This window comes from Phycodurus eques, chromosome 21 (genome assembly GCF_024500275.1).
Source record: "Phycodurus eques isolate BA_2022a chromosome 21, UOR_Pequ_1.1, whole genome shotgun sequence".
Taxonomy (NCBI): Eukaryota; Metazoa; Chordata; class Actinopteri; order Syngnathiformes; family Syngnathidae; genus Phycodurus; species Phycodurus eques.
This window is the reverse complement of record NC_084545.1, coordinates 10,964,676-11,036,764: the sequence shown is the minus strand read 5'-3', so window position 1 is coordinate 11,036,764 and position 72,089 is coordinate 10,964,676. Positions and strand designations below refer to the sequence as shown.

General features: G+C 40.6%; 1 protein-coding gene across 1 annotated transcript; it reads left to right on the top strand.

Annotated features, from left to right (window-relative positions):
* Positions 1 to 12,185: 12,185 nt before the first annotated feature.
* jcada (junctional cadherin 5 associated a) lies at positions 12,186 to 36,853 on the top strand. The gene is made up of 5 exons (XM_061666862.1): positions 12,186 to 12,231; positions 26,446 to 26,986; positions 28,768 to 29,667; positions 30,461 to 33,981; positions 34,197 to 36,853. The coding sequence occupies exons 2-5, from the start codon at positions 26,610 to 26,612 to the stop codon at positions 34,229 to 34,231; spliced, it is 4,833 nt and encodes a 1,610-aa protein (XP_061522846.1). The 5' UTR covers positions 12,186 to 12,231; positions 26,446 to 26,609; the 3' UTR covers positions 34,232 to 36,853.
* Positions 36,854 to 72,089: the final 35,236 nt, after the last annotated feature.

The following is a 72,089-nucleotide window of genomic DNA, read 5'->3' as shown; positions in this document are numbered from 1 at the left end:
TATTTCTGTCGCCCAAAGAGATTGACCGTTCAATTGAGCTTGAAAACACTGGGTGGCTTTGTTTTGATACACTCCCGCCACACATCCCCTCACTCAACTCCTTGCATGCTTCACCGCCACGTGTCTCCTAGTCAATTTCTTGTTCTATTTAGCACTCTTCTATTTTGGCTGAGTTTCTTGCAAACTTCAGCATTGTAGCGTGCCAAGGATGTCAGAGCGTTAGCGCTCGCAGCTGGACACACAGGTACGGCACTTTTTGAAAGTGCAGCAAGCATTATGTAACCTTATCAGAGGTTTTTCCTGTCGTTGGCTCTGGCTCATACCCCACAGAAAAAATCCATTAAAATAAAGTAACAAATGTGATTTCTGTCTTGTTCCCGACTCAGTGTTCTTCGCCTGGGGAGTGTGTATGGAGGAGTGTGATATAGAAATGTTAGGCTGGCACTATAATTAGCTGTTTGAAGGGCCCTGTTTGAAAACCTCGAGCGGCTGCTGTGAATCCTTGGCTTGAAGGAATTAGGAGAGTTCCTTATCCCTTAGTAGCATGCCAAGTGAAGGAGGGGAACCTGCTGAGGAACCCCTGCCACATAACAGTGTGTGCGTGTGCTTTGTGTGTGTGGATCATCCATCTCTCATGCCTGTTGGCTTCCACTGAGCACATCACAGTGCCGACGTGTGATGGATGCCATCACACGTTTGCCTGCATGCTGACGTGTGTAAGTGATTTCAGCTCTATAACATGCATGGAAGAATAATTTGTTACTTTTGCATATGCGCCATCTGTAGAAAGCAACTGACATGAAAAGGCTGCAGGTTTCACTTCAGTAAACCCTCAGCTCATATGGAATTCCACTTCAATTTTGACTTTATAGAGCATTCTACAATCCTGTGGTTTTCCGACGAATGAGTGTTGCTTGTTGTGTTGTTTTAACACAACCAGAGCTCTGCTTTCGCTTGGAATAATAAGCAGAGGCCCAGTGTAAAACAGATTTTTTCAGAGAAAGTAAAAGCTTGAAAGCCAGGGCTTTATCCGCACTGCAGACTGTCCGTGGCTCCAGATGTGTGTTATCTCATCCCATGTCAGAAGCCCAGCAGATCATCATCATGTTATGCAGTGGGAGGAGGTTAAACTCAGGGGTGATTGGGAAAAAGAGATGCGTGGTACAGGGCAGTGCTGCTTGCGTCATCCTCTTCAGAAAGTCTCTTGGACACATTTCCACTCACACAAAACATCTCCTAAATGTAAAGAAAAACTACAATAGATTAGAGATTGGAATACATTGTTTGCCTCTGCAAAGTACGAAAGTTCTTTACGAGCAGGATAATGTAAAACCGACACAACTGATTTCCATGAAACATTAAGACAAAGAGGATAAGTTTGATAATAACCATACAGTGTGAAAACTAACTTACTGCCTCCTAGCAAAAGCAATGAAAGTCTGTCGTGGCTGCCGAATTCGTTAACAACCTAAAAATTCTATAGGCCATAACTGATTGACACAAAACTTTGTGGAGTGTAACAAAGGTGGAGATTATAGGAATTTATTTTTACTTTTCACCATTTTTAGTCATTGGATTTTAGATAGAATACTCTAAATTGTCCATAGGTGTAAATGTGACTGTGAACGGTTGTTACTCTATTCTAGGGCCTGACGGATGACTTGTCCGGCTGACTTAATCGGCTGATATTAGCCCTTTTCGGAAAGAAGAATTGGCAACAAAAAAAAAATCCCTTTTTTTTTTTTTCCAGATTTTTCTGATCTGATTTTTGACACATTACTAATATTGTCAAACATTTATTGAGCGGCAGTATGCACCTCCCCATGCTTACATCGACTCTGAAGCTGGGCCCAACGGGAGAGCTTGATTCGACTCTGCTGGGACAACAAACATGCTCTAAAGCTGCCAGGCGTCCACATTTCATCCATAGAAAGCCTTGACATGGTAAATCCTGTATACCGAAGAGACCCTGAGAAAATCTTTGCAGGACTAGAATATCAAGAGGAAGAAAAAAATTGCCAAAACCACATGCTGCACTACATTTCGGGCAGACGGGACTGCCAGAAACATGGTGTAAACAAAACCTAATGAGGACAAGAGGCATAGAAAACCAATGGATGGTGGATAGACAATGACTGCAATTTGAAATATTGCTATTATCAAATATGTCTGTTTTGTACTAACTACTTTGTATTTGCTTTTGTTTAAAATCCCCCAAAATTCTCATTGGAACAGTATGGTTAGGTCAGCATGTTAGCCATAGCATGTGTGCTTTGCATTCTGAGCATAGGATGGAAACTGGGTCAGAGTTAATATGTTTAGGAGCAAATCACATGACCTTTTTTTCTGTGATTACTTACCAGCTCTTACCCTAAAACAACCCCAAAATAAACAGAGTTAAAGTATAGACAGATGTACAATAATGTATTATTGTATAATTATCTCAATTTCATTGTGCAGATTCTCAAACACCTTAAAAATAATATAGGCAGGAGCATGTCATGAAGTTTGTAAACAAACAAAGGAATCCAGAAATGATAACGATAAAAATGAATGGAGGTTTTCCTTGAGCATTAAAACCACATTTGCAGAATCAGTTGTGTTGCCATAAGAACACTATATCAACCATTTTTACAAGAGAAACAGTGTCTGATCGCTTATTCACCCCTCTCTGCGGTATAGCATTTACCACTTGAAGCTAAAAAAAAACAATGCACATCTTCACTGTCAGACGGTTAATTAGGTTAGCAGGGGTATAATTGCACATTACTGCAAACGTATAAACTTCTTGCACATTGCAAATAGTGGGCTGTCTACGCAGGAAAAAAAGAGAGCCTGTGTTTTCCCTCTGGCGTGCTTCCATCCTCCTTCCCTCCTCATGCCTCTCTGTGGCTGTCTGCTGCACTCCACTCCGGTCCCATGAGAAATCTGGGACAGACTATACTGTTTGAGCCAAGTGTATGCGTGTGTTTTGTGTGTAACTGAAATTCTATGTTTTGCCATATCACAACCCAGTCATATTGGGAGTAGGAAGGAGGAGCACAAGTACGACGCTGAGACGGCATTAGACACACACATATGATTCACTCATTGAAGACTGGAAAGCTTTTACAAAAAAGGTCCATCTGGATGTGCATTGGCAGAGATCTATTATCCAAATATGTGACAAAATTAGTCAAACATATTTTGTTAAGGACGACCACTCTACGCCGCCTTTATTTCCTGAAGCGGTTCTAGATACTTCCTAGGAAATGGATTGCGACCTTGCTATTAACCTCCTGAAATTTCCACTGTAAAAGCACGAAAGATGACAGCCATCGGTCATGCAGCTTTCGACATGACTGGCCTGAGCAGGCCAGACGTGGACAATTCAAATTAGCAGCAGTGTCTGCATGAAAGCACTGATGGGTTTGACTCATATGCCAAACTGAGAGAATATTTCACCCATGGCCACTTGGTGCACTGAGCTTCCCAAAGCATCCATATCTTATTCTGATAATGGAAGCCATACTTTTGCATACAGAGGGACTTGTGACAGGGTGTGCATCACCAGCCTCATTTAAAAGTCTTGGAAGATCAGAGGTTAAAACAATGATGTACAGTATCGTGTTGTTCCTTCAAGCCAACAAACACTAATTGTTTGTCATCCAAGAGTCTGGAATGCATGAAATGCTATCGTAATGTTTTCAAACATAGACTATGGTATTTCCTCAAATATACTCCGCTCCATTGTACTTGTAATACAGTAGATGCCGTACCCCAATTAATCACCCGGTGTGTCATCCACTTGAGCAACTAAGTGTCCCTAAAAAAAATAACACTAGGTAGCTGTAATTCCCATCATAGCTGCGTTCCTGACAACTTGGAAGTTGGAAAGTCCCCACCTCAGACTTGGAAAAGTGTAATGGAGCATCACTGGAAGTCAATGTTGCTTGAGAACCAGGATGACTCCTCCCACCATCACCCCCTCAAAAAATAAACACAGTATATACAATTCAGGGTGTTTCCCCTCCAAAAATGGTTTCACTATGAATACCTGAATGCATGATGATTTAATTTAAACTAAATTAAATAGGCTTACCTAGATGAATCAAATATTTATCCAAATTCAAACAACATGTATTTCATAACTGATTTCACAAAAATTCACAGATGTTCAATATGTGCACCTGTGGAACTACACAGATTTTTCCTTTTGCCTTGAACTTTGTTTGGGTGTACGTGTGTGTGTGTGTGTGTGTGTGTGTGTGTGTGTGAGACATGTCTAAATCTGCTTTCAAGTAGGTGCATTTCTATTTAATATTCTCAAATACTCGATGCACACTTGTTTGACTGTTTGAGAATGTTCTAAAACACAAAATGTCTTTTCAAAGCTATTGAATGTCATTCTTCATCCTGGAAAAAAAAGGGAAAAGTAATACATTAAACTTCTTATACATCACATTGGTTTGACATCATTTGGGGAAGAATTGGCCATAGGTTATTCACTTTGAAATTATGTGAATTTTTTTTAAACACCCTGGTATTTACTAAAATGTATATTCTTCTTTATTGTAGATGTATCTTATTTAAATCTCCCATTTCTGACATCTTATTTAGTAATAATGAGAATGATAGTGAAGCGAGACAGGCATATTTTTCATTTACTCTTCACTGAAACAGTGTGATGTTGGACCGAGCGGGAAATGTCCTACTTCCCAGCTGCCTGGAATGCAGCATATGACAACTGGTACCACCTTGTGTCATGTTAGACGTCTTTACCAGAAAATAGACGGCCATGAGAACAGACATGGTATCTGTAAAGCTCAAGTTTTGGTTTATATTTCAAGAGAAAGTGCTGCTGAAAGCAGTATTTGGCGATATATACTGTATATAAACCCATTGGCACTCACTACTCTCTTGATGAGTAAACAACGCCTCAGCCACTTTATCAGGAAAGGCAGTAATTTGGAAATAATTTGTTAGAAGTTAAAATAAATCCAGTGACTTGGCATTCTCAGGCTGAAAAAAACGGAAATTGTTTAATTTACCAATTAGAATAAAGACAGAGTATCTTTACAATTGTTCCTCACCTTCCAGTTATGGTAGCATTTTTAAACAAACGGGCTAAACCTGAATTAATGGAATCTTAGCAAAGCAACGAGGGGGAGCTGATGGGTTCCACAGCCAGATGGCTCACTCTTTTGCAGCCCTCTGCTAAATATCCAAGATTCACTGACACAAGCAATAAAACAAGAAGGGTTGTAGGGATTCAAAGTGCTTCCTCAGCACACTGGAGTCCCTCTTTTCCCGAGCGTCATTCAATTTAGAGAGCTTCTGGGTAGACTTTACACATGAAAATAAATCTTGTTAAAATGCAGCTATTGATGATGGTGCCGCCCACTTGTCATTTTCGGATAGCGTAACTCCACAAAAAGTAACAACTGTCTAACTGCACTGGTAGTAGAACGGTTATACTCAAGAGTCATTCCAGAATGAAAATTACCGTATTTTCACGACCATAAGGCGCACCGTATTAAAAGGCGCAGTCTAGTTACGGAGTCTATGTCTGTATTGAACACATACATAAGGTGCACCGTATTATTGGGCACAGGCATGCTAAACCATACGCTAGCTTAAAACATACAGTAGCATGCATGCTAGCGTATGTTTTTAAAAAGGCAGCGCGAGCAAACCCTCACACACATTCACACACACATTCATAAACCAATGGGCGACTGCTTCCATGCGAGGCGCTGCCAGGCGCACTGGAAGCAAATTATTAGGGTTCAGTGTCTTGCCCAAGGACACTTCGAAATTATTATTATTACCGTAATGCCTAGTATGAACAAAATTAGGGGCGGCTGGCTTGATTGCTACTTTACGAGTGGAGGATGGCTTGACCGCTGTCATTTTCGGGGGTCCTTAGCCAAACCTATGTTGTTTTGCAATGAAGACTGAGTGCGTACTAGTACCTTAAACTGGATGTCAAGAATATTAAAAAAAAATCCTCAAAGGGCTCTCCATACACTTGCTGTCCTTCTCACATTACTAGTCTTTATGTTCTCTTGAAATGTGAATCACTAAGCCAATTAAAAAGTGATAGATATGAGTGTAAGTAATTGTTAATCTGTGCATACTGAATTTAGGTCTTGCGGTGTATGCGCAATTGTGGTTTGACAAAGTTTGTGTGGCTTTAAAAAAATTCCAAATTATATGACCTCAGGGATTCAATTGCACTTAAATACTATGATCACTGATGCTAATTACTAGTCATGTCTATCAACAAAACTTTGAGCAGGCACTTATGAATGTTAGCAACAGATATCAGGTGGGGAAACATCTCTCTTTTGTAAAATATGTTCATTTTTACACTACCTTTGCTGACATAATAGCTTCACGGATGCTGTTTTTATTATCAACATTGGGTTGAGGGAGGCTTCACGGGGGCCCATGGCTCACTTGTTTGCCCTGTGGCTCCAAGCAAAATAATCCCACCCTGGTGGGAGAATATTTGTTTGAAACAGGTACATCGTATCAAAAGGAGGTGTAATTTCCCAAAAGCACTGGCACTTTTCACAATGTGAGCCGTTGTCTTGAATCCAGATATAAGCGGATCAAAGTGAATCTCAGCGTCAACATCAGGCAGCTGTTCACACCATCGGTTCAGAGGTGAAGGGGCTTTACATGTTTCTCATGTGTTGAGCCTGGCCTCTATGCCTCCTTCCCCACTGATCTCTTACCTTACAACAATAACCATGGTCCATGGCAGAACAAAAATGTAAAAAACCTCAGATCTCCCGAGCAGATGCCTCTGGGTGGTGTACTACCAGGGTGGCTTGAACCTCAGTGCATCAAGCCCTTTCCACATCTGTGCTGAATTATGGTAGGCACTTTGCAACGTCAAAGCCCAGCTGTTTAAGGATTGGCTTTGTTGACGTCGAGCTGGTTTGATTTTTTCCCCTAGAAACAGACCTTAAGATTACATTTGAGAAGGTGCTTCACTTCCATGGGAGAGCACATATTGCCTTGAATAGGGTTCTTTCATGGTTTGTGCAGTTGCTGTGGGATCGCACCTTTAAAAAAAAAACAAAAGCTTTCCGCAGGAAGAAACTGAGTACATAAGATAACCAATGTTGGGATATGATGTTGTATCCTCACTTCTCTTCAGAGTATCTTGAAAAAGTAATCGCCTGTGTGAATGTTTTTTTTTCCAATGATCTCACTTATAATGTTAAAGAGTTGCACAAAAGAAGTTAATGTTCATGCTTACCAAACAAAATGTTGCCACAGGTTCCTGATGCTGATTCAGTCATTTTAGTTGAGGTGGTAATGGTGGTGACAGCTAGAACCACTTCTGTTTGTCAAATTCTGGTGCAATTGTTTGAGTTCAGGGCAACTCCTGTGGTTCTGCAAGAATAGATAGAGGATGCAGTGACCACTATATACTCCTAAAATAATTCTAATTATAGGTTCGCAGATGGAGTCTGATGGGAAATGGACAGTTTTGGCTTATGCAGCACACAGATGTGTGGTTATTATAGGCCAGCCAAGTTTAGCACATTCTTTCTGGATGAAAAAAAAAATAAAACATTTTGCGAAAAAGGAGAGTCACACTGAAGGATGTTGTTTCAATTTCCTTGGAGTGGAGATGGAAGTGGTTTCAGAACCCCTGACCCACGCCAAGCTTATTAAGCAGGCTGCACTTATAAGGAGGCTGCACTTGATACATAAAGATTGTCGCAATTACTGCATTCCCAAGCCCATGACTTCATGATCTGTTTAAAGCAATTATACCATGCCTCTTTTCACCTGCAATGAACATGAAATATTAGACTTTCTTTAATAGGAATTGAAACTAACCTTTTACGCATACTAAATTTTGTCTTTTTACTAAGAAATATGTAGACAGTAAAAGCTTTAATGGGGCATTCAGTGATACACTGATTATATAGTGATTAACTTCAGAAAATTATAGTAGGCCAAGTACATCAAGGCTTTTTGTCACTTTAGTCACTTTATTTTTAAGTGTAATCAACAGGTTCCTTTTAATGTCGTCCCTTTATAATGTAGTTTACTTTCCTTATATTTAGGCTGACTCAGTGGTGGTGTAATAGTTCACTCACCTAACTTCCACTTAGGGAGCATGGGTTAACATCCTACTCAGTGACATTGTGAAGATGAGCGTAAATCGTTGTCTTTGTGTGCCCTGGTATCGTCATGGTCTGTGTTTTTTTTTAGATTATATTTAGTTTTGTCTTCTCTTCCTGTGTCCCATGTTCATGTCTTGTCTTGGGCGTTAGGTTTTCGTTTCCACCGAATCTCGTTAACCCTGTTCCTTGTATCTACCAATCAGCTCCCTCCAGCCAAGCCCACTTCCTCCAATTGTGCTGGGTCCATGGATGTGGAGAAGTGTACTACTTACTGTACTTGAATGCATCAAACCAATCAAATATAAGCTGTTAAGCAGGCCCAAGCACATGCAAATTCTGGTTAGTTACCACATAATATTCCTTGTCTTATACAGAGGGTCCTCGGTTTATGACTGAGTTCCATTTCTACGGTGGTGACATCACCCGAATTTGTACGCACGTCTAAATGTGCCGGAGTCTACCACTAATCTACGCGAACATCGCATTAAAGTCTTAATTACATTGTATTTTGGGTGAAAGGAGCAAATCGTTTGGGTTAGGTTTTAGGGGGGTTAAGACACTAAAACTTGGCTCTTACCACATACAACCAAATCATTTTGAGGGTGCTTAACAACATTTTATGGGGGCTTCAGCCCCCTAAAATAGGCCTCGCGATGGCACTGTGAAAAGTTTTTGCTTAATTGGAATTGATGCCTTTCATACAGGGTGGCACGGTGACCGACCGGTTAGAGCGTCAGCCTCACAGTTCTGAGGACCCGGGTTCAATCCCCGGCCCCACCTCTGTGGAGTTTGCATGTTCTCCCCGTGCCTGCATGGGTTTTCTCTGGGCACTCCGGTTTCCTCCCACATCCCAAAAACATGCATTAATTGGAGACTCTAAATTGCCCGTAGGCATGACTGTGAGTGTGAATGGTTGTTTGTTTCTATGTGCCCTGCGATTGGCTGGCAACCAGTTCAGGGTGTACCCCGCCTCCTGCCCGATGATAGCTGGGATAGGCTCCAGCACGCCCGCGACCCTAGTGAGGAGAAGTGGCTCAGAAAATGGATGGATGGATGGATGGACTTTCATACAGAGTGAATTAAAGGAAGTGTGGGACGCATTGTCCAATTGCAGTGACCTACACTGGGCATGGCTGCTCAGCAAGCTAAGGAATGCTCAACCGCAAAACCACATTTGGCAAGTCGAGTGGTGACATCACTGTCTCCGAACCACATTGCGCTGCTTTGAGTTCCTAATGCATGGCCCTATGGGAAACGGGCATGTCCAAGCCCACAGCAATAGCAAAGCAGTTCCAACAGTGAGCATAAGGAGAATAGAAGTGATGACCCTCTGTGACACTGAGCAGGTGCTGTTGAGTTTAAGGCCAAATACTATAAAACAAAAGTTCTAATGTTCCTCACGGAGCCTCATTGGTGCTTGTCAGTCTTCTCTTTCTTTCCCCATATGCTTATTATCTTATCATGTGCTGAACTCTATTAAATGCTTTGTTCTGTGTACAACCAGCACATTCTCGACTTAATGTGCTCATCTATTACCAAACATATGATATGCTTGTCAACAGTTGATTAATGTAAACATGCTGTAATTGAGCAAACTGGACAGAACATTCTACAGCGTAGACCGATTTGAAAGGGTAATACACTGCAATCATTTATAACTCGCAGGACTGAGTTGACAGCACCTAGCAGCTTCCTTTGCTATCAGGGGAATGCTCTTATATATAACATCTGTGTCAATATTGTGGAGGTCTAGGGTCTTGGTCTTTTCAAGAGCTGGATAGGGAGTACGAGTGTCAGCTTTGAAGGCACAGAGCCAGAAGTGTAAAAGCGGGTTTGGCCTTTCTTCAATGAGCATACCAAAACAACATATAGACATGATATTTATTAAACTACTGCAGATAATTATGGAATAAATATATCCATCCATTTTCTATAGCACTTGTCCTCATTAGGATCGCAGGTGTGCTGGAGCGAGAGGACCCAGACTAGTTGCTAACCAATCGCATGGCATACTGCATATACAGTAGACAAACAAGCACAAGGAGAACCTGCAAACACCACACCAGGGAGCCTGAGCCGAGGTTTGAACAATGCCACCTCTCGACTGTGAGGCAAATGGGCAGATACGCTAACATCCATACCACTGTGCTGAGGAAGGAAATCATGCTTCACAAATTAAGGATATCAGTTAACAGAATATTACAAACTAAATGTTGAATTGAGTTTTAATGTGGAATAAATCATACTGACAAGGACACGGCCACATCAACAATATGTAAACAGCAGAAAGGGTCTGGGAGAGGAACTTGCGAATTCTTAAAAGATGCCACAGATGATTAATTCTGTTATGTAATACGTATTGCATGCAAACATACACTCAGCGGCCACAATGTTGGGTACATCATCAAACTCCGATGAGATCCATTATAAATGTTGCTTCAAAACAAAACATATTTGCACAAAGGCAATAATACTTCTGTTTGAATGGTATTAACAATGTTTTTGCAATTGTTGATGTCATTTGCATTGCATCATGCACAGAAGCGTTTCTAATATTTGACCCTCCAGCAAGTGTAGCTAATAGTGTCTGGCGAGTGGATGTTTATTCTAGTTGAGCTATATCTGATCAATCTTAGTGGTGTGCGGTCAGGACTTGCAAGCCCTTCTTATCTCGCCTTAACACGATCAGAAGCACTGACCTACATTCACCAGCAAAATCCAAATATTTGTTGCATGACGTTGCATTAATTTATTCCCAACCATTTATTATTTTCATTTCATAGCATTTCTTTTGGCGGCACTGCTTCCAGTATGTATGTGGAGGATATATTGTTTTTTGTTCTGTTAGATTTCCGCCTCTATGTGCCGCCACTGTCAATCTAATCTACCCAGGGCCTTCAGAATCAATAGTGCTGGCCGATGTAACTTCAACTACAGTAGCAGTGGGACTGTTTTTTGTTTAACCAATCAGATTTCAAATTAGTAATCACAATGACATTGGCTGGTTAGCGCAAAATGTCTTAACAGCCAGCTTCAACAAGAAAACACATCACATTAATACATCTTATATTCAGCAACTATAGTGAGTATAAGAAGTGACTTTTGGCTTTTCGCTGTCAGTCAGGGCTCGCCACGTGCCCTGACTGGGAATCAAGCCCGCACTGGCTGCGTAAAATGCAGTAGCACGGACCAGTGCCAGTGCATCGGTTTTAAGTTTTGTTTGAAGTTTTCCTCATGTTATTGATTCTAAACTGCTCGGACGATGTATGTGGCACAGGTGCATGCTGTTATAGCGCTCCCACCTAAAACGTTTTTTAGTTGCCCATAGATGCCACAAATTAGCGGAAATGCACTTTTTTTCCCTATTAGACAAGGCTATGGCCTGGCAAAATAAAGCTCCGCCTCGTCCCCTTTTTTTGCCAAAGCACTATTTTTATATTAGACACGGCTTTGACCTTAGAACATAAAACAGTGAATCTGTGAGTTTTCCCGCAAATAAGGGATGATTAGTTCCCTCCCAAAAAAATCAGCTAATCGGTTGGGCTTCACTGTATTGATCATTTCTGTAATTGCAACGTGATAGTCCACTAAACAACAAAATGGGCTGGCTCCCAATGCTTTAATCTTGGTAAATGCTCCATTTTTAAAAATGTATTTATTTATTTATTTTAAAATCCAGATAGTATTCGAGTGTGCAGCTGTACCTTTCGATTGGCTACAGCAGTTTCATGGTGAAGGATGTGTGGAGGTTAATTATTCATTAACCGCTGCTGGTCTCCAAAGATCTCCCAGACGCGCTGCGAATCGATCTTTATACGACAGTAGTTGAGGGGGGGGGGGGGGAAATAAAAATTTCAGCATAGCTAGATGAGGTGAAAGGCTGAGTTTCCGGCCATTGACGTGAACACTGAGCGTCGCTGCATCCAGCTGCCTGCCCACCGGAGCGGAGGCGGGATGCTTCCCTCCGTGCTGTTCTCTGTTGGTTCGTCGTGAGGGAGAGGGGGGGGGGCTGTTCCCTCACCCTCCGCGCATCCGTGCTCGCTCAGTCCGTCCGGAGCAGCGGCAGGGATGAGAGCCAACGCGACGACACGCTCCTCAGGTAAATAATAATAATAATAATAATAATAAAAAGTGCTTTTCGTTGCGTAACGTGGTTTAGTTGTTGTTTTGTGCGCGTAACGTTTGGCCGTGTGTGAGAGAGAGAGAAACCGTCGGAGGCTGCGTGGCATCCGCGCGCCAGTCAGCATTTCCAGCGGTGCCTTCAACTTCAACGCGGCCGCCTCCGTGCTCTCCTGGCCGGCTTCGTCTGCGTCTCGGTTCAGTTTGTGGGTCACCGAGCTTGTCACTACGCGGCGAATGTGCACGACCTCTGCTTATATCGATCGGATTTAGAACTTGAGGAGTGACGGGCGGCGTGTTTTTCTTCTTCTTTTTTTTACCATTTTTCTCATTTATTTTAATTTAAAAAAATTTTTTTTGAAGGGGACGCGCTCTTTTCCTATCAGCTGAAGGTTAAAGATTGCTGGTGGAGGTAGCCAGGCTAACGTTAGCTCATCTTCGTGTTCGTGAGGCCAAACTCCATCCAAATTTACCCATTTTCACTGTCCTAGCACCCCAATATTATTAGACAACGAAGCGAATGAAGGTATTTCACGAAATTCATGTCACACAGTATTGCAATTTCAGTCTTAGAAATGTATTGCATCCCCAAAAAGATATTGCTTATGAACCTGTAGAAGTTGTACAATTGCATAAGTGACATTTCACCACAGTGGGTGTGCGAAATGAGAGTTAAAACAACAACAAAAACCTGCGCCATCAATATTTACAATGTACTTCACGGTTCAAATGCATTTCAGCCAGAGAGCAATGAAAGTCAAACTAGAAGGGACTCTGGCGTGCGCACGTTTAAGTGTTATCGCAACAAGAGGCGCCTGTCAGTTAATTTCATAACATGATGATTCATGTGAAGCTGCCAGTCCGACCCAGGAGCACCAAATGCATGAAATGGAGCTTGGCTGATGACAAATGGCTGCTTTGATGCACGCGTGTTGTCACTTTGTCTCACCTGCCACCATGCTGGCATCGATGACCTTCCCTCTAATGCAGCCTGCAAAGCGAGGCCATACTAAAGCTATTGCTTAAATTAAAATGGAATTTATGTGTGGTTCCATTTAACAGCGAGTTTGTGTAAGGCGTGACGTGACACACAAAGTATGATTTTTCAAATCTTCAAATCAGGCATTTAACAGTTTTGGTGTGCTCCGATGATCACAACACAGAACACCACACACACAAAGATTCTCACGTGATCTAACAAAAATGAAGAGCAAACTTTACCGAATATGTTGCGCTGCGGCGCCAATATTTCCCGATTGTTTCCGAAGGGAACGGAGGCCGGAGTGCTGTAGAATGATAATGTTGTCAAAAAAGACTTGATTTGGAAAATGCTTCTTACCATCATGGGAACATACTTTTAGACAAAAAAACAACATTGGGTAGCACATTTGTTTTTATATTTACAGCCACTTTCTTGTTCTTCTTTATTAGCTACCTTCCGTTCCACGCCACAATTCATGGAGTCATGATTCGGGAGTTGTCTGCTTTCCCCACACACATGGAGATTTATGGTCGTAAATATCGAACATGTTTAATATTTAAGATTGTTGGTCCTGACCCGTTTCGGACCATAGTACCGGGACAAATCCACTCTTAACATGCCTCAGACCACAGAATAAACCTGACAATGTGGCCTTTGTCGTCTTTGGTCGGGCAAAATCGCAACAGAAACAGCCTAATTGTCTTTATGTATGTGGCGGGGCTAAGTGCGATAGACAGGTGCTTTGCTGTTTTGTCAGACATTAACTCACGGTACTGTGTTTGCAAGTCCTTAATGGATTAAATTTTAGAAGGTCTTGTACATACTGTAAATTGTCTGGGACTGCTAGAGACCATATTGTCACAGTCAATATGTTTCATTTTAGTGCATGTGTGTGTACAGAGTAGCCGTACATATAAAGTGTAGTTCAGTTACATCCTTGCAAATGCATTGTCTCTCTCAGACTGGTCATCCGTGGCCTCGGGTCTGATTATTATTTTCAGTAGTGTTGTTTATATAGTATTTACGGTATTACCCTGGAGCGATGTCTGTTGGTTTGTTGATCTTTCATAGCTCAGTGAGTGCGTATTAAAAGCTAGTTAGTAAATGTCATGAAACGTTTTCCGAGACTGGTTAAAAGAGGGGAAGAAATAATAAGTATGGTTGTGTAGGCATATGTATTGGTCTTTCACACATCCCTGATATTTGGCTGGCATGTGAAGGGCCTGCTGGAAGTCCTCAGGGCGTGAGGTGTGGCGAGTTAGGGGAGGGGGCGTATTAAGAAGGAAGCAGCTCATTAATTCCTTCCAGCAGTGGAGGAAAGGTTTGCTCAGCGTATTTGGAGGGGCCCTTCACAGCTCCAAAATGAGTCCAACCTTTATGAGTGGGCCAAACCTAAGCCAGCGATAAGTGAACGTCATGCTTTTTTGCAAGGCAGTGTGGTATATCCCTGAGCTTTCCCTTCCCTCAGATTATTACTTTTCCTTGGTTCATTGAGCATGTTCTGACAGAGTAGCCCCCCCCCCCCCTCCCCCACACACACACACTCACTTTGTCTGTCTTCAACATTATTACAAGGCCAAGTGCACAAAGAATATTAGTCTTGCCATTGGCTGGCTGAAACCGTAGCCTTTTTGAAAGTCATCGGATGTTTGCCTAGCTACAGGGATCCCCTCGGAGCTCCTGTCTGATGTCACATGTGATGTCAGAGTGGCGGTGACGCAGGCAGGCAGGACGAGGCTCATGGATGAAGCCGAGCAGAAACATGTGAAAGCGACTGACATCTGCCAGTGTGCTTGCTGAGAGTGAGAAGAGAGAGCCGTGGCATGAAATGTGAAACATTTGGTGTGTATATTGTTTTATTCTGATTGGATGCTGGCCATATGTCTGGTCCATCTGCTTGCTCTCCGCTTCCTTAGCGTCAATTTATTGCAATGTGGCAATCAAGCTCTGGTGAGATAACCCTCACTATTTGTTTTCACTTGTTTACATCGCAGTTTTCCACATCCCTGCCTCACGAGTGTGTGAGAATCCTTTCATCCCACCTGTTATCTGGTTCACATTTAAATTTATGCACCGAGCTCCTAATGCAGTGCTGTCTGTTAGACTGCTTCAGTAGCATGCACTGGAATCTCAAGAACATGAACACCCTTAAGGTTGTATAATTTAAAGAAAAATACAAGTCGCAAACAAACTCGGCAGTCGAACCATGACGTCATGTGAGACATCAGGAAATCTTGCCAGATTCAGCAGTGTGTTTTGCTTTTTCAGTATTCTTGTATTGGTAATGGCAAAGAAGGTATGATTGGTTGGTAGAGATAGACAGCCTGACAGACAGAAAGCTATACATAGTACATAGTGACCGTCGAATCAGACATAGAACTTAGAGGGGACAGTAGTCACGTGTTATCCTTTTGCCCACTTGACACCTAAAGTTTGGTTTAGCTAGTTATAGTGTGCTGAAAAACCCTCAAGTTTGGTGCACCTCACCTTGATGTTTGCCACATTGCACAACATACAAAAATGCTACAACTAGAAATATGCACGGACTCATGCACACATGGCTTGTCCTATAATTCAAAATCACAAATGACCAGAACAACTAGTAATAATCCAGTATAAACGTCCAAGCATGCTTTGTCAGACACAGGTAGAAATAAACAGAACAACTAGAAATATTATTTTAAAAAGTTCACATCCCGCTCGGTCATACATGGGCACATGCGTATTTGTGTTATGATTTCATGTTATTGGTCCTCTGGCCAATTATTAATGATAACAGTCACTTGCACAATAGACACAAATGTAATGTAGTGTTGTATAATGAATAAATGTTTAAAGAGGCAGGGCAGCGGGGGACAGGAGATGGAAGGGGGGATTGTGCCGCTTTGTGGCAATGTAGCCACAAGGAATAGACATAATCATCGATTAAACATTTAATTTTAATTGTTTGTGAAGAATTTAGTTGATTGTTGATTAATCACGATCCTGAAACAATTGAGGCAAAATGGGGTGGACAGTTTAGCTGCCACCGGCAGAGGCACTGAACATTCAGAGAGATATTCTTCCAGCCATCCATTTTCCATACCCATCCATCGTGCTGGAGCCTATCCCAGCTATCATCGGGCAGGAGGCGGGGTACACCCTGAACTGGTTGCCAGCCAATCGCAGGGCACATACAAACAAACAACCATTCGCACTCACAGTCACACTTACGGGCAATTTAGAGTCTCCAATCAGTGCATGTTTTTGGGATGTGGGAGGAAACCGGAGTGCCCGGAGAAAACCCACGCAGGCACGGGGAGAACATACCCGTTATTACAAAATATATATTTAAAAAAACAACAATTCAGTTAATTTAATCTTAATTTTCACAGTAGTCAATCAAGGAAATTTAATCAAATGCACATTCCCGATAGTAACACAAGAGGTACACATTTCTGTCCTGGATGCTTAGTACAATGTCGTAAAAGCAATAATAAGTTGACAACAGTAATGAAATCAGAATTGAGGTGAAATATGTGTCTCCCAGGTACACGCAGGGATTTCTTTTTTGCTTTTTTTTTTGTTTTTGTTTTTGTTTTTGTTCTGTTCCGTATGCTCTGCATGGTACAATACATCCTTATGGACCGCAGTTTTTCTGTTTTGCACCCGGGCTACGTACTCGGGGGGAGTTTAAATGGCTTTTATGCGGTTGCTGGCTTCCCCCAAATTGTCCTAGTGATTGATGAATTTCCTGCACCACGGTAATATTTGTTTGTTTTCCTCTTCCACTAACAAAACACAAAACCCTCTTTTAAATACTGCATAGGAGCTGTCAGGATGTTTCATGCACAAACCCACGCAGGCGACAAGTCGAGCTGTAGTCCTCCTAGCTTTCTCCAATCAAGCGGCCATCCCTTACAAACGGGTCATTGCTTGAAGTCACCACAAAAGGAGGAAACAAAAACGAGAGAATGTTCTGATGTAGTTTGCTTTGCTTAAAGATGTTCGTAAAATGTCAACATTGCTGTAGTCACATATCCCTTGTCCTCTTATCTTGGTGAGTTTATTCTTAGTGTTTCTTTGTTACTTTGATTCTTGATTTTTCTGGGCCTTTTTTCATTTAGTATTCAGATTTTTCCATGACACTTGTTTGCCTTTTTTTTTTTTTTTTTTTAGAAAAATACTTTTTTGAGAGTCCTGCATTCCTACAAATGATTCACAGTGGCATGGTGGGTGACTGGTTAGCGCATCTGCCTTCCAGGTAAAAGGTTGCGGGTTCGATTCTGTGCACTGGCCTTCCTGTTTGGAGTTTGCTTGGTCTCCCCAAACCTTTGTGGGTTTTCCCTGAGTACTCTGCTTTCTTTCCACATTCCAAAAACATGCATGGAAATCAGAATCATCTTTATTTGCCAAGTATGTGCAAAAAACACACAAGGAATTTGTCTCCGGTAGTTGGAGCCGCTCTAGTACGACAGTCAATTGACAGAGAACACTTTTGAGACATAAAGACATTGACAAAAAAAAAAACAATCACTGAACAATAAAGGGTTGCTAGTTGTCTGGTAATGCCGGTACATTTTTTTTTTTTTGACAATTGTGCAAAAGATGCAGAGTCCTCTAGCACTGTTCGAATGTTCGAATGAGTGTGAATGTATGTTAGGTTAAATGAATACTCCAAATTGTCCTTAGGTGTAAATGGTTGTTTGTTTGTAGTGCTCTGTGATTGGCTGGCCACCAGTCCATGGTTTACCTCGCCTCTCCTCCAAAGTCAGCTGGAATAGGCTTTACCACACCCACTACCCTAATGAGGATAATTGGCATAGAAAATGGATGGATAGATAGAACTCACGTCATTTAGCGAAATCATCGGTATGTCTTTAGTGATCTTGTGAAGAATGGAATCATTTTGCATGGAGATAGACGGACCGGAAGAACCCTAGCTGGATTATTATTATTTTTCTTTACATCTGTGTACATTTAAATTTGTTGTACAATTGTTATACTGTATTGTTACATCTCTACAAATAGTCAAGGAATGAGAGGCAGTTTATCATTTGAACAAGTTGCAATTAAATAATGGTTAACTTGTTCTCTTTATGCACAAAAGACATCACGAAAATGTACTGAACCGTTGCTCAAAAATTGAGGACGGACCATAATGTGTTTTATGGCTGCTAAAGATTTGAAGAAATCCGTCAACCAGTGTTCCAGAACGAACTGTGTTTGACCTTTAACGTTTCAATGTATTTTCATTTTGCATTGAATTTATCAAGCAAGGTTATTGGTTGTTCACCTTATGCTCGATAATATTGGGCAAGAGGCGTGCAGAGACATCTGATTAGCAAAAGGCCATAGTATGCTAACCCTTTGGTCAGGCTGCTTCTGGCTGCAAAACCATGCCACTGTCATCTCCAGCAAGCCCCAGACCTTGACAGATACTAATTAGGACAAGGCATGGATTGGGAATAGCTAAGTGCAGGTGAAGCCCCACTGTGTAGCAGAACAGTGTGTCCGTGGATTAGCGTGCCTAATGACCTTGCCTTTATCTTCTTCCCCCCTCTTGCATTTTAATATGCTGGCTGCAGTAGCCTACGAATGCTTAGCCCTGAACATCCCTTTACACGAGTGCATTCAGCTGAAAATCCCATGACGTCCGATGGTTGATGAGGTCAGCAATGTAAAATTAATTCATTGATATGTTAGAAGTTGTTGCACAGCTTTGCACTTGGCTGTTGTGATACATTCATCCTGGAGAACAGTTATTTGGCTGGCCCAAGTACGAAAAGAATCAGGACCAGACCATAATGTTGTACCCTGTGATGTATTGGTGGAATTAAAACAATAAAATAGTCTCCCGCCTTTAATTTTGCTGCCAACGGATTCCGACTAAAATAAGTTCTGAACTGAAGCAACAAGGGGGAATATTTTAGCAGCCCACGTATGAGCGAGGGAAAAACAACTGGTTGTCAAGGGACATGATTAACAAAATAATTAAAGTGGTATGTCTTTTGGCCAGCCGTTCTACATGCGCTAATTGACTTACAATGTGCAGGGCAATGAAGGCCAACATGCATGGGAAAGCACATTGGGTTACAATGTGGTGATGAGCTTTGTTGTGTGGTGCTGTTGTTATTGCTCATCATTGTGTGACTGCTCAGAGAACCAAGCATTCACACTATATTCTGTATACTAAACTCTTAACAGACAGCATATAACATTGGTGTTTCTCAACTGATTCAAACTCAATCCTAGAAAAAGGTGTGCTTCGAGACTGGTGAGCTCTTCTATTTATCAATCCAACATGTAACTTTTAGATATTTTGTGAAATGAGAGCAGGGTGACATAGCAGTGGAAGAAGATCATCGCACTTACTAAAACCATTTTTTCACCAAGTAGTGTAGTTTAGTTCAGCAAGATAAAGTACTGATCCTTAATGGTCCCATGCCATACAATTTTTATTTTTATGTTTTTGTTTTTGTTTCAATAATCTTTGTCCTTTTATCGGGTTTGCACCATAATTTGCGTTGAAAATGGCCAGAAAACTATTCTAGTTGGTGTTTTTTGCCCGGCAGTTGCAACAGACAGATTTCTCATTAATAGTCAACATGTAAATAAGCTTTGTTCTGATTGGATTGCTGATCTTTAATTTAAATATGGAAATCTGCTTCGCTCTGATTGCCTGTTGGCGATATCTCCAGCTGTGGATAATGTTGCAGTTTTAGAATTAAAATGTCTGTCATTTTTGATGAACACTTATGTGTCTTTAAAATTAAACATATTTTAATGTTGGTCATGATAGTGGTACCTGAAGTATTTTTTTAGGTGGTACTTTAGTGTAAAAAGTTTGAGCACCACCGAGCTACGTGAATAGGTTGACTCACCAATAAATCAAAGAAGACACGTGATGTGGGGCAGTGCTGCATGCTGACATTATCTGTAACTAAATAAGCAACACATAAAGCAAAAATGTCTGGTCGTAATCATTAAAAAGTCGTCAACAGTTTTTTAATATTTGAAGACAAATCAATGGACATTAACGCAAATGAAACCTACCTATTGTAGTCGGGACCCCAATTAAATAGTGGTAAAACGTGGGACAATACAACTATGATATGGTGCAGAAAAATTCGCACAATATCGAACTGGAGCAAATCATACTTCTTGGTGGAAATGTGGCATAGAGTACTTTATTATTTTCACCCTTTCATCTCTAATCAAACCAAGTTTGTTTCCGATCCCTTGATTGTTTTGGTTCAGATGGGAAAGACAATAATCTAAATCGGATGTGGACCCTCTTTCAGGACGGCTGTAAAAGCAGCATGTCTTTTTTTCACTGTGTAAGGGAATATATTTTCCTGGCAAGTCCCAATGTCCCCTTAAAGCGCACTAGTCTTGTAGCTTGATCGATTCTCCAGATGATTATTAAAAATATATTAACTTTTTTGTCATGATTACAGTAAACCCTTGCATATTTGCGGTTCGCTATTCACAATTTCAGCTAGTCGTGTCGTTTCCTGAGGAAACTGTCCTCCGCTATTGAGTACAAAACTCACAATCTTCCTGTTTACAGTTTTGAGATACAGTACATGGTTGGTTGTGGTGCATTTTGGTTTGCTTGTATTTTTTTATTGTGCGAAAATAAAACAGGGGAAATTTAACAAACCTATCAACAGTTTTGGACCAGAGAAAACCAAGTATAGATTTGAAAGCATACCAATTTCCCAATGTGATTTGTTTAGTTGCCAAACCTACATTGCTCACAGGGCCATATTTACATGCTTCGTGAGGATTGCTAGTATGTGAGTCCTCAGTTAATTTGACAGTGTTTTGTAGCATCATCATGCCGTATCTGAGGAAACTGCATTTTTTAGTTAGCTGTTTATTTGGTGGATTCATTTAAGACAGCATTTTTCATTACTGTAACAGGTTTAATAAGAGAAGTATAACTCTTGACCTAGTGGGGTTTTTGTAATGGATGGCGGGTACTCGCTAGATATGTCAGCGCTTAATGTTGCTGAGTTAGTGTGCACCTGAAGTGGAAGTCAGCATTTGTAAAATAAGGTCTGAAGTTTGCTTGCTTGTTTATCCACCAGGCATCTGTCAAAAACATGCCTCTGACATGCTTTCACTGGACAAACAGAAGCCCGCAGAGAGGCTGATTGGAAACATTTGGGACACAGTCGGTGCACCTCCATCCCCACAGCGGCCCACTTCCTCTGGAAGCGAAGGGCACTTCAATGAACACGGTGTTGTCACAAAGATAAAGAATCTGCAGATCTTTGCTGTTTGCTGAATGTAATGGGCTTTCGTCCCATAGTAAGGTCTGTGTGTGCACAGTCCAAACAGATGCAGAACCAGAGACCGGCCAAGTACACACCCAGCTCGGGACTCTCTTTTTAGATCCAAGGAGACTGGTAACAATGTGGAGAGGTGCGGCTCTAGTGGAATATTTTTAGTAAACAAAATGATTGTCTTTTTGGTTCGGTGTTTTAGCCTTTGTATGCTTACATTCCTTTCTGTTTGGGTGTTTTGTGCCATTTCATCACAGCTGTGTCAGGGCAACATAAATCACTTCAGGGCAACATAAATCACTTTTACTCAATTTGTTTTGACCATAGAGCAGAGAGTTCTTTGCTATGTTCGTGGACGATCATAACTGCTTACTAATCATTTCTGGCAACCCTTTTTATGTAAGTGTAGCGCCTGTGACGCGGTCAATTTAACAGTGCTCTATCCAGTATTGTGTGCCACCCTTGCTCTATCTCATCTTAGTTCGACCATAAATACAGTAAGGAGGTGACACCAAACTGTCAACCTGCAAGCCGTCACGCTCCTCCAGCCAGCCATGTGTGCACCTTCATGTCACAGCCAAAATGTTTGCAATTGTTTTTTAATAAACCAACACTGGCCTTGATATTCGTTGATATGACCTCAAAAGCATAAGAATTTTATCTTTGACTGCTTAGCGAGTAAAAATGAGGCGGCTGATGAAAAGCGAACACGTGGGGGCGGTGCGAGGGTCGTCTGTGGGGAAATGCCAGCCCTCATGTGGTTCTGTTTATTTTTAGCTCGCTTCGCATAGAACTGTACGTTATCCATATCAACTATTTCATTAATTTCCCCTTTCTGAGAGAACGCCTTCAACAAAAATACAGCAGATCTGCACTTTTGTTTTTTTCCAGTTTCCATATTCAAGCAACCACAATGCCATCCCTTTTCCACACAAGAGGGTATTGTCACGGAACACAATGTTTTTGTGTAGTGGGGGGATGAACGCCGGCTATTGTTGCATAGCATTCCTTCAATCCAAGGTTTTACTTGACATAAAATGAGTAATTCCATTGCGTAACAGCATTAGCAGTATTTAAATGCAGCTTGTCATGGGAAAGGAGCAGTAAGGGCGGGGACTGTATGAAGGCAGATCATTTTACAGGAGGAAATCCTCACTTTACCCGATGATGGAGATAATCCTCATTTACTGATGTCACCAAGAGCAATTGCCCCAGATTAGGGATTAAGTTGGATCAGACGGCATACGGATGTTCACTTAAAACAGGTTTATATGCACATGGAATATTATCACAAGGTAAGGTGGATTATCATATTACATATTATCATATTAATGAGCTTGGCCCTTGACCGAAATCTAAATTAATTAAGGAGGAAAGAACACTGATAAGAATCACACTGATTTCTGAAATATTCATACACAGCCTTAGGTTTTATGAAAGTGCATGCATATTTCTGTTAAAAGTCCCAGTCTGTATATTTACAACCTCAAGCAATAGCCTATTTCTCACAAACTGCCAGAAATGGAGGTTGACATGCTTCTAATTACCTTATTTACATAATAAATGTGCTCTTAACATTGAAAATGAAGGACACAGTTTGAGCGAGTGTTACATTGAACTAATGCTGAAGTTCAGAAACATACAGTATGTTGTCAACAGAGTGACACATGCAGATAGTGATTGCTTCTGATTGTTCTGGCATTTTTCTTCTGTGAACCATGATTTTCCAACAGAAAAAGGGTTGGGCCAAATGAATAATCAAATAAAATGATTTGTGTCATTGTCTTGACATTGTTCACTTCAGAATACCCAGCAAACTTCCAGTTTGACTCTCCTTGAAGAGATTACGTAAATGGAAAAAGTGAAACTTAACTAAAGTATTAACTGGGTAAGAGCCAAGAGTCAATCCGCCAAAGCTAACAGGTTTAAGTTTTTAAATGAAGAAGATAATCTTATTAAGGAGCCATACATACAAAGAGCAGCATTTCACGGTCTTGGATCCTGTTAATCACCTCGTAGTAGGCTCTGCTAAGGTTCAGGTACAAGGAACAGAAAAGGAACAAGGACATACAGTTAGGGGAGTGATGCTGCACCCTGAGTCTAGGCTGTTTATTGTTTTTTCATTTCTGTGGGAATATCGTGGCAAACAAATGCTAAAATGCAAAACAAATGCCAATCTGTTTCAGATGAATACATTTTTGTCCAGGCAGCCATCTGTTCGTCAAACCGAAAATGAGTTATTTGGCCCTACCATTCGACGATCAAAGTGCGATTGGTTTTCACACTCTCTGAACAGATTTGATTCTTGCGACGAGTCTCATATTTCTGTTCCTGAATGACATTTCTAATTACGGAAAGGCCACATTTTTGGCACTCAGCATCTGACCTGTTGGGGCAGCGTGTATGACTTCATCATTAGCAGATGCACCCTGGCTATCATCAGCACAGTCTTCACTGGGCCTTGATAGTCAAGTCAGATATTCTGGACAGAAATTAGATTTTGTATGAATGCTATTATGCAATCCAAAATATCATAATTACTGTCTACTTGTTTTCATCACGCTTAAAAGCAGCACCATCACTCAACAGATTTGAAGTCTGTACATCTGGTACTGGCAAGCTATTCCTTTTTGTAGTGGGAACACCAAAATACTTTTTTTTACTTTTTTTGCAAGATGATGAGAGCCAAGATAATGAATAATGAAATACAGTACAATACATTTTTATGATCGAATTTAAAACAATGTAAGTGCTCTTGGATATGGGTCAAAAAGTTATACATACGGACAAAAATCTTTGAATTGCAATTTGAACATTTGCTTTTATTTATTATTATTATTTGTATTATTTAACAGCTAAATGGCTATTACCCAAACTTACAATTACAGTGATATGACATAATTGTCTTTTCACTATCAGTTTTGATGACACTTGAATGTTTTTTTCATGTTAAATAGCTTACAAAGGGGAAAGAAAATATTTTTATTAGTCATAATGTTTTACTTTAACTAGATCTGTTGACTTTGTATGTACACAGGGATGTTGCTTTTGCTTTTTTAAGGTGTTTTACTGACTTCATCTCAAGCGCAAAATGAAATTATGTTCGTCTGGGCAATAGCATTGCGATCTTTGTTTCCACAGTATCTGCATCAACAGTATCAACTTCACTGTCGTTAAGCTTTTCATCCTGCCGTGATGAAATTTGCTTGCTTGATGATTACTTTTGTACTGCCTTACATTCAAAGGTGCTGGTTCTTCTACCTCGCTACTTGCATGCTAAATCAGTCATATATACAATGGATTACAAAATAAATAAATAAATAATTAACACACCATGCCAAGGGGGAAAAAAACAACACTTGAAATCTCCCAAACGCATGTGGGATAATGTGTTAAGTTCCATTGAAACCATGGTTGAACTCTTTGGCCATAATTATAAAAGGTATTTTTGGTGCAAACACAACACCTTAGTGAAGCATGTCTGATTTGCTTCAGGAGTTATATACAGTTACAACTGAAGGTCGTGTTACCACAAAAACCTAAAAATATTTCATGAAAAGTCTACTAGAACAGCGGAAATTTATTTGGGGTTAATCAGCGGCACTTTAAATGGTGAAAGTTGTCTGCTGATTCCCTCCCATTTAACGAGTTTGAATATGATTGGTTAATTCTGAACGCAGCCACATTCCCAGTAATAAGAAGGTGTACACAATCGTGGAACCAATTATATCAGTTGTTTGATTCTATTTTTTAATTACACAGGTTATAGGTCACATTAATGGTGGAAAAAGGTGTGAAATTATCCATCTTGGTTTGATTTTATATATCCCCAAAACCTAGCATTTGAACAGTGGTGTTGTGTGTTGCCTTTTTTATATCCACTCTATGCTGCAAACGTCTTTTTCTTCGAGTGGTTGAAAATTACCAGCATGAATAAATATAAACAAGTGGTAACTTCCCCCCAAAAAATCACAGAGGGAACGCCTGGAGAGGGCATTGAAATTACGTGAGTCTCTTGGAAAAATCGGGTAGTTTGGCAAATGTGACTGTGCTGCTCACATATTTGCATGGTATCTTGGGATCGCTGTGAAGTTTTCACCAGCGTTACAGTCCTCAGTTAATTCAGTGTTTTGTTTTAAAATATGCTGCTTATCCAGTCAGATGAAGGAAATACTTTTGAGATGCAAAATAGACCCCAAGAATGTGGATGAGGATGTAAGCAGAAAGGAATACGATCCCTCGTTTGTCGTTGTGATGTACAGCAGCACTAGTTTCATCCGTGACATTTAGCACCCTGCAGTTTGCTGACGATGGTGTTCATTTGAAGGGTATTTGTTGACTTCTTTGTCCACCAGAGTTCTGGACGTAGACAATTTTGGTGCCAATGTTCCCTCAGAAAGATGGATAAGAGAAGGGAGGGAAAGGCTTATGAGAAGCTGTAAACTTGGACCTTTGACAAAACCTAGTGGGGATAAAGGTTTTACCATCACCTCTTCTCTCGCCACTTTCACACCTGCAGTTCACCTTACAATTTTTTTTTCATCTTTGGAGCTACTGTCAAAGCCATATCAGTGGTGGGATGACACCCGTGTGTGATGGAATCCAACAATTCTGGACTGGATTTCTATGTTTTAACATCCGACATTCACTTCTCCTGCCCTTTTATATCGGAAGCAATTGTTGTTGTCCAACAAGTCTTTTATGTGCAGCAATAGACGCTGGCTCTGACGTCAACACACATCTACATTATCTGATTGGTTGCTGTGTCAAACGGCACACAGTTGTGGCAACATTCCAATTTGATGTTTTTTTTTTTTAAAGGCAAATATAGATAAATGCTTGGTCTTGTGTTACAGTTCTGACATGTCAATTTCACATGATCCTTTTAAGATGTCTCTTTTATCTATTTAAGTCATCTCCCTCTTTCCTTTCTACTCAGCGATGGCCTCGCCTGCACAGTTGTGCCGGTGATCCTGCCGCCGCACACAGGGAAGAAGCAGAGACGCCGGCCTGACAACCGACCTACATTGTTCTCCCAAAAACAGTGGAAAAAGACAGAGAGGGGGGCAAAGAGGAAACACACCAGCATAAACAAATGCGAACATGTACAGCGTGGAGGACCTCCTCATTTCTCATGGATATAAGCTACCTAAGCATACTACCGCCTCCACCGCCCCGACCCCAACCCCTGCATCTACATCGCGCCAGGCGCCCTCTTCCTCACCTCCATCTTACAATAAACACCACGAGAGTTTGGGGAGCAGGCCCAGTAGCAGGATAGTGAACGGCTATGAAGGAGGCTCGAGAGTGGCATACGGAAACAACTGTGGAAGCAGGCACCCTCAAGCATACGTGGCTGGAACTGGCTGCCCCAACAACAACGTCGAACCCAGGGACCGAAGCAAGTCAAGGCAGGAGGGAGAAATCCACGGCCAAATTGAAACTCCTTCCTTTGGAGAGTCGCTGACCTCAGACAGTGGGTAAGATCAATTGTGTGTTGTGACATTCAGTCCTGTCATTTGCTGAAGAATTGTACCGCCTATTGTCCTAATTATCATTGATCGAATAATGACAAAGCGTTATTTGTTCCGGTGCTTTGATGAAACAGATCTATGACATTAAATAGCCACATTTGCACCACATTTTGAATGGCACCATCTCTCATGAACAACATCGCTCCTTTGCTATTTGCTTTCTCCTTCTGTGTCCTTCCTCCATTTGACCTTTTTCTACGACCCAATATTTTTCACAACCCAATATTCATTATGAAGAGGAGGTGAGACAATGTGTGCTGGAATCCTAATAGGCCACATTGGACCTTAGAGTCATAATAAAAACAGCTCAGGGGCAAGCCTCTGTGCCCCATTTAAGCATGCCAAGTATGACACACACAGATGTCATTTTTACTGAGCCTTCCACATATGGCCAACTGTCTTGAACAGAAACTCCAGAATTATACCGAATGATAGACTACACACCCCATCAACAACACAGCATGTATATAGGGTTTAATAAATAATGTATATGGAGAATGAGCTATATTTAGCTTAGTCTGGTGTTATGCAATTGAGGCCCTATTGGGTAGGCACAGTTAGATTTTAGGTTTGTTTGTAGATTGTATTGATAAAACTACAGATAATGTTTGGTTGGAACTGAACTTTTTTTTTTTTCTTTTAACAGGGCTGTTTAGTTTGCCTGTTTGCACTAGCTAATGTGCTGTTACTGAAACAAAGTCAATACAGCTGTTCCTATGTCCAAACAATGAGATTTGATAAATGTTTTTTTCTTTTCTTTTTTTTTTATTAATCCTGTTTTTACAGACAGTAAAAAAAATAAAAAAAAATAAAATCACATCTTTAAAGTAAGTAGTTGTTTTGATTTGCTGGTTTTAGTTTTTCTTTGAGAGAACTAATCCGCATATTCATATTACTGCTTTGGCCAGTGGGATCCTGGGATCAATGTATGGGATGCAATTGCAATCTGTTGGTTGCACTTTCTCTCTTTCTGCTTATCCAAATCACTTTTTTTTCCTGACAGCTTCAGTTTGGATTTGAAATGGCCTGTCTTTGCGTTCCTAATAGATAGTGACACAATTAGACAAATGATTAAAACTCACATTAAATGTGATACCCACTTATTTAGCAGATTGGCATGGATCTGACCAGTGACAATCATAGATTGAAATGTCAAGAGCGTTCAGTGACCACAGCCTTGGGGCGTGTGCACATGTACATGCATCTTTTTTATGGTGTTCGTCAGCCAGTCATTTTGAAAACAGCTCAAATTAAACTGCATAGAGTCATCACTACACCTTGTGTGTCATCTCACAGTAGCAGTTGCTGTTATTATTATTATTATTATTATTATTAGTTTTTTATTAAGGTGTTGAAATATTTAATCTGTTATGAGGGAAAGGCCAATGTTGGTGAGTGTAAATGCCCTTATTGTGTATACAGGTATGTTTAACATGGTCTTTACATCATCCAAATGACTTTTCTCATGGCCATCTGTCGCCATCTAGTGGAAGTTGGATCCAACTTTTATCATAAATTGGCTACGTTCTGTATGAACGTTTTCCAGATTTTTTTCAACAGTGCTACAGTACTACTTTAATTGCTTTAAAATTTCAAATTGATCACAACCTTTCTCATATCTCTCATTGTGTGTTGTATAAAAATATGTATTCTAGCTTTAAAAATACATTAGCCAAGTTTCAGAAGGTTTTACTCAAGATGTCCTCTAATGGGACATTTCCTTTTAGGTTCTGTGATGGCACCAGAGGTCAACAGTCCAAGGATGTGTCCTTCTGGAGGAGGAGAGGCCAGGACTTTACCGTGCTGCTGGATTATGCTGACCACAGAGAGTGCCATGCAGGGGGAAATGGGGAATGTAACAGACCAGATGTACATCAACAAGCACGAGGTCAAGAATTGTCCACTGAAGAGCGTCAGAGAGTAGCCCAGGAGCGGCAACGCTGGGCAGCCCAGGTACAGGCTCGTGCTAAAGAGAGGGAGGCAGCTCTCAAACATTGGAGGATGGCCACTGAGAGGAAGTGCCAGAGCCTGGGGACAGAAGAGTGGCGTCCAGCTGTCAGCTTTAGTCGCCAGATGTCGCAGAGTGAGGGCGAACGTCGGGCGCAGGAGCAGCAGCGGCTCCATGCCAGGACACCAGAGGGAATGGTAGTCCACCCCAGGACCAAAGCCAAATCCCAGTCCATGCCCAGGATGCTGCGACCTGAGAGCCTGCAATATGTGAACATGGCATCATGTGGTCAGGACTTGTACAGGCGGGTTAACGGCCACCCTATGTCACACCATGACCTTTACAGGGCACCCCGCTGGCCGGAGAATGGCCGGCCAGCAAGTGCCAACCCATTATCATTAACGCCAAAGCCCCGCTTCACTCGACCCCCCAGACCTCCCTCCTATGAAATGCACCAGCAGATCAGGGGAAGCTGTGAGGTGTTGTCTGGGAGAGACTCAGTTCTTTCCCATACCAGGGACAGGACTCCTCTTCCCATCACACGAACAGGTGATGCGCCACTAGACTATTTTGCACAGGATTCTGGACCTCCAGGATACATCCCTCCCCCATCATATAAGCGAGCCCCCGTGATTATAGGAGGGCGCCGGGGATATGGTGAGATTGCAGTTGATTACAGGTAATGTGTCCTATTTTTATGGGTAAAGATATTCTCAAAAGAAATGCAGTGTAACATTAGATTAATGTCGGATCATTTGTTGCTTGAATTTTATACTATAATGTTTTTCTATTTGTAAATTGATATTCTTTAGTTGTGCATTATGAATTACATTAGCTTTTGTTGTATGCAGGGGAAAACCTGAAATTTGTTTTCCACGTCTTACATAATACTGCTTTAAATTCCTCCGGAAAAAAAGTCAAACCTTTCTCTTACTTTCGTTATGCAAATTCAGTGTTCCTTGAGGGGTCCCCTTCCGATCTATTTCTGGATCCAAAACAGTGCTGTCAGGTTAGATGACGGTCATAGTAGGAGAACCATGGCTCTGACTGAAATCATCAATGTTTTTAGATAAATTGTCAAAAACACACCGTAAGCCATGTGATTAAAGAGGATGGCTGAGCATATTCTTCTGGACCCACTTCCACTATATTCTTAGACGCAGTAGACAGAGACAGCCTTCATTAAGTGATTTAGCCCCAGCTCTATAAACATCTGCAGTTACGTAGATCAATGTTAGGTTTACTGTGTTCAGTAGTGGAGCATCCATTTTACTAGAATATTTACTAGAATAGAATATTAACTCTACATGTTGCATGTTGGTTGCGTCCCGACTTAAATACATTTTTACAATATAAAAATAAATATTCAGATATAAATGTTAAATATAATCATTGTTTATAATTGTGAATGATTTACAAAAAGTGTTGTTACACAATATGGGTACAATCCAAGTGTGTTATTTTGCTTTTAGGTACAGAGGTGATGTGTACCAGCAGATACACGTAGCTCCAGATGGATCTCATTGGATCGCTCGACATCCAGCAGGTTCTTGGTCTGAGTCATCCAGAGAGAGATGCATTGCAGGCCAGAAGCAGCTCCATCCTGTTTGTACTTTGCAAGACCATCCAGGCGGAGGGGTCCAGTATATCTCCTTTGATGACCCCCGCATACGGCACATTTCCTCAGCTCTTGGTGGTAATTCCCTGACAGACGCGGACAAGATACGTCACATCCGTAATGAGTTACCCAGCACCACCGTGTCGGAGCCAGCATCCGGCAACAGTGCCTTTATGCCCCCATCAAAGGGGCCTTTTTTCGCTGCCAAACTGGCTAGTGATGCTAATCAGACGTCTTCATGTGACTTTGACAATGACAATAAGAGGTGGCACAGCAATTTGCACAAAGCGACTGACGATAACTTCTCAGCAACTGACCAAAATTGCAACATATATTCCAAAAACCAACGTCCTCCTCCATCGCCATCTTCAGCCTTTCAGGCCCCAATAAGAAGAGCAGCGTCTCGCCAGGGGTCCAGCTTAGATCAGGTCTTTGCAGAAACCATCACACAAGTGAAGAAAATTGCCCCAGATTCAGGGTTGGAGAATAACAGAAATACTAAGAGAAGAGTGAGTGAGACCATCTTCTGCCTTGTGTCTGTTCCCCTTCACACACCGACTAACCTTAACAAAGATTTTTCAGCAGATCAGAACAACAATGACACAGCACGAAGTCTGACTGTGAACAATACAGAAACCTTTGCTGTAGGTCTCAAAGAGACCCATACCCTGCGAAGCAAGTCAGTCAATGAGATGCCCATCAGAGTCCACTACTCACATTTTCACACCACCAGCACTTCCTCCATGAGGAATTACAAGAGGGCTCCTTTAAGGAAGGAGATCATAGATGCCTGGGCACTTCAAGCCAATGAGGACAAGGACACGTGTTATTCCGGGTCCTGGCCAGGAAACCAATACCGTAACCAGGAAACCCAGACTGGCTCACCCTTGACAGTGGTGAAAAGTCCAGAACCCCAAAGCCCACCCGGAAAACAAGAACCTGTCCACTCTGCCTCGGACACGACGACTGATAGCGGAGTACGAACAGATAATGGTTCCTCTTACGGTTATCCCATGGCTGGCCAGAAAAACCTCCATCCCTCTAGTAACAGCGCCTTCTCCCGACTCTGCAACAGCCCAACACCGCAGCAATCATTGCAACCTTCTGAACAACACATATCCTCCCCATCCAAACAACCTGATCCAGGAGACCAGAACCCATCCTCTCCAAAGGGGAGCACCTCCAGTCCTCCAGAGTGTGCCGAACATGTGGCCTTTGGTCAGTTTCTCCTAAAGCCAGTCAACCGACGACCATTTGATGCCATTGGTGAGCTGGAAACCATAAATAAAGAGATGGAAGACACAATCAGCAAGAGGCGTCATGTTGGTCTGTCAATTGATGATTTAGATGGTATGAATAAAAGAAATTGCCACTATAAATCAGGAACACTTTTCACAACCGGCCTTGGGGCAGGCAGAGAAGCAATGAGTCTTCCACCCATACTCACAGAAAAACCTGCTATCAAAATAAGATCAAAATCCTTTCCTTCTGCCAATGATTTGGAATCCATGGGCCAACAACAGGCTTTTGCCGGGCCACAGACCAACATGACATTAACTGATAAAGTATGTTTAATCCCCACCCCAGGTGGGAGACCAGCTGTTTCCTCACTCTCTCAACACAGTCATACTAACCTGCTTTATAGGCAGGATATTCCCGTCCCCCAGGAGTCAATGCTAAGGGATGTTGGGCTAACAGTCTACACAGAGACTCCTAGTGGTCACGGGGAGACAATGCAGCGCTCACTCCTGGTTTCTCATCAACTTGATCACGAGGACCTGCCAGTGCAGCGTTCAAATGAGACCAGCACAAGGCATGTAAAAAATGGTGGCAGACCAGAGAGCAGTTCTGATCGAGAGTTTCAAGATGAAGCAGAAAGTGAGACAATAGCTCAGATAGACAAAATGCCACAATGCGGGGGTGAGCTGAGTTTGAGCATTTGTGGAAGCAGGAGCGAAAACTACAAATTGCCCAAGAGTAAAAGTTCCCCACCCGACACCCAGCTGACCAGGGAGGCTCCCTTTGTGTTCAAGGATGATGGGAATGAGAAATACAGTGACCCTGAGCCTCTGAAATACAACACAAAAGAGTCAACAATAGCAGACGTGCATCTTGAGACCTTGCTTATTCACGAGAAAGCCAACGTATTACCTGCAGAGGACCTCAGCAGCCTGTATGAAGTTAAATGTGCAAAGGGAATACCAGAAAATGAATCAATTGAGCAGAGAGCTGCCAGGATTTTGGGCATTAGCGTTCCAATGCAGACCTTGGGAGTGTCAGATAAGAGTGATGATGCGGAATCTCCTGTAGCTGAGAAACCACATGTTCCAGGTGAAGACGAACAGAATGTGATCGAAGACCCCGAGGGAGTCGAACAGGAATCCCTCATTTTACTGGGAACAGAGATGGAAGAAGTCAAAGTGTCGAAATTAGGGGAAGATCACAATGAAGGTGGTAGACAAAAGCACAGCAACAATCACAATGATGGGGAACACGCAATGGTGCTGGACCTGCCTGAATTTCCACCATATACTCTTCCTCTATCCCTACCCATCACCCTTGATGAGAAGCTACCACTAAGGAAAGGAGAAAAGAAGGGCACCACACCACATCCTTCAAGCACATTCATTGAATCCCTGCAAGAGAAACTAAGCTCTTCTGCTTCCGCATCTGCTTCATCTATGGGCAGGTCAACCACGGACAGACTAGCCCGACTCAAAGAGCTAGACTCAGTGTCTCGAATTAGACGCCTCAGCCTGAAAGGTTCCAATTCCAGTAAAGAGTGTAATTCTGAGGAGAGAGATGTAGGTAGACAGGAAAACTTCGTCACGGAAGAGCCAAAGGTTGAGGTTGAGGATAAACAAGAAGATGAAGAAAGCCTGAATGCACAGAATGGAAAGAGGGGAGAGGAGGATATGGATTCTCCAGTTGAGCATGAAAATGCATGTGAAACGCAGGGCAAGATAGAGTCCCTCAAAGATTGTCAACCTGGTGAAGACAATGACGATATATGCAAAGGAGATGGAAAATCAGAGGAGGTAGAACATAAAAATGTGGATATTACACTAAAAGCAATAAAGGAAGAAGGTAGAGAAAATGTTGAAGTGAAGACAGATGAGCCACACGGAAAACTGGAGCTTGGCGTTGAACACAACACAGACAAACATGAAGCAGCCCAAGTTAGAAGTGAAATGAAAAACGACGTTAAGATAGAAAAGTTGCCCAAAGCAAAGCGTCGTACGAAGCTCCAGAAACCTCCACTGCTTCCTAAACCACGAAGCGTTCCCAAAAGAGAAATAACCCTACCACTCAGTTTCAGCACTGAGTCCTTTGCTTCCTCAAATATGGAGCATGAGGAGATGCTAAATGTCTCAGGTGGGTGTTTTTTTAAAAAAAAAAACTATTCCAGTGTGGCCCCAATATTCCGTTGTAGAAAATCAGTTAGCTGTGTAAGTGCATAATGAATACAGCTGCTGAATGAATGCAATAGTTCGGAACTTTTCAGCAATTGTTTGACAAATTTCTGACCACAATTTAAAGTAACCGTACTGATTTCCTTTCAATTGCATTGTCTTGTCTTTTCTCAACAGACTCCTACGACCCCAGTCGAGTGGAGCGTGTGTAACCTCTGACTCCGCAGTTTACCACTGTGGAACTCTTTCTTCTTCAAGTTAACAACCTTTTTTTCCAAGAAAAAAAAAAAAAGGCTTTCTTCTTATCCCACGGCTTCCAGTATTGTTACATATCACCCCAGACAAATCTGACTTTCCTTTTCCTGGTGCTGCGGAAACATTTTTACAGCCAAATAAAAAGGTAGTACCAATTCAAAGTCAGCTGGGATAGGCTGCAGCTCACTCATGACCTGAATGCAAACAAGCGGTCTTGAAAATGGACGGATGGACAGTTCTCCAAGCGTTTTCAACCTGCTCAATCGAGCCCTTCCCCTCCAGCCACCCTTCAAATGTTTCTTTGCTACACCAAGTAAACTGCCTTCCTGTGAAATATTTTCGTTTTTTGCTTTCGTTACAGTGCATGTCATTATTTCCTTCGGCACTGGACCTTCTGGCGCAGTGTTGAATTATGAATGTAAAAGTGCTTCTGCTCTTCAAAACAAAAAGAAATGTAACAGGTAAATTAAAAAAGGCAACAGTATTGCATTACAATCAGTATTAACCTTCAACAAATGTAAATATGAGAAAAAAGTATAAAATTTTATCCAGACTATAAAAATAAATTTAAGAAATGTATATTTTCTTATATATGTTCAGAAAATGACAGATGTTTTTTTATGTGGTATTTGAGTGTTACACTAATAATGGAACCCTCTTTTCTTTATTCTTTTACCTGTATGATAGCGAATGTACTCAGCGTCTGGGTTGCAATGAGAAACACTGTGGTCTTTGAATAGTTTCACTCAAGAGCAATATAATTGTATGTTTTTATTGGTAGGTTTTTGGGATATATTTGAAGTAGTACTGTATGTCTCCATTTCAAGGAAGTGATCTCATTTAAATGTCCACGTTAAAGCTTTACATTTTGGTACAATTGTGTGATTTTGCTGTTTTGAGGTTATTGGCGTTGTGTAATGAGAACCAATAATCTGCTCCAATTCAGAAAGATTTTATTTGGAGCGTGATTTGTGAAACAGCCCGCTTCACTTTCAGCATCAGCATTAGCAAATGCCACATACTGTAGATCAGAAGTGACTGATTTGAGTGCTACCTTGCCAACCACTATAAAACCCATTAAAAATATTGTATATGCATTTTTGGACAGTAACAGAGGTCTATATTTAACTGCCGTTGTCTATCTGTGATTTCAGAAGTGCTTTTCTGCAGGAAATGATAAATATCATAAAGGTATGTTGAATGAAAGGTGTGCCTTGTACACACTGTTTCTCAAACATAAACATTTAAATGTATTTATTTATTTTTTTTACTCTTGTGAAAATGGTGAACGTGTTGGCAAATATAGTAATAATGAATTGTCCAATACTTGTTATTCTGAATGAAAGTTTTAGCTAAAGTTAGAGGGGGGAAAAGAAGCTAAATATACTTGGGGGGAGTCCTAAAGTTATGAAAATAAAGTCCTAATTTTACACACCTAAAAAGAATAATTGTGATAAATTATATCACATTACAACTTTTTTGTTTTTTTGTTTTTTTGTTTTGTTTTTTTACTTTCAAATGTCTCATGTCACAAGTTAAGTTGCAAAATTAGAAGAAAAATATTTCAAGAATCAAGTACTGGCAGTCATTTTAACAAGAAATATGTATAAAATCGCTATTTTTTCTTTGTGACTACAGAGTTTTATTTTGACCTTAGACCTAATTCATCGTTTTTATTTTTTTGGTCAATTTGCGTTCAACCTAATATTCCTTCGTATATTCTTAATAATAATATACAGGACATTGTAAACATGTTCAATTATTTTATGTTCAATATTGTATCAGTACTTATTTAACAGGTTTTGAGCAGAACTGACTTTGCTTTCGGGATAGCAATACAAAAGACATTTGGGAATATACCAAACCAAACTTTATACTATGCATTGGACATCAACATTTACTGGGTTTAATACCAAAATTCAAAGCTGCAACTACTGGTTTCCTCATGACTGGCCTATGCCAGGTCTTTTTTTTTTTTTTTTCTTTTGTCAGTAAGATAATTATGATCCATGATGTTGTTGGTCCGGTTGTAGATGTATGGGATGTATGCTTTGGCTGGAGTAATCGATGGTAGCTCAATCCGAGGTTTGTTTTATCCCTGTTTTTGGCTCAGTACCTGTCCCACCTCGTTCAAGGTCATGCTCGTTAGTCTTTTGTACTGCAAGTTATTTGTAACATATAGACTGATTCGTGCACATCTTGCTTTGATATTTTCTATTTTCATACAGACGATATATGGATAGATTCTTTTTTATGTGCGGCATCTTTAGTTGTGTGTGTGTGTGTGTGTGTGTGTGTGTGTGCATGATATGCGTAGCAAGTCACGGAGAAGTGTATTTGCATATACTTGCATTTGGTACGGTATATAGTCAAACCGATAAACAACTGTTATATTTCAAATAATGTATATTTTAGTTTCAAAAGGTATTCTACATATTTAAAGCAGAACATGGTATTTTTAGATTGTGAAAAGGGAACTAATTATAAAAGGCACAATGTTTGTCTACGTTGAAATAGATCATTTAGAATGATCATAGAGACAAGTGTGTGCTATTGTACAGTAATACAGACTTCATAAATAAAAGCCTTTGCATGAAAAATGTTGACTTGTGTGTTTCTCATTTGCTTTGATGATGGGAGACGGTCAACACTTGCATCAGTAAGAAAGTTTAGCTTTGGCCACACATAATACAATACACATTACTAGCTATATACGAGCTGTCCCACCAGATGGCAGTTTTGTTGTTGTTTTTTCAATTTTATACAGAGCAGTGACTCAGTGATCTTTTCAAAAGAATTTATCTCGTCCTCAGTTTATGAATTGATTAGTGTGTGTTAATTGGTGTTTTGCTGTTCAAACAGCCTAGTGAGTGTGGGTGGAGTATGACATTTTTGTTGTCCACTGGCCTATGGGTCAGTTATGATTGAGTCATCTGAACTTTGCCTCGCAACAAATGATGCGTTGGAACCAGGAAAGAATCAGAACATTTTTGTTGTTCTACAGGGTGATTGAAAAGTAACTCCCTATTTTAAAATACTTATCTTGTAATATTTTTCTAGCTTTTTTTTTTTTTTTTGTATGTTCCATGATTAAAGGAGCAAGTCTATTCTACCAAACCAACGACTTTGGAAGAACTTGAAGGGCGAATACGAGATGTTATGTCTGCTGAAGTGACACTTTCACCCAGCAGATAGCGCTATAGCACTGTGATTGCAAAGCAAACAAGCGACACTGGAATGTTTTGAGCGGTTGTATGCCTTTGCGAATTTGTTTCATTCAAGCCATTTGAGTCATTTTGTCAGTTATGTACATTAGTCTGATATTTGTGTTTATTTTGTTTACGGCCATTGCCAGTATGGACGAGCTCGATGAGTACGAGCAAGCCATTAAAAAAAAAAAAAAAGAAAAAAAAAAGTGGTTCATTTGTTCAATATGGATTTTGCCAAGATGACAAACTGTAACTTTGAAGGGTCTCTTCTCCCTCAATCTAGAAGGTGCACCTGCAAATATTTCTTTTTTGGGGTGGGTTTGCAGGTACAGCAAATTACTCATTATCCTTCCTGCCTGTGTCACAATTCAGATGAGCCGTCATACATATTTGGAAGTAGTCTTATGCATACTTGGCTCTATTTAGTGTCCATAACCTTGAAAGCTTTGATGCAGTGTGAATATGAATTTCCCCTGTGGGGAACTTTACAGGATTATTTTAGTTTAATATTCATTCTTGCTCTAGAAGTATAGTTGAGTCGAATTGTACCACTTTATTCATGCACATGCAGCATATTTTTTATGTGAACATCTTACTTCTCTGGCCCCAATTTTATGTTGCCTACCACAGCAAAAATTACACATAAGAAAATAATATAAAAAAATATATATTCCGTGGTGAATTACCGGTGCAATCAGATTATTGCAGATCCAAGGACAGAGATCATATGGGCTTATAAGTGGCCTCCTCGCCTACAGTAGTATAGTAGTAAACTTGAACTACAGTTTGGGACAGTTAAACCAATATTGAGATATCCATCCATCCATCCATCCACCCATCAATTTCCGTCCCATTTAGTTCGGACAAACAGAATAAATCTGTGATTTGGCTCCCTCTAGTGGTAATTTGACGACAAGCTCAAGATCCCACATACTAACCGTGAAAAACCCACAACGGGACAACCGTTCACTAGAATTTCTCAGAAATCACTGTAATTTTATTGTGTACCATTATTATTATTATTATGATAATTTCAAAACAAACTCAAACTCATCAACAAATAAATGTCGTCCATATCAATTCACAACGCATTAAGACAATGCTGTGGCAAATAATGTGCTGGCATCACCAATCAGACGCTTGTGAGATCATCTGTTTGCAGTATTTCATTCTTTCTTGGCAGTTTATGTTGCTACTTGTCGCTGTTTCAATCCCAAAAACATGCATGGTAGGTTAATTGAAGACTCCAAATTGCCCGTAAGTGTGAATGTGAGTGCGAATGGTTGTTTGTTTGTATGTGCCCTGCCATTGGCTGGCAACCATTTCAGGGTGTGCCCCGCCTCCTGCCCGATGATGTCTGGGATAGGCTCCAGCACGCCCGCGACCCTCGTGAGGAGAAGCGGTTCAGAAAATGGATGGATGGATGGATGATAATCCGTTATATTACTGTTGATAAAACACAACACTGACACACGCCATAAACAAAAAGTCCCTTTTGAGTTATAGCCTCCACAGTTTGTCATCATCACCATAAAAAATGAGCCTTTAGCCCCTTATTGACCTTTGACCTCACATCAATGTGGTGCCTTTTCGATCTTGTCACACAGGGTGTGTTCACATGACACGGGGGACCAGAAACATATTGAGCCCACGCTGTTTTGAAGGTAACCCTGCTGCTGACAATGCAGCCCTCCTCCTCCCCCAAACTGTGCCTCTTGCTCTCTCTATCCACCTTCCTGCCATCCTCTGTTCCCTGCATGAGGGCCACGCAAACCATTTCTCCTCTAAGAACACCACCCAAGCATGACTTCAAAGGCTGGTTGGGGGTCTGGCTGCGCCAGCGGGGTAACTCAAATCTTGCTTCGGCAATTTTCCTTTGAACCGTTCTTCTTTAAATATCTTATTTTTTAAATCTTGAATTGGTGAAGAGATGCTTGAAAAGATGAATCCAAGAATGATAGTCATAGGCTAAATATTCCAAACACAGTTTGGAAAATATTTTTTTCAGATATACATTCCTAATCTAAATTTGTTCCTTTGAATCCAGAAGAAATATGAAACATGTTAAAATTGATTTCATTAAGTAATTTTGTATAAACATGAAATTTTGAGCAAACCTTTGACCTTAAAGCTCCTGAACCTGCATATGGATGAATAAATATTAGATTTGAAAATGAGATGATATCCATCCTTCTATTTTCTGAGCCGCTTCCCCTCACTAGGGTCGCGGGCGTGCTGGAGCCTATCCCAGCTATCCTCGGGCGAGAGGCGGGGTACACCCTGAACCGGTCGCCAGCCAATCACAGGGCACATATAAACACACAATCATTCACACTCACATTGACACCTATGGGCAATTTTAGTCTTAAATCAACCTACCACGCATGTTTTGCTGTGGGAGGAAACCGGAGTACCCGGAGAAAACTTCACACAGGCGGGGCCTGGATTTGAACCCGGGTCCTCAGAACTGTGAGGCAGATATGCTAAACAGTCGTTCACCGTGCCGCCAAAATTAGATCATATTTTAATTATATTTTTTAACTTCTGTTTTTATTTAGGAGGGGTATTTTAAAAAAAAAGTAGTGACTAGTTAGCAAATCTGCCTCACAGTTCAGAGGTTGTTGGTACAAATCCGGGCACCGGCCTTCCTGTGTGGTCTTTGCACATTCTCCTGCGTGGGTTTTCTCCGGTTACTCCGGTTTCCTCCCACATTCCAAAAACATGCGTGTTAGGTTGATTGCAGACTCTAAATTGTATGAATGTTTTTTTTTTTTTTTTTTTTTTTGTCTATGACATGCCATGCAATTTGCTGGCAACCAGTCCAGGGTGTAACCCGTGTCTCTGCCAAAGTCTGTTGGCATAGAAGCTCCAGCTCACCCGTGACCTTAATGAGGATAAGCGGTATGGAAGATGAATGAATAAGTGATCCAAAATCAATATTATTGGCAGAAATAGAAGGCAAAAATATGGAAATTTGCTGAGTGCCCAGTAGAGGCTTGGGCCAGCTCTGGATAGCTGAACAAGAAAACTTGAAGTTTAAACAGATGAATATAAGCCACATATGTAATGCAGTTAATCTTGGATGGGATCCCAGTTTTCTTATATTGACTTTTCTAGAGTGTCTTTGGTGACTGTTTGCATTTGCACGTGTGTGATGCTAATCGTTGCTCTTGTCTGTCCGGCGTGTTTGCTTGGTGCTGCGGCACCGCCGCCACCGTTTCACGCTCACCTTTACTAGACACACAAGATTGTTTGGAATGCGTGTGGGAGAGGACAGTCGTGAGCAAACAGACTCTTCTTCCACTGTCATCCTTGTTTACTCACTATTGTTCAAGGCTTCTGTGTGGCGATGAGAAACAAAGGATTTATGTGTGTGGTGACAACGACAAGTGTTTGGGCTAAGGTGGCGCCAATGGGTTTGTTCATCTAATCAGTTGGCGCCCCGAGGCTTTGCATTAGCTTTGTGCTTCTGCATGAAGGGACACATTTATTTTTTTATTTTTTTAACTCAAAACAGTCAAAACTGTTCATTTTTTAAATAATGCATAGTCAACAGGATTTTGGAGCCTGAAAAAGCAAGCATTTAAAAACAGTTCTAAAAGTGGGCATTTTTGAAAATGACACCGTATCGTTTCTATCCAAACAAGGGCTGTTAAAAGGTTTCCCTCAAGGGGGCCATTATGAATGTATCCAATACAATAATCAATAAAATAATACACAATTACCTCTGCATTCTCTTGTTACAAAACATGTTTTAAAAAATAATAATAATATGAAATCTGAAGTGGGTGGGTGGGGCTTGGCGAATCATTTAACACACATAATCTTTTAGTGACATCATTTACATCTGTCAGTGCTGGCTTTAAACAGAAGGGGGAGAAATTCTGAAATTCGCCCCAATTGTTGGGAATGCTGGGAAATGCTGGTGTTGAACTGCCAAATGCCCCAAAAGGTGAACTGAGGGCATCAACATTGGTTTAAATATTGCAGCATATAATATAATATGCTCTAACCAAACCAAACATTAGAATTTTTATTGCGTTACTTTTTATTGCTACTGCGTACCCGAAAATATATATTTTTCCACTTGAATGTTTAATTCTGCCAGACTGTTCATGTCTGTGTGTTGTCTCATACATTTCAATTGAATGATTTAAGCAAAAAGTTAACTTCAAACATAAGGACATATTACGAATAAAGTTTGTGACTTTGTTCTCTTTAAAAACATCCCGAGGTTATCCGAAAGCGCCACAAGGCTCGAATGTTTTGAATGAAGTCGACCTTTTCTGTCCTCCCCTTCTTCCCATTTCCTATGCAGCATCTGATATTGTTGATCTTGTTTTTCTTTCGTACTTCCTGAAAAATGAATAATAGTTCTGTCACGTCATGGAGTGTGGGCTTCTGGGTTGTCTCCTTCCTGTTGCCTGCCTTATCTCGCGCACAGTCTGGCCTACTGTGGTGTCAAGCCTCGGCTCGCTCCCCCTCTGCGGAGTCAGACAGATAGACACACAGACAGAGTGGGGGGCGCTTTAACTTAGGCGCCTGACACTTTCTTCATAGCGCACCTCCCAAAGAGTTGAGCAAAGACAGGAAGCTCCTAGGAGCTCCTTCCTTCCCCAGACTGAGACACACAGGAAGCATTTTGCATGAAGGCTGTTGGTTTTTCGATGCACAGCGGTAAGGTGGGATGCTGGGAAGTCTTTGGGAGCGTTTAGTGAGGGGGGTTAGTTACTTGAGGCCTCGCCATGAGGTCCTTGTTTTTTTTCCCGGTGGCCATTAGTGTGACAGTTTACAATTACTGACAGATTAGATTTACTGAAGGATTGATGTTGTTCTTGCAGCTGAAAAATATAAACAGCACCATGCCATTATAGATTAATGCTGCCTACTGGGGTTGGAGGACTTTCTCAACACAGGCTGAACATTTGTTATTATTGAAAAATATACTGTAGCATTCCCTGAAGGCTTTGAAGACCAGGACGGTGCTAGCAACACTGACTTTGACTTTAGCCTCTTTTATTTTGACATACCTTCCCCCAAAGGTTTGCATTACCAGGAGCCAAGCATGAAATATGAAATATGAGCAGACATTAATTTTGACATTGTTTCCGGTCTTTCCTGCATAACTGCTCAACCTTCCTTCTTTCTGGCCAACTCACGGTTGCATTAAGGTTTGTATGGTACCGTGGTGAATGGAGAAAGGCCTCATGTGTGTTCTTACTGCTCTTGTAGTGTGTGGTTTATTCGAGATGACAAACACACTACACCACAGACATGCTGATATCTCCACTAAAAAACGAGTCCCCCAAACACGCCACAGTATCTAGACTAACCTGGAGAGGGAGCATTCTTCAAAGTGGTAAAAGAAGCACTAGTAAAGAAACCCTAACATGTCATTTGACCAAGGCAGAGCAATTGCGAAAACAAGGTTAAATGGCTTGAATAATGATTTTAGCCTACGAGGCTCTACTGGCATAGTTTGCCTACGTCAAGTGCCAGTCGAAAAGAAGCTGTTACGTGAGGTAAATTGCTTCGAATGGAGACGGAGGTGCTGGCTGTAATTTAGCTTTCAACAGCTAAGTTGATTCCAAAAAAGATATGGTGGAAAATCAGACATACCAGTAGTTAACATGATAATTAAAGGGGCTGGCTAATTAATTACATTTTCTGTTGTTTGGATTAATGACACAGACAAGCTCTTTTCAAAATAAAATGTGTAGCACGATGCAGTCCACTAACAGGCTAGCCATTATGGTTTGGTAAATTACTGAAAAACAACCCAAACAAAATTGCACAAACAATACCTGTGAGAAAATGCCTTCCAAAAACTCAATGATGGAGGTGTGGTTCCCTTTCTGTCCTTTAAGAAGTAACTAATACGTCTTCGGGCAGTCTTGCGATCTTCTCTGCAAAACTATTCACGATTTATCTGCTAGATTCATTTAGCTTTAGATAGTGCCAGTTACAAATTAGCTAATGTTCCATTTCACGTCACAAGCATTGGGCTAAACATGGTGTTGACCACACACACATGAATTTGACCACACAAAGATTTGCAATGGTAAATATTGAACAGATTTACACCGGCACAGTGGACGACTGCTTAGCTCATGTGCCTCACAGTTTTGAGGACCGGGGTTCAAATCGTCTGTGTGGAGTTTGCATGTTCTCCCCGTCCCTGCGTGGGTTTTCTCCGGGCAGTCCGGTTTCCTCCCACATTCCAAAAACATGCGTGGTAGGTTGAAGACTCTAAATTGCCTGTAGGTGTGAATGTGAGTGCGAATGGTTCTTTGTTTGTATGTGCCCTGCGATTGGCTGGCGACCGGAATATGTGTACCGTATTTCCTCAACGAGCCTACGCGTTATCCACTTGAGCAAATGAATTTGTGATCTACATTGATAAATTAAAATTGCTGTTGCCCTGAGTCCAGAAGGAAAATATTTATAAACAAACATGATAAGTGTTGAGATATTACTCGAGCATATTTTAGTACCCAGATGCATTAAAAAAATTCCTCCTCAATTTATATAGGAGAACGGGCTTTGTGGGCTTCGAGCTGTGAAACCAGTTTTAGCAAAATGCTTAATTGTTTTTCCATTGGCCTTTTCTACAAATGTGCCTCATTTGTTTTTCAATTGTTGGTTCACACACAAAATTGGATACATATTCATCTTTTGAGGAAACCTTTGCAGGTGTTTAATTACAATGAAGTGGCTGAATGTTATAAATTGAGCCTACAGAAGTAAGCCCCCCCCCCCCCCCCATTATTTATCACCCCCTCCTCCCAAAACTCCCCCCCTGACGCCACATAGACACCTCAAAGCAAACGTTCAGCTAACACTGTGGCACATTCACCCCTCTTGTCTTTTGTACAAGGGTTGTGACCTTCCCTGACAATGCTGCTCCCTGCCTTTTATTTAAAGTACGAGGAGGGTCACAAGGCTTGGACAGAGGAGGCTGTCTTCTTTCCACGCTGTTTGCAGACATAAATGCACATTCACATTTGACAACACACAGGACTATTTGTCTTATCTGTTTATGCAAACAGCTGGCATCTGTGCATGGCTAAGCACGGTCCCCGTGAAACAATTTCCGTGTTTTCATAAGAAAAAAAAAAGCCAGCTGATGAAGTCATCATGTTCCATTTCTGTTTTAATATGCAGTGCCTTAGCTGGTTTAAGACCTGTTGAATATACAGCATATACATATTTCAAGATGTGCACCACGTTGCGCACTTTACGAATATAGAGCCCATGATGTTGAACTTGGCTTGGTTATATATCCATTAATCAAAGTTTACTTTTTTTTTAAAATTAATCTGATTGGTCTTTACACATTTACTGTATATAAGTGAGTGTTAAGGTACTAAGCACCTCTACCACACGTTATTCACCTCACATGCTGAGCGCCAGAGCCAACACAGCACAATACTGTACGTACAGCTCCCCCACTTCCACTCATGACATCGCTCACAGTGCTCATTGAGCTATTGTGATATCAGCCAAGAAGTCCCCAGTTTGTGGGAAAACAAAGATTTAATGTGTGTGGTCACAGATGGAAACCACTGCCTTGTTTTTTCAGTCAATCCCAATAACACAAGCGACTCTGTTATATTAAAGGCTTGTCTGTCTTCCTCCGAAAGGAAGTTGGGAGACAGAGAGGCAGGGGATTTAGAAAGGGAAGTTTGTTGGGTATACATAGGAGCATGTCAAGAAACCCCCTTGTGAGGAGTGTGAGTGGTTTGTGGGGAATACTAAAGACAAGGAACAGGAACTCTTCTGGTTTAAGGCATTGTGGTATTTTTGGATGATTCACTTCCATATCACATTTTCCTTCGGTGTTTTGAGGAAAGTTAATGTGGATTATTTTAAATTACAAAAATCCCACTAAGCAGAGTCCAAGCAAAACATTATTTGTTTACCTCAACTCCTGTTTCCTGGCATTTAGAGGTACCAGATTTCTAATGCTAAGGTTTTGAGGGACTTAAATCTCTTCATAATTAAATATTTCAAACATTTGTGGGGCTTAATAGTTTTTCAGCTCACTTTCTCATGTTTAAAAAGTTTTATAGGTAAATCTCTGCACATACACTGTGTCACTATAATGTCTGTTCAAGTGATGGAAATGACAGTGTTCATGTATGACAGCAATAGAACTGCGTATTTTTTAATCACAAAAAGAGTTTGTTGAGCAGCCACCGGGATGATGATGATGATGATGATGATGATGATGATGTCTATAAAACATGCAAGAAATGTATTTTTCTCATTAGTTTGATTAGATTTTAATCAATGAAAATAAGTCGGGTGACGTCTGGATAACAATGCTACCTTTTGGTGAATAAAACCCCTAAAGGACACATACAGAGTAAATAATATTGGTCCAAGGACAGACCCATGTGTAACACCATGACTGACCCTCAAAACTACTGATGTAATATTTATTCAGATCATTCCAATTTAAAACATGTTAAAGGCAGTTCCTTTAATATGAATTATATTTTCAAGTCTCTGTAACAGATGATTCCATTATTGACAAAGCCTTTAGATGGATGTGCTCTAGAAGCACTCAAAATCATGAAGTAATATTTACATATGGTAAAAATATCGGATAGAGTTGAACAGTATTAGCATAGTAGTGTATTTGTGTGTATTTTAGAGTGTCCCAGGCAGACAGAGAGGTCCTATGACAGTAAAAGCTAAATAAATATGTACTGCATATCTTGTAGCGCTAAGGAAAAATAGAGTGCTTTGGGTCTATAATACATGCAGTCAAATAAAGAACAGCAGCTTTTCAAAACTTACCAACAATCTATCCACAGTACAAACAGTTCATCCACCTAAATCTGAGTGTTTTTAAAAATACACTTAGTGTTTGTGGGAAAGAGGCACATGGGGCCGAATACAAAACTGGCCAGACCTGAGAGGTGACCAGGTTTGTTTCCGCACAACTGGAAATTCAGTCATTGAACAACAAAAAAAAACATGCATGCAAAGAGCGAAGGGTTGCAGGTAGGAAATTTACATTATATAAATAAGGATGTTTAAACAACGATTACCAGTATGTGCTTTTCCTGCTGAATTTGTGTCTACTGCTTTTATGTTCGGTGTATTATTATAATTAATTCCCATCAAAGGAAGTGTACCATAAATTGTGCTTTTACGAAGATAATGCTCAGTATTAATGTGTATGTAACATGTTTATTATTTTAATTGCTATTTGCAGTGTTGTTGAACTGCCTCCCTTTATACTGACAGAGGTGTTTCCAATACTTTTCTGTAGATAAGTGGGGTGAGCAAACATCAATTACAACAAGGCAGATTTTTAATTTAAAAAAAAGATTTTTTTTTTTAGCTCCTTTATTGGATATCTTTCTGTTAGGTCCAGTACATGTACGTACTTGAATAAATGTGCAGTTATTATACATATACGTATGATGGCGACAGTATGTGCTGAATGCATTATGGTAAAAATGTGTCTGATTTAGATTGAAATCATGTTAAGTCATTGCACCATCACCCCATGTGCAAATATAACTTAAAGGGGACATACATTGTTATTAAAAAAACAAAACACTTTATTGTTTGTATCCAAATAATATTGGTCTTTGGAGTGCCCACCCATCCATCAGGTGTGGAATGAAAGAAGCACATTTTAAAAATATTTTGTTGTCTGCCTTTTTGTACAAATGATCTGTGAGTAAGCCATTTAGAATTTTACTGAATTGAGAAGTCACAATTTCGTTAATTTACATAATAACCGTCCCACACCTTTTTTCTCTGCCCATGGCTTGTCAACTAGGCTGGAGGGTGAAGAGCCGCCATTTTCAAGCAATGGACTACACATAAAAACGATTATGCCAAGGTTAAAAAGTAAGCAGAGATGTAGTTTTTGCGCAGATGAGCATTAGCTAATGGTGTTACCAGCTTTAGCTTCTGTAAGATCAACTTCTTCAACACCTAACCTATAATTCCATTACAACAAGCTGGCAAATATATTTTTTTTTGACTGAGTTCGTTGTCACATTTCTGTGGGGCCAATTATGTATTACTCGTGCACTCACTGTAGTTGTCTCGCCATGCTGCACTATTTGCACATACTGGCCACTCATGCCAGAGTAGCATCGGCTCCATTTGCACACTGTTTGAGGAGTATCTGTAACATTTGCACAACCAACATTGTCCCAGATGATCGCACTACTCGTCACTTTAAACCGCATACACTCCTTGAAGTCTCGGCGCCCCTTGCACAATGGTCATTGCACCGGTCTATTGCAATATTAGTCATTCGAACTGCTCTAAGTGCTAGAGGACTCTGCATCTTTTTGCACAATTGTTTTTTGTCAATGTCTTTATGTCTCCAAAGTGTTCTGTAAATTGACTGTCTGTTGTACTAGAGCGGCTCCAACTACCGGAGACAAATTCCTTGTGTGTTTTGGACATACTTGGCAAATAAAGATGATTCTGATTCTGATTCTGATTCTGAAGATACTTGAATGTTCAACTAAATTATTTATGTAGCAGTAGCCCATATTTGTGTCTGCCGATACACAGGGCCGCACACTAATTGACAAAGTATAATTCGACAGTTTTGCACAAGCGAGATTCATTTGTAGTCTAAATGCACTGAGGGGAATTCTCTTGCTATGGAGGGAGTCTCAGAGTCTCCAGAAGTCTCCAATAACACCATAAATGTTGCTAGAATACCTTCTAATCACTTTTTGGATAAAATAGTCACTATTGAGGTCGGGAAATCATTAAATGGAGCAAAGAAAAAGTTGCTTATTTTGGGAAAACTGATACGAACCAAAGTGTGACAACATTTTTGTGTGCTGCAATTCTTTATCCTTTGAGTATTTTGACAGACAAAAATGTAATGAATAAACATTAAAAGCACAAAAAATATTTAAATTACAATATATATAATTTTTCCTAATATTTTAAATGATTAACTGAGCTATAGTTACACTTTTCTATGAACATATTTGATTCATCCCACCAACATGACTTAGAGTCTACCGTGGGATTTTGGGGACACACAAACACAAACGGTATCATGGCCCTGAGTGATGGTGTCAGCTGGGCTTGTCTCAGCAACATGATGGGGGTCTCCTCCATTTCTTTCTCAACTTTCCCAAGTCTTTTAATAAGTTCTTTGTCTGGGTGTCAGGAGGAGATGGCCCCCTGAGGCCAGGTCAGGTTCTCCATCAATGCATGAAGAAATATTCCTACTTCATGTTTGCTTATTGGACCATTAAACTCTTTACACTTCCAAGGTTTTTATTGTGATGCTGTGTTTTGGCTCCAAAGGAAAATACTTCTATACAGTACACTATGTGGACACGTTCATACTCACTCTCACTCTCTCTTGCCTGTAGCTCCAGGGAGTCGTTGTTTTATTCGCAGTAAAGCATTAGTCAATTTAGAAGGTCAGTGACCGTTCAAATTCCTATGCATGTGATTAAACACCAGGAACTTTGAATTGACAATTAGTCTGATTACATGTAGGCCAATTTAACAAAAATAACAATGGTCAGTTTTAATTTACAATGTCAGACTCATTCAGAAAAATAATAAGTGTTATATTTATTTATTTATAATTTTTTTGGGACGCTGCTGTTTAACGCCAGTGGAAATTATAACCACAATAATAATTGTTAAGTTAAAACGCAAAATCTTACCGAGTAAATGTATCTTGTTTCTAGTGAAAACATCTTATTGTACTTATTTGAAGACAGTTTTTACTTTTTTTTCCAAAATTTTCAGCAAAACAAAAGGAAAAAAAAAAAAAAAAAAAATGTCCAGTGGAACTAATCTGAATTGACTTGATAAGATTCTTAAAATAAGATCTTGTAGATGTCTTTTTGTTCACTAGGTAAGAGTTTGCATTTTTGCAGTATGACAGGTTCAGTCAAAATTGAGCATTATTGATCTTTGTCATGACAGAAGGCTTTGCGATTCTGCTGATGTACCTAATGAAGTGTCAGGAGAATGTATGTCACAGGATAGGACTTGTCATGATGTGGTTAATGGTTGCCATTATTTCTGGCGGCACCCAAAAGGCAGTATGTTAAAGGCGATAAGTGATAATTCCCTGGACCTGGGGCCAGTTTAATTAAGAATGCTGTTAAAGGAGGAAGTCACACTGAGGTGGAAAATTGGATTTTTGACATTGAAAAAAAAAATGCAGGGTGTTCTAAAATGCCAAGGATCAGGCCGTAAAGCACAGCAGGAGTTTAAGAGAGGTTACTTTCTCTTACGTGCATGCACACATCAAAATCATCTCACGCTTTTGTAGGTATTACCAAACACTTTTCCCCGACTGCAGCATTTCTCCACAAAGAGAACCTTGTTTGAGTCAAGTTTTCTCACTTAATTAGAACAACCCCCTCCTCTAATGTGATCAAACACTTTTGTACACCCTCTTAATCTAAGTAGTCGCTCAAATAATATTTAATATGGGCCATCAGCGTAAAACTAATACGCCAACATCAGCCTCCCTCGCTGCTTGCACTTTAAAACAACATACATGGAGTCGTTGTGGAATGCGTCCATATCTCCCTGATAAATCCCGGCTGTTGATTTCCCGCCTTGCATCTTGTGTAAAAATGTTCGTTCAACATGGAATGTCTCTCAGCATTTACCGAGGTCGTTTGTGACCGATATTGAATATCGAATAAAAAAATGAATACAGTCCTTGTTAGTGGAGGAGGCAGAGAAAAAGAGGCAAAGCTGTCCAATAATGTTGGTGTTGTGTTGGCTCGAGCCTCCCTTTTGCCATGTGAGGCTTTATCTTCTTCTCACATCAGGAAAAGTCTGCTCATGGTTATGTCTGCTGACCTCTAGGTGCTTGAGCTTGTGGAAAAAGCTTTTAACAGAACAAGTTTGAACTGTGCACACATAAATTCATCCTGGGTTTAAATCTGCGAGTGTATTTTCAGAGGAGCCAGCTTTATCCCTTTGAAACTTTACTAATGATGTCGTATAAGTATCTTGCAGGAGTCTTTTCCCAGCAATCACAATCTGTTTTTTGTATGATCAAAATAAACACCCAAGTGTGAAGAAAGAAGCAAAATATCTGTTTTGCCCCAAAAACAAACCTGACATTCATGATATCCGCCCTTCTGAACTTGTTGGGAGTAACTCAATCTGCATTCAAAGTGTAGCTTGCGTAGGCCTTACTCAATCTCTCAAAGGTGCCTGACTCCCCCTGCCCCCCAAAAATGACACATGCTCCAAGCAGCACTGTCATCCCCTTGTCCAAGTCCTTTAAAATCCTCTGCCATCCTTTCATGTGAAGAAAGTGCCCATTGTGTGTGCAGTTTGTTGACCAGGAGGCCTGTCGGTGTGCCCTGGAGTCGGAGTCTTGGAAAAGAGAACATCACTGTTTGGTTCAAGGATTCAGGTTTAATGTTCACCTTTTTTTTATCTGTCAGATGTTTCCAATGATATATAGCTTATAACATTTGGGGACAAATCTATTATACATAAATATCCCTCTCCGAGATTCTAGAGCGAGGAAATAGTCATCAGGGCCATTAAAATCTCAAACAACAGTTTCCAAAAATAAAAAGGAAAAGCATTTTTTCATTTAAATGTAAATCGGCAAGGATTTTTCAACCAAACAGTAATGGTTGTGCACAGCACAGTAGAGGTTTTTTTGTCACACCTCGACAGCAATGTGTTTATTTATTTATTACATTGCTACTGTAACTAGCAGATTGTATTTTGTGTTGTTTTTGCAGGTCTTTGTGAACAGGGATGATTTTGATGAAATGTTCAAAACCACATGGAAATAAAATGATCCATCTTTTACTCGGTTTGTAAACATAGCCTGAGTCGCAGGGAGCAAAGCATTGTGTTTTACAAAATTCTTGTATGACTTTTATTCAGCTCCTTATCAAAATTTTAAGGGTTCATCATCGTCATCCTCATGAGGTGTGGTTTGATGATGACGATAGCAGTCACCCAGAAATGCACTAACCACATCCCATCAAAGAAGAGTGTACTGTGTACTGTAATTGCTACTATGACATACTCCATAGCAGCATCAGTATTTGCAAACCATCTTTGGACTGATCTGAATTTCACCTGTGATGCCATCTTTCCCTCCCCACCCCGACTCCATTTCCCCCCTGGTGGTCTTTTCAGGATGAGTGTCTTTGAAGCTGAGCCCCTCTCAAAGGGCGCCCAACTCAGCCTGAGTGACAGAACCGGCCTGCCTGGCAGACTTCAAATAGACAGGTCGCCCAGATCTGACAGTGATTCAAGCACCTCCCCCTAACCCCCTGTTTCTGTACCTCTTAACCCGACCGTCCACATAAACTTGAACTATCCTTTGAGGTTGTAATTAAAACCACACTGGCTGCAACACAGTTGAGTTGTTTGGGCTACAGACGTGCTGCTGGGGCCAAAGGCCAGGGTGGGGTTGTACCCATTTTTGTGGGAAAAGAATGGCCTCATGATGAAATAGTGAGGCTCCAACTACCGGAGACAAATTCCATTTTAACATACGTGGCCAATAAAGATGATTCTGATTCTGAAGTACTGTGGCCCAGGGCTTTAGGATGAAAAGATGAGGTTTAAAAAAAAAATGCTTGTTGACCTTTTAAACATTTTTATCATTTGAAATATTCTGTTACCAGGTCAAACTATCCCCTTTAGAAAACCTTTACATTTTGTCAACATTGTTGTGCAATCTTAACTGTCAAAGTGTGTACAAATGTTAATCACAACAATTTGGCTTAAGTTTATTGAAAAATGACCAAGTTGTAGTACACCTCATAGATCTTACTTAGTAACACTCCTCCTTGTCATACAACTCTAAAAGTGAATCACTATAGAATGTGAAAAAAAAATCAAAGGGTCATCTCAGGATTGATGGACAAACTAAATTATATCATAACAAAAAACCTTTTCTGACATGAGTAACAGGGTTGAGTTAAGTGACATTACAAGTGCATGTTTCTGTATTTGCTGCCTGGATTCTTTGAAATTTCATGCTGAAAAGATGTCCTCCAATTCTTGAATGACACAAAACCACCAACATTAGCTTTGATAACTTCACCATCCAAGGGTGCCTTACTTACTTCATTGAAATTGAGTCTGCCAAGTTCATTTATCTTCTGGTGAACAGCAGTGTTCTCATCAAATTCTTCTTCTCTTATTAGTCCTTGCTGAGGATTTTGGATTATCACAAAAAAATCTCCAAGCGGTTAAAAAGGAAACTACATGCTCAGGGTTAATCCCTACGTACTCGGAAGTCTGGAAAGTAAGTCATACATGCACAACTCTTTTCGAATAGATGACTACAAGCGCGGCGGCACGGTGGGTGACTGGTTAGAGCGTCTACCTCACAGTTCTGAGGAGTGGGGTTCAAATCCCGGCCCCGCCTCTGTTGTTGCATGTTCTCCCCGTGCCTGTGTGGGTTTTCTCCGGGCACTCCGGTTTCCTCCCACATCCCAAAAACATGCATAGTAGGTTAATTGAAGACTCTAAATTGCCCATAGGTGTGAATGTGAGTGCGAATGGTTGTTTGTTTATGTTTGCCCTGCGATTGGTTGGCAACCAGTTCAGGATGTAACCCACCTCAACAAGATAGCTGGGATAGGCTCCCGCACGCCCGCCACCCTTGTGAGGATAAGCAGCTCAGAAAATGGATGGATGGGATGGACTACAAGCGCTTTGAACTTGAGTGGTATAAGGCTGTGACTCACTTTGGTCTTTAAAACAATGAGGTTTCAGTAAGGACAGTCATGGCACCAATGGACTCATCCTCTAACTGAAGCTTTTAGGCTCGCTTTATGAGGAGTTTTAAAAGGATTCAATATTGCGGCATGCGTCCCATGTCACTAAGTAAACGCAACCAAACCGACTTTGGCTCTTTGTTTGACTTGTTTCAGCCATGACATTTATTCACTTGGTGTTCTTTTTCATTGGGGCTTTTAGCTCCATTAGTCTCTTACGTTTGCCCTTTATATGTCTAGGAGTGTTTATCTATGACTGGGGCGCATGGAGGGAAGGGCTTGGAGAAAGGAGGGGAAATGAAGCACAGCGTGCCAGAACTAGTCACTCAGCAGTCGATTAGTGGCAAGCCGTCATGTCTAAAATGTCAAAGAAAGCCTCTTGGCTGTGACACACACATCCCGATCTTCTCCAGTCTCTATGAACACTGGTTGGTTACGTTGACTAGTCCTCTAATTGCTAATTCGCCTAATGGATGTGAAGTGAATGTCTCTGTGTCTATGGGAGCCGCCGGGGGAAGCGTCGAGGGGTGGAGGTCACATTGTGGAGACCTCCCTCGGGGGAATTTTTGCTACGTCTGAGCACTTTACAGGATTATTTAGGCTAACTTTCATCTCCATTGCTGCTTTAGGAGTTTGCTGAGTGCTCTGACCTTCTGATCTCTGCCTCTGTTCCCTTGCTGTTCGGAGGGAAAATTCCAAGTGTAGTGTGTCCCGACCGCAGTCTAATAAGTATCATCCCGGTTAAGCTCACCGCCAGTTTTGGCCCACAGCAAAGAGACTGGGTGTCATTACAGGACTAAGAACTCACAAGGTCAAGTTTGCAAAATAGTTTTTTTTCCGTTTTTTTTTTTTTTTCCACAGAGGTTAAGAGAAGCTGATGTGCCAGTGCAGGGTTTCTCTCCGTGGGGTGCCATGGTTAAAGATGACTTACAGTCTTGGCTATAAATACAGTACACTGGAAGCCCTCATTGTGCCTGCACAGCAACTCTGGACACCTGATTATTAATGTGCAGTGTTGGGATGATTACTTTGGAAATGTAGTTGGTTACAATTACAAGTCACCCTGTTGAAAATGTAACAGTAGGATAACTATTTCATTTACATTCTAGAATTCATATAACTAATTATGTTAGATTACTTTTAATTTTGAATTCAAGACTTCTTGATTAAAAAAAAAAAAAAAAAAGTTGATTAAAACCATAGATCTTTATTTTGGAATTAACCACATATTTGTTGGATGTATGTGGAAAACATGATGACAAATGTGCACAATTTTGCACTTCATATGATGAACCAGAACGGTGAATATTTCATAAAAAAAGTCCAACATTTTAATAATTAAATTGTTCATAAGCAAATGTTTATTCATGTGTTCAAATGTGTAACTATGAGTCAAACCTTTTCAAAATCTCAAACTAATAGATCACACCACAAGGTGGTGTTTTGAGGTCATATTTGGAAAATTATATCATGTTTGAGACGACTACAGAATGGCACATAACTAGAGAGAGCCAATCACAAGCGTGGTTTTAGAAGGAGGAAGAGATATGAAAAAAAAATCTGAGCTTTCGTGGCTATTTTTCAACTCAAATTGTAATCATAGAAAATTTCCAAAAACAACTGTAATTTAATGACACATTTTCTCTCAGTAAAGTAATGGATTACAATTACATAAATTTTGTAATTAAATTACATAATGTCATTATATATAATTAGTTACTCCCCAACACTGCTAATCTGTGTGTGGTAGTATTGCTTAAAAAGCATGCCTCTGTGAGGCACTCCTACGGAATCCAGTCGCTTGGTGCAGGGCCACTCTGTAATTGCTGTACACAGCTCTTATGATTATGTTAACTTCCTGGAGTGTTCTCTCATTTGCACTCAAATTCTTTACAGGGGTGTTGAGTCAAGTCTTGAAATCATGCTTTCTCACATTCTAACAATACTACCCTTACCTTAATATAATCTTCTTTGGCTCATGTTTCACCCTTAACTATAGCTTGAAGTTTTTATACAATCTAATTAACTAATACAAATGATATTTCAAAACATAGATTTGCTTGTCTTGTGGCAAAGTTAGAGTCAGGCTTGTCTCTGTTGCCAGGATACAAATGCGAAACCCCCCTCCATACTTCCCCCGTGGGCCTTAGTGTTCACTGCCCAGTCCGTGGCTGAGAGAAAGAGGAAGGGGAGGTAGAACACGAGGGCTGATCAAAGTTTAGCCAGTGCCCCACTGTTCTCCAAATAAATCTCCCCTCTGCTGAGCTCTCAGTGCCAGCCTTGTTTCAATAAGTCTCCCTTATTGTGCGCACAGTCAGAGGTCTTTGAGCCCCGCCGTCCACTGTGAGCTTCGCAGAGGATTACATGTCTAAATATACGCTGTGAGAACCTCTGTGTGTGCATGTGTGTGCGTGTGCGTGTGTGTGTGTTTGTACATGTGTGAGAAGCATTTAGTGATTCTGTTAAATTAAGCAGAGTCGAATAGGATCAGTATGTGTAAAGGGCCCACCTCACACGGGCGGCTCTTGCATTAGTGGGAATTTAGCAGCCACGCCACTGTGCGCCTACTGTGCATGGATTCAATTAGAATGACTTCTATGAACAACAGTGTTACAATGTAAGAGAACCCTCTTTACCCTAACTAAATTGTGATTGTCTATGACCTCTCAAGCCAAATGATGCCAATGCATCCTCCAACATGGAAGAATGTTTTTTGACTCTCCAAACTTATGTATTCCTACTTCTGTTGGGGGTTTTAAAAACAAATTTGTCAAACCTGGTGTCCCTCTATAAGTTTGAAAACATGACACACATAACTCCAGCTGCAACATTCATCAAAACAGCAGCTAAGACTAGCAATGGGACTGTACTCGGCATACTCATGTAAAAAAAATCGGATAAAAATAAATCAAAGATTAGTCTTGTCAAAATGTAATTTATCATCTTTGGCTAGCGGCGGCATGGTGACCAACTGGTTAGCACATCTGCCTCACAGTTCTGAGGACTGGAATTCAAATCCCGGCCCCGTCTATGTGGAGTTTGCATGTTCATGTGCTGCCGACCAGTTCAGGGTGTACACTGCCTCTCGCCCAAAGATAGCTGGGATAGGCTCCAGCACGCCCGTGACCTTCGTGACCTTATAAGCAGTACAGAAAATGGATCTTTGGCTAGCATTGTGTGACACGTTTGGGGAAGGCCCATTTTTTCCAGCTCAATGCACAAAGCAAGGTCAATAAAGGCATGCCTGGATGAGTTTGCTGTTAAAGCAGTTGAGAGCCCTGATCTGAATCCTATTTATGGACTTATGTGATTATGTGATGACTGCTGTCATCTACCGAGCAGTTCAGGCAAGCCAATACTTTTGACCATGACCAATGAATCTGCCTTCTGATTTCTTATTGTCAGCATAATTCCATAATTTGGCAAATGGGGTATTTGTTATATGAACATTTTTTTCTTATTTTTCTTCTCTAATGTGTAAGGTCTTTTTCACACTGCAGATAAATCTGATTTGTTACTCAAATCAAATCCTGAAGCTATTTGTTGGTGATCTTATCCGATTTGTTACGTAGTCACATAAGTGCTCCGCACTGGCCTATCTGAATGGCTTGTCATGGTAATAGGATCATTATGAATGTGCAAGCAGTAAAAAAAAAAAAAATACATTATGAATACAACATCTGACAAAATATTCTTACCACTGTGCAAACTTGTTAATTGAGTGTTGTTCGTGGTTTTTGTTGACATCACCGCATGCCTTGATGGTTGGAAAAAAGGGATTGACTTCTAGAGTTTCTTAACAACCAGACCACTATGAAGAAATGGCTCCACCCAAAAAGGTGCTTTGGGTTCTTAATGTCAAGCCTGATAGAAGCCAAAGACTCCAATGAGTAATTTCATAAATATAGCGGCAGGTGGGACTTGTTGGACATGCCTACTCCCTCCTTTACAATTGGTGGGTAATGTTCCTGACCTCCTCACCTCACTGGGGGCCTCGGCAGCTGGGGTGCCTCAACCCCTGCAACCCATACCGTTGACTCCCTTGAGTGTGTACTGTGTGTGTGAATATGCTTTTATGTCTATCTGTGTATATACATTGCCACATGGTCACCTGAGTTTCCTTGGTCCCAGGCCATCTTTCAGCTGTGCCATACACACACGCACAGTCTTGTGTGCAGTGCCGACAGTGCAGCTGCCTCCCATTCACAAGAAAACTCTTTGGTGGCAGCTCTGTGCTAATATTTCCCATCTATTACTGGGAACAAATTAGCCTTGTCCTAGTTATCCAGAAACGCTTTGTGGCAACAGATTGTCGGTCATTGCTGTGCCACCCCCGTAAAGTGGATAAGTCACAGTACCACTTCATATAAACATGTCAGGAGAAAGGCTGGAGGTGGGTTGAAGAGATGCAGGGTCACTTAGCTGGGTGTGCGCGGAGCCCTATCAAGATCAGGAAAATGGGGCCAGAGAGACACACCTGCTTTTAGGAGATTTGGGGAAGGTGACGTGTCCTTTAGCATTAGAAGAAGGCCTGAGGTATGACTTTATGTAGTCGTTAGTTTGTGTGGTCTGACGATGACATAGGGTTGATGCTTACGGTTTACTAGTTGTTAGTAGGACAGAGAACCCTCACTCTGTGTGTGGCTCCACAATAAAGGCCATTCACTGTCATCAACAGTTAACCTTGGCAGACATCTGTGCTTCATGCATTCAGTAAGTGTTCAATAACTGACTTGACATTCTTCCTTTCAGAGGTTGCGCTGAGCTTTTCCAATTATTTCACTTATCTCTGTGGCTATGTTGAATAGTTCATTAAAAAAAAGAAAAAAAAAAGAAAAATGTGTCATTATGTGTGTGTTTTCTGTTTTCTCCTGCCAACAAGGACTTTGGACAGACAAGGGCTGATTTCATCTCACATAGTCCATAAGAGATGACCATCCAGCAAAATGTGGGTTTGGCTGAGAACTATTCCTCTTGGTTTACTTTTCACTCACTTTGTGACGTTGGATTAAAAATGGAAAACCCTACTCTTGCCCAAAGTCATCTCCAAATCCAAGAGCCTGTATGCAATGAGCTCTCAAAATAATGTTGTCGTGCTGCCAGGTTCAGAAACTTGCAACAACATAGACATATTAATGATTTGATACTGCTGGTCCATTACTTTCTGATTTGAAAATTTGCACATACATTTACAATATATGTTAACCTTGCCTCCTTATTTTAAAACCACATACTGTAGTCAAACATTGAGTTCTTGGATCATTGAGGGACCTCTTCAGGTACCCAGGGGAGTTGATATATAAAATAACAAGTAACTTTACTATTAACACTGAAAGCAAACAAAAGAAAGCGGCATAATATATTTGGTTAGCTTGTTTTAATATGTTCATGCAAGTAAAGAAATGTGTCTGCCACAAACAATCATTTCAGATCTGTATTGAATAAAGAAAAGCCATTTGCAGTAACAACTTCGATGCTTCATGTTAACATTTTCTTTATTTATTTATATACGGTATAAAACCACATTTCCTATGCTGAGGGATTCCTGACACAGACATGTTGTCATTGGAGTGTTAAAGCAGTGATTTGTCATTGACATAGGCCAATGTTAGCCATTTCTCGTGCCCCTCTTCACCTCGGGTCCCAAGGCAATGGCTTGGGTTGCCTGCCCTGTTGCGGCATCTCTGGGGGTAGTAGTACATGTTTTAAATAATATAACATACAAGTATGCCACTTCATATTCTATTCCCTGTCAATAAAATAAAAAGGTTCAGCCAATCACATTTATTAACATCCAGCAGAGGAACATTATCGTAAATTTGAGCTTGTATTTCTTGACATGTAAAACGTTACAAACCACTAATCAGTTGTGCTTTATTTTTTTTATACCACATTTTTAATATTCATGACTTTATTTGACAGCTTGTGTACTACTACATTTGACATCCGATGCTGAGCAGATAGCAAAGTAGCTTGACCACAGCCTGCCAGATGTCTGGCTTATTTAATTGGTTAGGTGGAAAAGAAGAAAAGAAAAAAGACAAGACTTTAGGAGCAAATCATTCCCATTACAATGCTTCTTACTCGAGAAGCAAGCTGAATATTAATCTTGGAAAATATGTGTTCCACTGTTGTCTCACAGCTACAATACTTTTTGTTCTGCTTGTGTTTGATCTTGCATCCTTCCTGTCATAATCAAATAATAAAAAACATCGACCCTAGTGAGGATAAGAACATGCGCAGCCAACATTGTTAAAGTTCCTGTTTATATGGCGTGGTTTATAGTCTTCCACAGTTGAGAAAAAGGAGACAAGTCCACTTTGTTGTAAATATCTCACCATCATGTGACAGTGTCTAAATGTACCCTGCGATTGACTGCCAACCAGTCCAACGCTACCCCCCCCCCCCCCCCCCCCCCCCAAAGTGATTCACTACAAGTCAGGCAAGTGAAACATTGACTCATTTTTTTATTTTTACGTAAATACTATGTGTCCCATCATACATGCAGTTAAAATCTCCAACCTGTTGGGGTCAGCCATGACTCGATGCTGCGCCTCTCAGCCAGTAAGAGACAAAAGGGAATTCCTCAACCTCCTTATCGGTTCTGTACACCTTTGGATTTGACAGGCTAGACGTCTCACTGGCTGACTGCTGTTGTTCATAACAGATATTGTAAGGACGGTATAAAAAAGGCTTGTAATTGCATCTGTAATTACACTTTGAAGTGTCAATCATGCGTTACGTAAAATGAATTACTTTATTACAGCAAAATTCTCTCATGCTTTCTGTTCTAGACTCAAAGTCTGATCGATCAAAGGCAGCCAATCCTCACGCTGTGTCTGCCAGGGGGTGTATCGAGGAAGTGATGACCTCTCACCCCTAACTGACTGCAAGTCTGAGACAGGAAAGGGTCAGCGGGTCGCAACAGAGGCTCTTTCACACCTCACACTGCTGCACCACGGACGGGGGGTGGGTGGTGCTCTCCCGCCTGCGAGCCTCCGGTAGCCAAACAGCCCTCACATGAGAAAGCAGACAAGAGTCGGCGCGATGATATCAAAGAAGGTATCATGTTTGTCTGGAGTCTAGACGGTGAAGTATGTGCCTCGGAGAACTCAGCCTTCCTTGTTATCTAACGGGGCTAATGGGCTTTATGGATACTGTATTGCCAAAACATGCAGTGTATATCAAACTACTTTTTGAAACAACCTTTGGGGCACAAACTCCATCTTACATTTGTACATTTCCAATTGCTTCAGATGCTACTTATGCTACCCAGTTCATTCTGATGCACTGTCCAAACTTGCTGGAGTCTATCCCAGCTAGCCAAGAGGCAGGGTACATCACGGACTTTTACACAATTTTCTCTCTCTATTATGCAGTATTTGAATAGGAATTTGGGGATCCTTCACATGACAACAAGGTCGGTGATCTAAAGCGTCACAAGGAGATACTAATCACACTTTGTCATCGGTCCAGGGTCCGCTTTCCTTTATGTACTACAGTATCAAAGCGACACAGTGGAGGATATTACAAGAACATAGCTTTGATCCGTTGACGGCGTGTTTTCTGTGGAGCTCGTCGGCAGACCTTTTATCTGGTTCAGAAGCTGGGATTCACTGCGGCTTGAGTATTAACATGATTACCAATAATAACCCCCTGAGACAATTGGAGGGAGGGCAGGAAGCCCTCAAACAAGAGGTGCGTGTCACTTATAGGTTAGAGTTTTAAATCTCCTTTATATTTACACTCTTGACACTACATTACTATTGGTAGAATTGAATGAAAATCTAATGTACTCCTCTAATTCAGCTTAAAAAAAACATAACTGAAATATTACAATCCTTCGAAGTTAACCTTGTAAGTTATTCATTTATCATTTTTCATGAATGGAAAGAGCAAAGACAAAAGGAATGTGTGTGCTTCCACAAGGGTTTTCAGCAGAGGACATAAGGAAGCAATAAGAGCAGAAATCCAAAGCAAACACTGTCGTTGTGTGTGTCACCTCTTTATTTGGACACACACATTGCAGGCAGCAGATAACTCACACACAGTCCATGACTGCACTTGTGTTCCATACTTGTTTACTGCACCGCTAGGAAAGAAAAAGAGATCTCATTTCCTTGACCACACGCCACAAGAAATGTGGGTAAATATCTATCATAAGAGCTCCTACCCTTTAGTCTTGTGGCCCCAGAGTCTTAATGGAGTAGATGCTGGAGGCCCCCCCTTTACAATCAACAGGCTGAGGCCCAGGGCTCAAATTATAATCAGCTTCAGTTTACGCTCGTGTTTGTTGTGGGCCGATTAGGCTGTCCTAAGTCAGACAACGCGGTTGTACTTTCCTGCAGCGAGCGGCCTGCATCCTGTGGCTTAGCGCTGCCAAGAAAAACCTCAAATAACATCGGAGCGAGGAGGAGATGTGGCTTCTGTGGGTCTTGCTGAAGAGCAGGCCTCAACCTGGCAGCGTGTTTGTCAGCACAGACAAGCAGATAGGGCCTTTACTTCTTTGGAAACCACCGCCACACACATATGCTTTTCTTACAGCCTTATTTTCCTCGTTTTCTTGTGCTTCCACCCAATGAGTTGCTGTAATTATGCTCACCGATTGTGGTTAATTTAAAGATTTTAAGTAAGAAGAGAAAAAAGACAGGAAGGAGGACCGTCCCTTATCTCTGTGCAACTTGGCACTGACTCAAGTCTGCTGATTCCATCTGATGTGACGCACATGAGCACACAATATTTCTCAAAATATTTGTCGTTTTTGCATTCTTTCTTTCCTGTCTTCGTCCGCCGTTCAAACGCCCCAACTGCACCACCATGATCACCCGCTCTAGTACATTCCACGCTCTTCTTCATTTCTACGAGAATCACAAGCCTGCACAAAATGAACAGTAACAAAATCAATTATCAGCATATCCCGCGCCCTGATGTCTGTGAAGCAAAGCTGAAAACTGAACAAGGAATGTCTAACCGAGGCACGGAACATGATCACATGCCCGGTGTATCTCGTGTATGTGTTGTGCGCCCATCTGACACACAAGACGCTGATTCTTCCTACAAACACATAACGATTAGTCAAAGTTTCTTGAATTCCTACAGGATTAAAACATGCGCTGGTATTTCAGTTGTGCTGTATACTGGGGAGATACTATACTTAATCTACTGGTTAGGTAATGGGAACATAGTGGGAGGCCTCATCAGACATGAACATTTCATGGCTGGAGTATTAATTTAACCATGTTTTAATTGTGCTTCTGTTATCGTGTGGTATACAGCTGCACTGCAACATTGAGAGCGGTGTTTCTAATATTTTGGCTTTATTATTCATGATCAGGGGGAAAAACGGAGTCTTCTTGGTGTTGGCTCTTATCCCAGGGTCTGTGGTGACTGGGTGTGGACATTTGTCACGTTACACTGGGTCTTTGCCACTGTTGATCAGACACACATGAATACCATTTGGGGCCTTGTTTTCTCATATATATATATATATATATATATATATATATATATATATATATATATAAAACTTCACATTGTGCATAGGCAGGCAACTCAGGGTCACCACGTTTAGGTGAGGCCATGTTCAGGCCGCATCACTGTAATGTCTAAAAGGTAGTTTTGCAAACTTATAAATTTCTGACATGGACATCTAAACGCTCTGGTTAGAACAGATTTCCTCCAGCGAATTGCATGCACAGAAAAAAAAGTCTGTCTATACAATAACAAACAATGAAAATGGATACAGTGCTGTGGGGCTGTGGGTGCTTTATTGATTTGATCTATTAACTTCAAGTTGTGGAAAAAACAAATCTTTCTGTTTTGCTGGACAAAGAGTCACTGTGAGAACCCAGAATAATGAAGCTCTATCTGCAGACGCCTTTTTGATTGAATTAGATAAAATAAATGTATCAGTTATCCCAAACTCCATTCCTAAAAAAAAACTAAAAAAAACTGCAGACTGCTTACCACATTGGTTTTATTGATGAAGGCGCATGATCTATAGCTCAGTGTTTGTGTGTGAGTAGCAGCACATACATATTCCATCTACCTATGGGAGGTCATCATTAAAATTCGAAAAGCTCAATCTTATATAATGAGTTCAGATGACGTGCGTTTTCTGTAGGTCCCTCTGTTATACACTGTTATAAATATTTGATTTAAAAGTGTGATACATTTACATAATCTCTGATCGACTGAGTTACTTAAACCATCTCCATTGTCTTTCTCTGTGTAAAAAAAACCCAAAAGGATTCAGCACGTTTCAATACAAACCAGAATATATATAATTATCATCGCTTATTACGCAACCCATCTGTCCCACTGTGGGGACAAATTCTGTCAGAAAACAAAATAAATTGCAGAGCAGTGGTCAAAAAATGAATAATCTTTATCAAGGCTGTTGTTTTTTTCTTCCTCACGGCGCCAACTCACTTTCTTGTCTTTCCATGCGCACATGCTGTGTCAGCGCTCACAGCAATACATAGCCCATGCACTCTGTATGGTTAGAAGGTTATGTACTATTCCATATCGTCACCTTCCCAAATTAATGTCCCCAGTCATTTTTTCTTTGCTTTCAGAAAACACAAAAAAACTGAACCAAGTACAAAATATATTATATTCATTAACAATTTCATTTCAGGGGTAGAATTGCATGCTCTAGTCAACTGAAGATGTAGGCAATTTTACCAGAGGTTGCCAGCATTATGAGGAGATGATTCGGGCAAACCTTTAACAAAACAAGACGCATACAACTACCTAAAAACTTTTTATATTATGTTTTCTTTTTTTTTTTTTTTTTTTTTTTTAACTAGGTATTACATGACAGCAGTGACATAGACAATACCTTTCTCCACCATGACCATATAAGATGATGTTTTAGGATTTTTCCCGATTGTATTTATTTAATGAGTGTACAGTAAATGCAGTAAAGAGAATGATTGATTAAAACAAGAATGCTTCAAAAATCATACATAGTTTTGAAAAATACATATTGCTGCCATCAGGCAGAATCCTTGTATGTCCAAAACCATCTCTTTTCAGAATCAGAATCATCTTTTTTATTGTCATGAACATGCATGCATGCACACGAAATTTGTTCTCTGCATTTAACCCATCACAGTGAACACATGTTAGTGGAACACACTGGAGCAGGGGGCAGCTGAAGCGCCCGGGGAGCATTTCGGGGTATCAGTGTCTTGCTCAAGGACCCCACAGCCGTGAGTCCGGGGGATGTTGGCGGATGGTCCGGTCGGGTTCTTGAACCTATGTCCCCCACGGTGGCAGGCGATGATCTTAACCATTGGGCCATGGCTGCCAAAAGACTGCATGTTTGTTGAGACATTAAAATTTCATCACCAAAGAGAGTGAGCCATTTTCAACACTTTAGAATGATCAATTATTCATAAAAATAACAAACCCCGTGGGAACTAACCAAGAGTATATATTTGTGAAAAAATATGAAACTGATTAAATTGGGACATACTCTAGAAAGTTTAAATGGTGACAATACGCAGAATTCAAGCAGAAGGCGTATGCTATTGGCAGAGGTGGGTATCATAGCCTAATATTGTACTCAAGAAAGAGTACTGTTACTTTAAAATAATATGACAAGTAAAAGTAAAATGCAGTCCCCCAAATATCGACCTGAGTAAGAATAAGAAAGTAATCAGTGAAAAAAAATGCTCAAGTAAAGAGTAGCTTGTGAGTAACTTCTGATGTAAAAAAAAAAACTGAGAATGAACGTCAAATAAAATACAAAAAGAATATTACTATATGGGAGACTCCACACACCTGCCACCATTTCAATTTTTAATTGCCCAAAAACCAACAACACATGCATTGGGCCCTACAGAAACATTATTTGCTTTATTCGCTCAAATGACCGAATGAAGAAGCTGTTTGCTGACCAGAGAGAGAGTGAGAGAGAAACATCTGCAACTTACCGCAAGGTGTTTTCTCAAGTTAGAAGTGGGCTGAAATCAGAATCAGAATCATCTTTATTTGCCAAGTATGTCCAAAACACACACAAAACAAACTGCCTTGTTTGGGCAGTCATAATTTAAGACTACTCTGCATCACAAAGCTGTTGTTATTCAGAGTCTGTAAAGTAAACACCCGCGTGGCTGTAGTGTCGATTCTTCTCCACACAAATGCTCAAGTAAAAGTAAAAAGTATGATTGCATTCAAACCACTCTGACAAGTACAATGTATCCAAAATGTTGCTTGAGTATATGTAATGGAGTGAATGTAAAGTATTGCTACCCACCTCTGGCTATTAGGCTGAGCACACTACTGTATAACACCAATAATTCACTTGTATTGAAGTGGAAATATGACTAACAGCATCAGATTTCCAAATTTCCTCTTAAATAGCAGTTTATGCAATGTAAACGGCTCATGTTGCTTTTCTTGGATTCGCCACCACAAACAACACTTATAAATGGGTCTTGTTAGCATTAACGACGATGGGAGACACCGTCCAAAAATCTTCACACAGAATGTATAAGTGTGGCTAATGCTTGCCTGGGTGATTATGTAAGAACTAAATTGTTGAATAAACAAGCAGACACTGTAAACCCAGGATCACTTTTTCAACTGGCCCATTTCCTCTCATGGCAACGTTACATTCTGCATTCATGTCATTTGAAGTTCTTGCCGACTATGTCTGGTTCTAGACTGTTGCTTGAGAGCCAGCTGATTTAATCTTGTTGAAGGCCAGATTTAATCTTGTTGTAGGCCAAATGCTCTTCTCTTTTGCAACATATAAACACATTTGTAGACATTTGTACTTGAATTGTGGAGTGGTGATCAGTTGATTTCTGCTATGGCTCAAATGTTACATTCCACAGCTTGGGGCCTTCTCTTGACTGTAACTATTTAGTTAAGAGCCAAAATGCCAGCTCTCCTGTTTGGTAGACCATGTTTTTAAAGATGTGATTTAACATTAAAAACTACATAAAATAACACCTTTTGCTAATGTAGAACTCAAAGGATGAAATTGTACAGAAAAAATAGCATGAAAGTGAATCCAATATCCACAAAGCAGTGAGCTGTCTGATTTTGTCATTAGGATGATCTTTTTCTTTTGATTTTATTTATTTACAGTATTTAATTATTTTACCATAAAGTGACATCCCAACCATTTGGTAGAACTGATGTTTTTTGTTACTGTATATCAGCCGAAAGAAAATAAAAAAATACTAACTTTTTGTATTGCTTGGTAAAGGGTTAACGTTGGGTCTGCGCACAGAATGCTTGGACATAATTCACACGAAGCGATACAGATGGCAGACCTTGTCTTTCAGTGACATGATCACATTGGTAACTCCGCCCTGTTGTCCTTCACACCTGGCCTGCGCTTCAATGAAAGTACACGCACTGTTGTACTGCTTGGATGAGCATCCATCAATGTAACATTTTCCTCATTAATTTCAGTGCTAATTTGCCTCCTCAGAGTGGAAAATAGAATGTGCTTTTGCGGCCCTCATTTTTTTAATGCACAAGGCAAACTTTACGAGATGGGGAAATGGAAAATGGAGACTCAGAACAAAAAAACAGAAGCTTTTTGGTACATACACACTCACATCACCGCAAAGAGTCAAAACACTTCCAAAAACGCAAACACTCACTTAAACCAACCAAGACCGTTTTAAAAAGTGGAGTAAAGGCTTCATTTGGGTCAGGTCAAGTGAGTGACACACAAGCCTATAATTGTTCATACTGACGTCTGTGTGACTGGTAATGGTCAGCGTGGACAACCACAAGCATCCCCAATATTGTGTCACCAGGCAGAGACTTGACCCTCCCTCGCTATGGACAAATGGGGAGTGAGAGAACAAGAGAGTCAAACAGAGAGGAAAAAAAGAGCAAGATAGAGTGCAGTGTTAGAACCAATCATCCCCCTTCCCCTTCAGCCTCGCTGGTGCCAAACTGCCGGGTCGCGGTGGCGATGGCGCATGTGGTGCATGTCTGCATGCTTGTGTGTCTCTGTGATACTTTGCGTCTAAAGGGGGAAGATGTAGAGGCTGCGGCATACCTTGGGGCCATTAGTTTAGTCCTTGTCAGCCTCAGCACAAAACAACATGAATTGGCTTCAGTAGCTGTGAGATCACAGCTTCCCAACCAAATTTGTAAAATGAGTAAAGTGCATGTCTTGTCGATCCTGGGCTCCAGTTTGCTGTGAAAGCTGTGGTTACAAGCCTGGAGAGGTTAATATCCATCATATGAGCCCGTGAAGGCTTGGTCCTGCATGCACAGAATGCTGTCAAAGTGCTAATGTTGGGTCCAAGCCCATCATAATATGTAGAAGTGACAACCTCAGATGAAAAAAAATATTTGGGATTTTTTTTTTGTCCTTGAAACATAATAAACCTTGAGCATCAATACTACTATTTTTTGGGGGAAGATATTTTCGCATTTGTTTCTAGGCAGAATTTTTATGGCAAAAGCACCCCATACACAAAAATAAAGGCAGACAGACACAGGGTCAATATATACCAGGCTCCCAATCTGAATATATGTGCAGCCTAGTTCCGCATTCGGCAAAAACAGATCAAAGCACTTCCTCCCAGCTCAGGTATATCGCGGAATGTCAGGAGACTGCGACAAAACACCCATAGGAATTTGTCTGTCTCCAATGTCTTTTGTTTAACAAAAGTTGTCACCACAGAGCTACCAAAGATAAAAATAGCGGCTGTTTAAGGTTTCATTTGTGTTTACGTATATCATATCATAAGACACCAGCCATGAAGAAAACTATTTGAGAAAGTTTGGCTTCAAACCATCATGTCAATAAACCATAGTTATGCTTGTCAGCGCAGCATACAGGGAAAGTTCGCGAACCTGTTTTCTGGGTTTGTTCAACGAGACGTTCCCCATTTAGCGGATTAAATGAAAACAGATGGGGGAATGTTGTTTTGACAATTCCTTAACATAACAATGGCAATTTGCTGCCTTAAAACCCATCCATCCATTCATTGTCTATATCGCTTGCCATCATTAGTGTGAGCTCAAGCCTATCCCGGCTTACTTTGAGCGAGAGGAAGGATAAACCTTGAACTGGTCACCAGTCAATTGCAAAATTCTGAAAAACCCTCTTTTTAAAAGACAAAATTTCCTTGTGAATAGGGAAGACAGTGGACAGAACTATAACAATCATTTAGCAATTGAATCCCTACTCTGCAAGAAACCAAACTGACCACATAAAGGAAATTAAAGGGCCAATATCCAAACATAATGCATAGATACAGAGAAGGAAGGTTTGAGGAAAGTTCTTCCCAGAGCACTAAAATCATTGTACAATGTGTACGCAAAACCCACAAAGGACTAAAACTGCAGCCAAGTGAGCTCTGTGCATGTTTATATAAACTATGTACACATTCCAAATGATGTTTGCAGTGCTGCAGTGACCCCGCTCTTCCCTCTAAACAATAACTGAAATATAAAAGTTCCCCTCATAAAAACACTGGTCTTTGTTTCTCATGGTTCCTGCGGTGAGCGAAGGAGGTCTGGACGATGAAGACGATTGAAGCCTACACGGCTCCCCCGAGCCCTTAAGTTCTCCAGTTCATCAGCCAGTCCATCTGCCCTTCCTCTCCTCCATCCCACACACGATCATTAGGCGTGTGGATCAGCCCAGGAGGCGCCTACAAAACCTTCTCTCAGGACACGGGGGATTCTCTCGCTCGTTGCAGAACGGGTAGTTATCACGGGTGTGTGTGCGTGTTTAAGTGTGTACCGGATCCTCTGCCTCTGTGGTCTTAGAAGGCTTGGAAATCTTCCCGGACATTTGCGATTCATCAGTGAGTTTGCATGTTGCGTTGGCTCGGATCGTCTCTGCTCAAGAGGGTCCAGTAACTTTTTGATGAAATTCCACAAGCCTGATCACCACCTGTGCACCTTTGCTTCCACCCATTCCGATATTTCCATCAACAAACTAATTGAATTGAATTCCAACGTAAAAGAGATCCAGGTCTTCATTTCTTCTTGACCTAACAGCCGAACAGGACAAAAAATAAATCAAATGTTAATCGGGTAAAATAATGCGCTAATTTCAAATACAAATTCTCAGACTTTTTTTCTACAGTAAATCTGCCCCCTGTAGTGCCGCCTCATCTCATCTCCTCCATCATTTTGCAAGATTTCCCCTCATTTCCTCTATAGTCACTAAATAAATCCCCATGTAACCAAAGTCCATGTGGAGCTTTCATTGGGCTGCTTCACTACACAGAGTGCCTTTTAAAAGGAAGGCTGAGATTGGCAATTGCATCCACACACAGATGAACGTGTGCAGTAAATCCTACTTCGGTTGTCAATGTGTGCTTGCACAAAGCATAGGGCCTGTGACGCAGGTGTATATGAAGGCCTTTTCTGCCCATCAGTCAGGGAGATTCACTTCAACAGAATACGCTTTGGATCAAAGGTCAGATTTTTTACATTAACCCCTGCTAATGTAAAATCAACAAATATATCTACGCTCTTAACTTTGATAACAAGTGACAATGCGTACAATGACATTGTTTCCGCTTTGCTTTGTCTGTCATCTTATTTTACTGTGTGTTTACCAATCTTTCTTCTCTTAACACCCCTTGTTGTGGCTAGTTATTCTTTTGGAATCAATTTTGCAAAAGAAGCCAACAGAAAAGTAGAAAACCCAAACCTGCATTGTACCCATGAAGCAATTCCAGTCACATGACTTCATTCATTGGCAACTTGCGACAGAGGATACTGCTACCTCACATAAGCTAGTTGTGAAAGTCAGCAGGAACACTCAGGAAAAAAAGTTAAAAGGTTGATTTTGGTCAGTTGCTTGGTTTTGACCCAAACCTTCAAAGTGTGTGTATATGTGTGTGTGAGTGTGTGTGTGTATTTGCGCTGGTTCCAATTTAATGTTTTTTTTTTTTTTTTTTTGTAGCAAGACACTTTGGAAGAAATTTAGCAGTTTGACATTGAACAGTTCCTGTAATTATTAACAGGTTAGCAGACTTTGGAGCAATTTTTGCATATGAAAGCCACAACATGACGCGCCCTTGACTTTAAAAAGGAAACGATTACTCAGGATCGGTAACAACTCGGAAACCACAATCAGCCGCCAAGGGTCTCCTTCCTCTATGCAGAGAACACCACCGTCATCCCAAAAAAGCATGTGTATTTTTACAATACTGGACATTTGTGTATTGCTTTAACTAAATACTTCGAATAAAAGTGGTAACAATGGTTCAGGGGAATCCCGAATTGAAAGAGATACATCTTTATGTCGAGTTAAATGCCCTACCACAGAAGACATTCTATTTTGGTATGACTAGAACCACGTATTGGAGTTTTCAGGGCTGCAACTAATGATAATTTTAAGAATCAAATAATCAGTCGATAATTTCCGATTGATCAATGAATCGGATAAAAAAAAAGTCCATCGTTTTATTCCACAAACAGAAAATTCTTTGAAATTGACAATGCAGAAAATGTACAAACATAAATTGATGATGATTCAGACACTGGTTTAGTCTTTAACATAGGTCAAAAAATTGGCAAAAACATTGTTTTCCAAATTAAAAGAAGATGCTTGTGAATGATTTTTTTTTGATTCAACAGAAAGATAATCAGTGTGCATTCACAGAGGACTACAGAAATTATGCAAACTCCACACAGGTGGGACCAGGGATTGAACCCAGGTCCTCAGAACTGTGAGGCTGACGTTCTAACCAGTCGCCCACCGTGCCGCCTCTCATGATTAATCGATTATCAAAATAGTTGTTTAATAATTTGAATCGATTGCGGGTCAATCATTTGTTGCACCTCTAGTCTTCAGTATTACATACATCGGTAACTTGTATACATAAGTAGACACCAGCAATAGAACACTTATGCCATGTGGTGGCCATGCTACTGTATGTTTGCATTTGAAAAAAACACTATAAGTTTTATATTACGCATGTGTTATTTGCACATCAATATTACAACACCACCATAGCTTAAAGCTGTGAAAGAAAGCAGTTACTTGAGTATTTCCGTTTCTCTGCTACCCGCATATAGACTCTGTCTAAAGAAGGAAACTGGGGGGGCCTTGTGGATCATGTAACTCACTTCAAACTGGTTCGGCTGTGCTGTGTGACAAGAAAATTGATTTTTCCTTGTTGTTTTTCTTTCAGAATGCTCCCAAACATTATATTTCCTGAGCCATGTAACAGAACCTATGAACTATTTTATTTATTTATTTATTTTTGCACAAGAAAAAAAAAATCTACTTTTTCCCAAGCTATAGTTCACATGTTTTGAGGTTCTTCTTTGTAACCTGACTAATGCTTGAAATCAGTCTGTAAATGGGTATGACATGATCCCGTCACATTTACGGTGGGGAAATCATTCTCGTTGTAAATGGTTAGCACGCAAAATAAGGTTGGTGCAGAATGTAAAATGATCTGATAGAAATGTATTAATAATAATAATATTAAAAACACTGGCTTCTTGGTTAGATGTTTATTTAGTTGAATTAATAAAACTAGAAAATAATGATGTTAGTTTAGTCGACTCTATACCATGAAAGATCGGTTAATTCACAACAATAAATGACAGCTCTTTCAATGACTGATGGTTTGTTCAAACTTAAATCTATATTTGATTTAAATGTAAACTGACACACAAAGTCTGAAAGAGAAAAAGTACCACTGAAAATGAAAAAATGAAACAATGACGATATATATATATTTATATGTATATCAGCTGCACTGATACTATTCATACAGATCCTTTTTTCCCCCCGGTTAAATTCATCACAAGATAAACTAAGTGCAGATAGTACATTCATTTACACTTTGAGTTAACTCTAGATAAAAAAAAAACCTGTCAAACTGAGACAAGATGTT

What these genes read in the sequence shown, in the direction of transcription:
- jcada (XM_061666862.1), top strand. Translation starts at nt 26,610, where the DNA reads ATGTACAGCGTGGAGGACCTCCTCATTTCTCATGGATATAAGCTACCT. An exon ending in TCGCTGACCTCAGACAGTGG is followed by an intron (nt 26,987 to 28,767) that starts GTAAGATCAATT and finishes ATTTCCTTTTAG; the next exon opens with GTTCTGTGATGGCACCAGAG. An exon ending in GGAGATGCTAAATGTCTCAG is followed by an intron (nt 33,982 to 34,196) that starts GTGGGTGTTTTT and finishes TTTTCTCAACAG; the next exon opens with ACTCCTACGACCCCAGTCGA.